Raw genomic sequence first — 72,089 nt, 5'->3', positions numbered from 1 at the left:
GTCACAATCCACGTTCTCTAACACAACTATGTTTATTTACTCTAATTACTAACTAAGATTGGTCAATCCTAGCTCTAATAATTTAATGTTCACTAAATCATTAGGCAAACAAGTTCATGCAGTTAATGGTCACTAAGCTACACAGAACATGGAATCAATCAACTAGAGAAACAAACACAAGCATGCTAGGTAACTATAAATCCGACACTAGCAATTCACCAACTAAAGAAATCCATAAAAGTAAGCTATTCATAAGTTGGAAGCTTCATTTAGCTAAACAAGAGTAGCTAGATTCAGCTGCTCATAATAGCAACTAACACACTAACACAAATCAATGTATATTGAAACATGTTCCTAAGTAACAAATAAGTAACCTAAATTATAGACCTTCACGCTTTTGGTGTTGAAAGCTTTTCTCCAGGACTTTTCTTCTGTTCAAAATTGCCTTCTGGAATCCCTTTCTCTGGCCACCAAAAGTCTCTATTCTTCATAACCAAGATTGCTTAAATATCCTCAAAAATATCGCGCCACGTCGTGGCTATCTCGGCCACATCGTGATCCCCAAGCAATCCGTATCCGGCAAGGACTCTTTCTTTATGCGATCTTTATCTTCTAGAATACTCATGCCACATCGTGGGCATCCATGCCGCATCGTGGGTTTAATAATTTTCGTGGATTTATTCATCTCTTGTGTTCCAAGTCTCCCATGTTATATAAATTGTCGCTTTTGGTCCCTCTCTTCGAAAATACTTCTAATTGACTGAAAATAATAATTTAAAGTCATAAGTATCATTATTCTAAACATATTATCAACTTATTAATAAAAATGTACTTAGATATTGCCTAAAAATAGTTATAAATATGGCAATATCACTAGCATATTATGAAGCACCTATACTACAAAGTTCTAGTTAGATGACATACCTTTTGATGTAGCCTGATGTCTTCAAGCTTTAAGAGCTTAGCCCCAATAGTGTGGAAGCCTCAACTGGAATCACAAATCACCAAAACACCTTGGAAGAACTTGAGAGAATATGCATGCACACTAAAATCTGTCCACTCTTATGACCTTACACACTAGTGCCATTTTAGGTGTCAAGTACTCCTTTATATAGTGTGGTGGATTAGGGTTACATCCATGTTAACCCCAATACCCATGTATTTTCAATTCCATGAGATCCATGGGTTAATCTCCATGGTCTTACCATGCAAGCCTAGCCCATTCCAAATAAACATTAGCTCACACTATATAAATACTTGAGCCCATATATAATTAGTCATACTTATGATCACTAAATTAATTCCAAATTAATTTAAGATCAATACTAACTAAATAATATGATTTCATATAATATATTAGAACTTATAATATATTAATAAATCATAACTTATACTATTCTCACAAGATTATCCATATAAATTCGGGTGAAGTGCAACCCAAATGGACCATGTCGGGTCGGGTCAAGTACATACCAATTACAGTTATGGACTTAGACATTAATTCAATAGTCTCCTACTTGGATAAGTCTAAAACTATTATTGAGTATGACTTCAAAACCTAACTGGCAATCATAGCTCTTAAATCTGTTGTCAAACTTTGACCTTTGTCAATGATTTGTCCATTAGATAAGGGATCATATATTCTTCCATTCTAGATATCATATGGACTGAGACATGGATTACAATCATTCTCTCAGTCCATTTGTTGTTTCCCGATTTCCAATTTATGATGATTGATTGATTGAACAAATCAAATCAGTCCTACCTTGGCCAAGCACTCACATGTGTCATCGCTAAACCATCGAGGGGCCTATAGATATCGCTTTTATCCCGAAGGTAAAAGGAATGGATAAACTTCGACTCATGTGGCTTGTTCTACTACTTGTTGGATCATACACAAAGGCACGTTTTATAACATCGAGTTACCGAATGCGTTTTCGTGCAATCAATGTACAACCAACTTATAGTAACAAGTCATATCTCTAGGTTTGAAGAATATAAGATATTATCATCTCATGATCACTCGTGATAAAATCCATGAAGTGATTCAAATGAGCACAGGTTGAATCCAATACTCATAACTTATGAGCACTCATTAGTGTTGTAGCATAACTTTCTCCACCAACTTGGACCTCTACAAGCCAACCTATGACAGTCTTGATTCATATCTACTTCCAACGTACATATGACCGACTGTGGATGATTTGAATAACTTAGTCATTCCGGAAGAATAACCTAGTTATTATGGAAGTCAAAACATGCAAAGTGAAACACAAGAATAAATGAATCTAATATGGTATCAAAACCTATTAATATAAATAGAACACTTTCTATTTATCATCATACTTATTACTTATTATTCATTGTGTCGGTGTTATCAACCTTATACTTGAATTAAAACACTAGGTGTCCCATGCTCCAAGCATGTACATTATGTTTTCTAAACAATAGCCTTTCCATACACCAAGTATGAACTCTATGTTTATCTATGATCCGTTTCTTTATGAACTTAGATCACTTGAACATAATTTCAATGATTCTATTTTCACACTCCCAAATCCTAGTCTTAAATGTAAGAATTCCAAATTCCTATCATTTATCGAAATCTGTTTAGATTTTAAACTTATATGCATTGTTCCTCTTGTAATGATTATGTACAAAGCCACAAAGACTTGGCAACAATCATTACAGAGTATCCCAATGGAAAGCAATTCCACGGAAAAGATATCTCAAATTAAAAGCGCATTGCTTTGAACATGCTTCTTGCATTAAGTTTCTTTAACCTTACACAAACTGTTTCCACATATGAAGACAACTCTATATTCCCATTTTGACTATCACTTCTGAACAAGAGTTGCCTCTTTTCAGACTATGTCAATATGATCCTTCCAATATTACAAATATACTTCCAACTATCCTTAAGCAACCAATCTTTGGTAAACCTTAGATTGTCCTTGACAATTGCTTAATCACTTTAGTCATGTCCAATTCCAGACATTTTTCCCCTTAATGCCCCAAGGCATTTCAAAAATTCATAAAGGATAAATAATTATAGCACATGTAAGCGATCTTGTACCCAAAGTAAATGGGACACGATTCATGATGTTTCACATAAAGACATGGTTCTAGACCAATATTTTGCCATAATAATTTTTGTTTGCCATATTCTAAAAAATTTGACTATGAAAAGGGATGCCATAATCATCTTTGACTATGAAAAGGGATGCCATAATCATCTTTGTATGAAAAGGGATGCAATATATAGAATTTTGTTAGGGTGCAAAGTCATGCTTGGAAGTAGTGTTTAGGCTTTCCTCTTTGTATGTGTAAATGGGTTGAGTCTTTCCTATAAATAGGAAGTGAGTGACTCCCATTATGGAAGAGAATCCTTTTTGGAGTGTTATACTAGAGAGAGAAATTGTATACAAACCCATTTGTATAATCTTTCTAGATCTAATAAGAGCTTACAAAGATTTATTTACTCCTTGTGTTCTTGAATTTTTATGATGATTCACTAGATCTTTTCTAATTCCGCACATGTCATCATAATCAACACCACTACAATTAGTATCAGAGCGGGTGTTCTTGATTTCATCAAGAATTGATCCTTGATGGCTATCTTGATTTGGTGATTCATTTTTTGATCATGGATCTTCATGTTTAGAGAGTGTTTTGTGCTCTAGAAGTCAAAATTTTCCTTGATTTGATCCATAATTCGACTTTCTCTCTCTAGAATACTTGTTTGTGTTACTTTCTCTCTCTAGAAAACCCATTCATAATCACTTTCTCTCTCTAGAAATTTTCAAGTTCTTGTAATCATGGTGGAAATGGTGTACTTGGATTATGATTCTTGGATTGTGATCATTAAAGATGTCAAATACAAGGTCAACTTACAACAATTCATTGGATTAATATAGAAAGGTGGGATGATTTCATGGGATACTTTGATTTCTTATGTAGGTTTGAAGAATGATCATGGTGGATTGATTTTTCGACCACTTTCAAAGATTGAATGCTTGACTAAAGCTTACAATAACTTGATGATTGAGAGAGATATGAAGACAGTAAAGGAAAAAGATTTATTTGACAAGTATTTCATTTCTCTTATTGAAAATCCGATTGATCTTCTTGCTCTTAAGTTTGTTGAAGTTCTTGACAATGGAGTTCAATGTGATGTTCTTGATGTTCAAGAAAAAGGAGTTCAATTTGATTTTCAAGATGAAAAAGTTTTTTGCTCAATTGGAGTTCAAACCGATGATATTTTGTGTTCTTGTGAGTTGTTTCAAGGAATGATTCCTTATCGGAAGCCGGTGATCCAAGAAAATCACATGTATCAAACTCCAAAAGATTTGATTCAAATTCACAAAGTTGATGTTGTGAAAAGTGGGTTTGTTTATGAAGTAAAGTCTTCAAGAAGCAAAAAGATGAGAAAGAAAAAGAAAAAGAAGATGAATCGGAAGAACAAGCGGGTTTACTCACAAAAATCATCAAATGTTGTGAAGCCGAAATCCGAGAAACAAATTTGGGTTTCAAAGCAACAATCTCCAAAGGTTGCATTGAATTTGAAGTCAAAACCCAAATGTGTTGGTGGTTCTTTTGAAGATGTTCTTGGTTTGATGAAGAACACGAAGAACACGAAGAACGAGTTGTACATCTCGCATGGTGGGTGGTACAATATTCGATTTGGAGATTTTCTCATTCCGACAAAAGAACCAAGATCTTCCAAATTTGATTCGTTCGTTGAAAATGGATCTCGATTTGTCAAAAAGGTATCTCAAATTCTCAAATGGATTCCAAAACATCCATGATTTCGATTCGTGTTTTGCGTTTTTTTTTTTTTTTCATTTTTGATCGATTTGCCTCATTGGATCTAATCTGTTTCAACCTCATTGTTGATCCAATTATTCTTGTTAAGATCAAATTCAAACCAAAAACAAAATAAAATTTAGTGTTCATCTTCCGTGATCCAAAGTCTCAATATTACTGTTCATGATTTGTTGAAGCCCAATCAATGATCGATATATGATTCATAACTTTGAGCCCAAAAAATCTCGATCGATTACTATTCATCAATGTCCAGTCCATTCTTTTGATCATTCACTGTTCTTTAATCGATTTATTAGCCCAAAATTAAATCTATATTACATACAACTTCGTTTCGTTCTTCCAAAAAAACTTTTTCATTTTGATCATCGATGATGCCGAGGTATTCAAATCAATGAAGCATCAATAATCTCAAAGTCGTATGCATTTTTTATTCAACTTAAAATCGATTTCGATTAGAGGTCAATGATGATTTTCAAATGTCAAAATTCCATGGGCTAATCGATTATCAATCTGATGTTCGATTTCAATTTTCTTGAGTCAAATTGCATCTCGATGTGCTTTAAAATCTATTTCGATTTCATCTGTTTTCGATGTTCATTATTGTTGTTGAAATCTTGGAAGAGTCAAAGCTAAAAGTCAAAATCGATTTCTTGATGAATCTGGAATTGATTTTGCTTTTGATGTTGTTGTTTTGAGTCGTTTGAGAAATTGAACAGCAAAGCAATATTAGAGTTGAGACTATGAGTAGTTAATTGAGATGGAAAGTTTGGTTGATTGAGGATCTGTAATGGAAGTTAAAAACAATGTTTGGTGAACTGAAAAATAAAACCGTGACTCACGAACTCAGTGATGTTCGAATCGATATATTGGTTTAATCAATTTTAGATTCGAAAGGCTGATATGGATTTTGGTTGATAATTTTGGAACGAGACTTGAAAGAAGGATCACATAGAGAAAAGTCGATGTATTTGATTTTGATGTGCAAATGCTTAGAAATATTTGGGATTTGATGTTAAGATTCGCATATTTAGAGTGGGGTTTGAATGTTCGACTAAACTAAATTTGTGTGATGAACTGAGAACAAATGATCGATGTGATGTCAACATGTGAAATCAAGAAAAATGAAATTGTTTAAATTCCAAAGACATGAATTGGGTTTCAGTTGAGTTCGCAAAATAAAATGATTGTGTTGATGATACAAGCATGAGTTCGCATCTATGGATTGATTCTGTTGTTCACTTGGATTTCGCATTTGGTGAGACAAGTGTGTGGTTGATGATTTTTTGGTTCGCATATAAAATCAATTGAATTCGCATATGGGTGAATCAACATCAACTTCGCATCTGGGTCTCAAGAATAATGTTTGCATTAGATGACAAAATGAAAATGTGAATGGTTGAAGAAGATCATTGTGTAGTGTTCGCATATTTTGTTATACTGGGTGAAAGATGCGAAAGGTGTGCGAATGAAAATGCGAAGTAATTGACTGTATAAGTGAATTGGGGAAGAAGAAAGTAAATAGTTTCGCATTTGACCCCTGAACTTTTCACGAAATGATAGTTTATACCCAACTTCACAAATGGGAAATAAAAACTGAGAAATTGCAGAATTTTCAGTTATGGTCCCTGCAGTTTGTGCGAATTTATGCTTTATGCCCGGTTTCGCAAATGGGTTAGAGTTTCGCATATTTGACTGTTTTTGGCGCAACGGGTCCCTGCAAGTTTCAGAAAATGACAATTTCTACCCGGATTTTGTAAAATCTTGCAACTTTCACCCAAAAAGTCAAAAATTTTCATAAATTGGAAAAAAATTTTGTGGCTTTTTCGTGAATGTTTTTCCATGCAAGATTTTTGGTGATTCATTTTTGGTACACATTAAGGGGGAGTATTGTATTGTCTATTCCTCGGGCTCTTCTCATCCTTAGTGGGTTTTATAATCATTTTTTTATTATAAAAAGTGGGAGAATGATGGGTACTCGAAGCTTCTCGGGTTTGTCGAATATTCATTTGCGGATTTGAAGACCGGTGTTACGTCAAGGGGGAGTTTGGTCTTGACCGCGCTAGCTCATTGGAGATTAAAGTCAGACATCCAATCCTACCTTTGAGGGGGAGAATGTTAGGGAGCAAAGTCATGCTTGGATGTAATGTTTAGGCGTTCCTCTTTGTATATGTAAATGGGTTGAGTCTTTCCTATAAATAGGAAGTGAGTGACTCCCATTATGGAAGAGAATCCTTTTTGGAGTGTTAGACTAGAGAGAGAAATTGTATACAAACCGATCATAATCAACACCACTACAAATTTTCTTAAGTTGAACCAATCCAACATGAAATTCATATATATATATATATATATATATATATATTCTTGACTAAAGGTGATTAAAATCTCAATATAAGCTCTTTAAAATGATTATAAACTCAATCTAAGCTTTTTAGAATTGAAATGATGTATAATTTCCTCTCCCTTATTTATAGCAAAACAACTTTTTCAACCCCTGCAACCTCAGAATTGAAACTTTTTGTCTTTCATAATTAACATTGCTAACTTGCAATACTTATCATAATTATCATGCTCCCACTAACATGATGATTATTAGCATAACACTTGTGCTCTCACTAGCTTTGACATGTATCCAAAAAACAATTGGACATCTAGAAGTTAATACTTTATTGACATTCTTACCAAAGTTTAGATTTCTAATACTAGATTGCTTTGATAACACTTTATCAAAATCATACACCTTATCTTAGATAGCTCATGGGTGTGTATAAACAATTTCAGAACTATGAAAAGGGATGCCATAATCATAGTCTTAATTGTTTAGACTTTTTGCCATTTCTCATAAGTCAATGTTAGTGTGCCGGTTAACCACGCATGCTCCACTAACGACTTTGAGAACTGCAAATATCACAATTGATATCTACTTAAAATCTACTTAGTGAAATAATTTCCTCATCATCATTTTCATGAATCGAAGAGAAACCTTATGACACTTAGATTTTATGGTGTATGTGTTCTTATCCACATGAATTTGTCAAAACCATAATCACAATACTAGGTTAGTGACAAATCCTAACTCATATGGATTGAACTTGTGCAATCTTAACCTCTTGCCACCTGGCAGCTCAAGGGTCTGCCATTGCTTCCAAGTAGTTATGCAAACAATTGAGAACATGTAGAACTCAAATTTATAGCCAACTTAACTGGAATGGGCACAGAAATGTCAACACAATAGGTTATAAACCTCTAGTTGTGTGCTAGTGATGAAATACATGTTTTTATTCTTGATTAGTTCTTGAAACTATATCAGGATCTTTTAGACTCCCAATATCTTCTTAACCTATTAGATTTTCTTGCCAAATATTCAAAAAGTAGTGTGGATTCTTAATCAAGACAAACACTTCACACAATTGGCCCTAGTTGGTCTTTGTTTTATCCAAAACATCACAACTTACCAATTTCAAATGTACAAGAGTAGAAAACTTTTACTCTTACATTTGAGAAGTGTTTTTAAACCTTCTTTAAAATATATCACTTAAGTTACAATCTTGGAGTATGACTCTAAGAATTTTTTGGAACGAACTCACCTTGTTAATTTAACCACTTAGACAATTCATAACTCCTATTCTTAGCTATCAGAATGCACTTAGAGGATGAATTGTGATAAGGTCTCTTAATCGTTAAGTTGATCGTATATACATGATAGCAAAGTACTCTCCCATCTTTTCAGATTTGAGAAACTTTTATCCTTCTGCCTAATTGAATTCTTCTTATTCGCTCTAACATACATTTGGAACTTTTCCAATGTCTCAGAGTTAAACTTAAGCTTGTACGTATAATCATATTTAATAAACCTTAGTAAATCATGACGAATACACTTATCCATCTTTTATGGTGGACATTTACAAGTGCACAAGAAAGTGTATTTGATACCTTATTCCTTCACTTGAGTCACATATACATGTGAACAAAGAACTAGTCTTAATTCTTCCAAAGTTTAAAATTCTCATACATCACACTAAACACCTTGTATGATTCCAAGTTTCGGTCCAATTGAAACTTGGGTGATGAGAAACTTTCCTTATTTGGTAAAATTTAGACACGACCACAAATGAAAGAATCAAATTCATATTTCTAATATTGCTATAAACATACAAACATCAAGTTTTCATGAATGCCATTGTAAGGAGATAAAAAAAAGTAAAACAAACTTTTATTTATTTTAAAATGCAGATAAAACGTTTCCTTACAATGCAACTTGAAATGAAAACTATGATATTACATGTTTCCTATAAATCTATCATAACTCCTAAGAAGTAGTTCAAGAATTCAATCTTCAACCAAGCGAAAGAAATCCATCTTCGTGATCAAATTAAGCATACTCTTTCGTTAAGTTTCCTTCCCTTTGCTAGATCCTTCTAAATATCAAAATGAAACCGAGTCACATTTTGTATTATGTATCACCAACTGGGAACATAATAGAGTTAGATAGTGGACTTACCTGAAGCAGTGTCAAACTTTTGATTCTTCTTTCTTTTAGGTAGCTTGGGAAGCTTCGCTTGTAATGCCCCATTTCTTTACACTGAGAAAATATAGACTCTTTAGGAATGGTACACAGACTATTCCAGACTTAGACTTTTTCTTTACCTTCCGGTCAACTGGGTTGACCAAGGCTGATCCCTTTCCATTAGGAAGAGAAAGTTTTTTTGAACTTCCAATGTTAACATTGTCCATGTCCATGGAAGTTTGAGAAATAGACCTTCCATCCATATTTGCTTGACTATTGCACCAAATCATTTCTGATTTAGCATCAGTAAGAAAATAAGAAAGATGCATTAAGGTCATGTCATGATCTGTCACATGGTAGTCTTTCTATATGGCTCAGGAAGTAACTGAAAGACCCAGTCAATAGCTAACTTCCTTGGGACAACGACACCTGAAATTCTCAACCTATCACTGTGTGACTTCAGTCCTAAGACATGAGTGCCCACAGGACTTCCAATTTTATGTTTTATTGTGAGTAGGGATTGTGTGAACTTTTCAACTACTTAAACTTGTGGGTTAGGGAGAATAATTGCAGGATGAGGAAGAAGAGAAGTATAACTTCCATGAGCCAAACTCTGGAAGTCATGTTCATTAGGAAGGCTTTATTTGGGAAGATCATTGTTGTCTAAACCAGACATCAACAATGGGAGAAAATTAGAAATTCAAGTACAGTTGAATTAAGTCCTCAATATAACACCCAATATGAAATATTAAGGCTAGGATCCAACAAACTATTTTATAACTTGGAAGAGGGATTCTGTAATCCAAGCTATAAAATATTTGAAGGTAGGTGAATGATGATTCACCAATTTCCACCAAGATAAAGAAGTGTATTATTAGGTTTTAATTGGTTTTAAACCTCCTAGATTCTTTTGAGATTCATTTAACTTTTCAATGACATGTTTCAATCTCGAGTGTACCCTTCAGGTTTTATGACTGGGATGTCGAGGATCACAAAACAAGGTGTAAAGAAACCATGCAAATATACTTGGTACCCTTAATATTTACCCCTCAATCGATGTGCTCGTTAACCACACATACTCCACCGATACTATGATAGACATTAAGTTACCCTTTGCCTACCTTGTTAAGTCCAGGTTAGTGTTCCTGCTAACCACACATGCTCCATTAATGGCTTAAACAAAGTGTAGAGTGTAATTTCATGTATTAGCACCTTATTCACATTTTTCCTAAATAACTAAGATTGAGAATTTATAAGGTTTAGTTACTTAGTATTTATCATTAATAATTTTAATAAAGGGAGAATTATAGTCCTTGTCCTACCCTTTTGGCTAACGACCCTCCACTGGTTAAGGAAGCGGTGGGTGAGAGTGAACACCCATTAAACTGCCATTTTATAGGCAGTAACCTTATACCCCCCCCCCCCTTATAGACCGGCTTCGTGAATGAGGCCTACTAATGATAAGACAACTTTTTTTGTTCTTATACACATATAAATATTATTAAACTTAAAATATTATAAAGTATAAACGTTAAATTTTAACCTTTTAAAATTCTAGGGATTGGAACTAAAGTTTTAATTATGGCTTTACATGTTCCAAAACTTGAGGGAAAGTTTTGTAAACTTTGAAAACTTTTCATTTCTCATAACTTATGCGTTAATGGCTTATTAAAATGAGTGACTTTTCATCTTATGTAACCATTGTGTTCTTTTAATGGAATTAATCACATGTGACTTTTGGTTATACATAACTTGAGGACAAGTTATGGACGCCATTAAAATACATAATGATCAAGAATTAAACTACCAAGAAGTTTACAAATATTTCCTATGATCATCTAAGCTCATAAGTTCAAGAACATGCATATCAACAATTTCAAGAATCATAAAATTAACCATACAAAACATGAAATTTTGATAACAACTCTGAAATTGGTTTACCATAATCATTACCACATCAAAAAATAGTTTTTATAGGTCCAAAACAGTTTAAGATAATGATTCTAGACCAATTCCAGCACCAATACTCGAAGATATGTTGTCAGGGGGTCCAACTCGCCGAGTGCATGAACCAACTCGACGAGTTGGTTTCATTTTGCCATGGACTTGTCGAATCCATGAGTGAACTCGGCGAGTCCACGCTCCAAACAGCAAGATAACTTCGATTTTTCAACAATTGCATCAAGTATAAAAGAAAACAAGCCTAGGCTCTGATACCACTGTTGGGCTTTGAGCATTCTAAGACTGCTATGGTGTACATGCAACCTATAAACCTTGGATCTATGTTTTCTCTATTATACATGCAAATATTAAATCTTATAGTGTAACACTGTAATTTTTCAAACAATTTTTCACATTTTTTAAAACATACTTTCATTCATAAATATTATAAAAATTTCATGGTATCACATATCAATCCATAGAAACACAACCTAAGATCATAATAATAATTAAACTCCTCATGTGTGTACGGATCATGTCGGTGCCTTCCCGCAATTCTCACTGGTACCTAAAACACATAACACAACACTGTAACCATAAATGCTTAGTGGGTTCCCTAAAATACCACATATAACACACAATAGCCACTCAAGGCTACAACTATGTGGGCCCTCTATCCCTAACTCTGTGGATGTGACATCCCCATTTTCTCGACCAGAAAAGACCGATTTTGTTTATGCTTTGTAAAAATCAGAGTACTTTTTTTTTCATAAAAATGTTGCGGAATTTGTTCCCAGAAAAACACGATAAATACGTTATTAAAACATCTTCGAAGAAACGTATTTTTATTCATCTTAAAACGTTTGGGATGTCATCGTTAATACAGAAACATAAGCATAAACAGAACTTACAATTATTTACACTAGTGATCTACATCTCTTTAAATCTCTCAGTGTAATGCACTTCATATCGTCACCTGTGATGTAAATAACCTGAGTGGGTCAGGTTGGGAAACCTGGTGAGTACATAGGGTTTTCAACCCACAATAATATAGTTATTATGTTTAAACAATCAAACAATCAACCCAATTACCCATCCCCATTATCTTCTTTTAGTCTTTCCTAAAGATATTATCTCAAGGGTCATCTCGTATATCATATTTACTTCTCATCTCCTTACATCGTATTTCCTTATATGATTGTTCCTACGAACTTTACCTAAGGATCATCGCCTACATTGCATAGACAATACTATTCCGGGGATTACTCCCTCAATATGTGTCTAGCAAGAGTTAGGGTATCATCGCATGATTACACAGCCAAAACATCCCCTGGACTTGTAAATCATGATAAGGGTTAGTCTATCATCGCATGAATACAAAGCCACAACATCGCCTAGACTCGTACTTCATCATAAGGGTTAGACTATCATCGCATGAATACGTAGTTACAACATCGCCTGAACTCGTAATTCATCACCTACAGGTTACTAGCCTGCTGGTGTTTCCACAGGGTTGTCTATAATAGTCAGTGATCGCCATCTATACTCTGGTAGATGACTACATCTCCAAATTGTCGGACAAGGTTGTAGTATCCTACATCACCGATTCATAATCACCTATCTATCCTCACCTAATTATCATCAAATTCCTATCATCTCCTATCTCTCATTATTTTATTTCATCACTCACCAACTATTTCATCTACTCATGTTCTATCCCAACATATTTGTAGATATAAAATAAATATACACTTTAAATCATTTAAAACATGTATAAATCATTCATCCAGCATAGACAACAAGTATTCAAACAATATGCACACATAGCACGTAATTTATATTAAAATACTTCATATCTATGTGTAAGATGAAAGGGACTATGCACTCACCTGAAAGGTGGTGACTCAACACTCGGATAGCGCTTCGATACTTTCAAAACAACTTTCCTTCGATAAAACCTAGTATCAACACCACTAGGGTTTAGTCTACCGATATCCGCGACAAATTAATAGTCTGACTATTATTATTATTATATAAGCATTAAATAACACTTAATATAACACATAATAATAGCCCAAATAATTATTTTCAGGTCCTAATAATGTCACTATAATTAATTAGAAGCTATATTAAAACTAGCGTAGGCGTAGCTCACTTACAGCAGGTTTTTCGCAAAACCGGGCTTCGCTGGAGCAGCGTTTCCCGAGCCAAAAGGCTCTTTTCTCGGAGCCGTCGGGCACTCAGGGGCTTCCGCCTCGTGCTAGGGAGTTACCCTAGGCTTTAGGGGGTTAGGGAGGCTTAGAGAGAGAGTTTAGAGAGAGAAAGAAGGGTTTGAAGGTGTGAGAATGAATGGAACCCGACACCTTTATTTATAGGGGTGCTGACTGGCCTACTCGCCGAGTAGGGGGAACCTACTCGCCGAGTTGGTCCATGTGGTGGCCTTCTGGTGGTGCCACGTGTCCGATTCTGGTGGTGCCACGTCACCCCCTATCGCGTATCAGCCTTAAAACTTAGAAAAATCATAACTTTCGCATACGAGCTCCGTTTTCGACGTTCTTTATATCCACGCATAGGTAAAATCAAGATCTACAACTTTCATTTAGAATCCGTTGGCTAATTCTTGACCGATCTCAAATTTAACAGTAGGAGGCGTTTAGACTGTTAAATGACCGCGAAGAATTCATAATTCCTTCATACGGACTCCGTTTTCGTCTGTCTTTTTATCAGTGAGTTCCTATTAATGAGACCTTCAACTCTTATTTAGGTCGCGTAAGCCAAAAACCGCTCGAACTAAAATTCGAGTTTCGGGTCGTGCATTGCTAAGCCGAATCTTAGAAAAATCATAACTTCCTCATACGAAGTCAGATTTGGGCGTTCTTTTTATCGACGCTCTTAGTTTAACATATTCTACAAATTTCATTTAGATTGCTAAGGATAAATCTCACTCTATCGTAAATTCACTATTTACGCTTCCTGGTGCCGCGCCGGTTTTGCCGTAAAACTTCGACGGGCCATAACTTCTTCGTTATAACTCGAATTTCGGCGTTCTTTATATGTACGGAATCCTCGTGAAATATTCTACAACTTTGTTAAGATTATTTATTCTAAATAATCTTTTGTCTAAAAGTCATTTTCGACCCCTATTGTCTCTAAATTGACTATCCCGGACCTGCGGACGTTACAGTGGACACTCTGGTCCTAACTCTGTGGACCTTCCGGTCCTAACTCTGTAAACTCTGATATATACACAACATAATTCACATAGAAATAATGCGGTGCAACACAACACATAAATAGCATACAAGATACTATATTACATAACTATAATTACCACTCAAGGTAAAGTATAGTGAGAAGACTCGCCTTAGGAAATCTCGAAGAATCTCGAACTCGGAAATACTGAACTAGTCTCCGCCTAATCACATTAATAATTACTATAATCAATATGACTTTCAAAGGCTAGACTAATTCCCCTCTAAGTTCTCTAAGAAGGGTAAAACACCATTCTACCCCTATGATTTCTCAAGAGTCCAAGCATTGACTAATCCCTAAAAGAGGTAGTCATAGTTAATTTCAACTATGTTGAGAGGACCCGAAGAGGCTGTGATACCAATTTCCAGGATTGCTTTCGTTTCAATCGAAGGAGCAGTGTTGCGGACGTAATAGTCATCGAATTTGAAATCAAACCTTTCAACTGTTAGTCGAGTGCGTCTGATAAGAACTCTATATGCCACCTTGTTTGTTGAGTACTTAAGAAATAGGCCTTCATCTGACTTTGGTGCAAATTTGATAAGGTTATCCTTGTTGTTAATCACAAAACATATACACCCAAATTTGTGAAAGAATCGGACATTCGATTTTTGATTGTTGAGGCCCTCATAAGGTGTTTTGTTGAGACACTTGCAAATAATGCTACGGTTTTGGACAAAGCATGTCGTTGCCACTGCTTCGGCCCATAAGTATAAAGGAAGTTTTGTAATGTTTAACATAGATCTGGCTACTTCTACCAGAGTACGATTCCTTTTCTCTACTACTCCATTTTTTTGCGGTGTGTAGGGATTAAAAAATTTGTGACTAATACCTTTGGAAACCAAGAAACTATCCAAGAGATTATTAGTGAATTCAGTTTCGTTGTCACTTTAGATTCTGCGAACTGATAGCTTGATTTGGAGTTTAATTTCTTTGATGAAGTTTATTAGAACTTGCAGTGTTTCAGACTTGAGTCTCAAGAAAAAGACCCATGTGAAACGAGTGAAGTCATCAACTATAACCAATATGTACGTCTTGTGATAGAGACTGGATACGGTAGAAGGACCGTAGAGATCAATATGCAGCAACTCTAGAGGTTCAGAAATTAATGAATCAATAACCAGTGGGTGACTTCCCTTGGATTGTTTTCCACACTCACAAGCAGGGAAGAGTATTTCATTGCTATACTTCATAATTATGAGGCCTCGGATGAGTTCTTCAGTGACAAGGTTATTGGTGTACCGAAAGTTCAGATGAGCTAGCTTGCGATGCTAGAACCAGCTAACTTCAGATACAGCTTTGGACAGAAAACATAGTTGTTGTTTCCCAATGATCAATAGGATATCCAAAGGATACATGGTCTTTTCGGATTTGGATTTGATCAATCACGTGCTTCTATCACATGTCATGATGTAGCAAAATTCATTATCAAACTCAACCCAATGACCTACTTTGCATAGTTGTCCTATACTTATGAGATTATGTTTAAGGCCTTCTACTTAAGCAACCATCTGTATTGAGAAGTTCCCTCGTTGTGAGTACACCATAACCTCGGGTGATACCATTGGAGTTGTTAACAAATGTTACATGTCCTCCATTGCTAATAGGCCCAAAATCTCGAAGATATTCTAACCTTCCTGTCATGTGCAAGGAGCAGGCATTATCGATCAACCACTCCTCTTCTTGTTCCTACTTACACAAAGCCTAAAAATTACATGGTTAGTTTGGACACCCAAACAACTTTGGAGCCCGGGGTTACAAATGAATTTTACTTAGATACACGAAATTACATTGTGGGACAGGTTTCATATCAACTTTCAGACCTAGACGTAGATGTTTTGAGGTCTTTTGAGGATTACGAGGTTTTTGGAAGTTACGAGGTTTCAGATGATTACGAGGTTTTGAATGATTACGAGGTTTAGGAGGATTACGAGGTTCTAGAGAATTACCAGGTTGGACTTGATTTGGTCTTTTATGATGATAAAATCCAAAGGTAAGATTTTTCTCATTTAGCCAGACACAACACCTGGTCAGCGGTGTGGTTTGAGGCTTGTGACCAGTTCGATAATGGGATTTGATAGAGTTGCCCTTGGGTTTTGAAAAAGTTTGGGCAGTAAACTTCCTCCTAGGTCTAGATCTTTTGTCTGCATTTGATTTCCTGGTAGGTTTTGTTTGTTTTTCCAATTGACGTGACTTTAGAAGTCTAGGAGTTGACAAAATTCCTTTCCATTTTGGGTCATCTGAAGAATAGTTTTGAAAGCGATATCTATGAAAAGATTTGACACGCTTTTGGGAGTTGTCAGGAGATTTTGAAAAATCTTTAGGAACTGTACATTTCTTTTTGTCTGTTTTCTCGATTGGAGTGTTTTTTGAAATCTGATCATGATTTTCAGGACCCTTTTTTTAGAGATTTTGGTTTTGTTTTTTGAAAAACTGTATTGCATTTTCCTACGTGCATTGAGTTCCTCTTTGAAAGCTTGTTTTGCATATGTTTTTGGGGAACTGCAGTCATTGAGGTTTAGTTGTGGTTTCCTTGAAATTTTTGACTCTTTTTGAAAATGAGGACTTGAGTCATTTGAGATGGAAGAAACAAGACTTTATGAAGATTGACCATATTCAAAATTATCTATGGGCAATTCATGAAGAATTGGTTGAATGGTCATTGTACTTTTAACTTCGATCTGTGGTAGAGAAGATTGAGCTACTGCAAATTAAGTAAGAGATGGTTCTTTGGTGGGACATTTTATGGATGGTAACTTTGGGTCGAGACTGCAGTTAGAAGAACTACGATCGCAGGACAAGGTTGGACAATGTTCAAGAGATTCGGGTCCTTCCATAAGGATGTCCTCATCGACAACTGATGAGGCCTGAGAGTTGGGATAAATAGTGCCAATGATTGGAATTTAATCACATAAATGATCTGAGGTTTTAGGAAGAATTTCCTCAATGACACAATTATTACTTAAATTGTGAAATCTACTGAAGTGGGCTCTAATGTCTTAAGGAAAGGTCTTATCAGTCACTAGGAAGTGAAACCCTCGGTCAGGAGGGACATAGAGACGATCTTTGTTAAACCAGGATGATGAGTCCATTTTGGTGGAGTACCCATTGGACCAACCCCAATTGTATGTATTGTCAACAGTTCCATTATTTACAAGATTCTCAATGGCATCGCTTTCATTAACAAATGTTCAATTAACAAGTTCAAACGTACAATTTATTTTTATGCTAAATCCCTCTGATCTAATGCTATTCCAAACTGGGTTTCACATAAAAAATTTTGCATCCTTCTCTAATCCTAAGTCTCTTTCTAGCATGGCCACTTTGAGTCTTTTGTCTTTTAGACGTCCTCTTACATGGAAGATTTCCTGGGATGCTATATCCTTCTTATCTAGGGCCTTGTTGTAGTCTGAAAGGACGGCAACACATGTTTCATTAAGGTTGTCATGGAATGGTTGAAAATCATGCATGCTATAATTGAGAGTTTGAATCATAAGCTTTACATGTTCCTCTATGCTCAAAGTTCTGTCCTTTTCCATATAGAAGTAGTTGTTTTCGAGCTTGTTCGATCCATCTTCTTTCGTAGTGGCCAGCATGAAAATCTTACCCTTTCCCTTGATGTTGAAATCTTCATCCTCATCACCCAAAGAACACACTTGATGATCTCTTTTCACCTGGGCCACATATGCCCTTCCCTTTTCTTTTTCATCTATTTCTTGTGCCATTCGGAGATAAAAGGATTTGTCCTTCAAAACATTTTATTTACAGTCCTTAGCAAAATGATACTTTTTGTTGCACTTATGACAAATGACAACATCTTCTTTAACTTCGGTTTGAGGCACCGGAGTCAGTTGGTTTAGCAGGTTGCGGTATCCGCTTGGCTTGATGAGATTTTATAGGTTACGGAGATCGATGAGGGTGTTTTGGGTATCGAGGGTGATTGTTTTGAGGGTTGAAGTTTCGATTAAAGGGAGGCTTAGTGAACTCTTGATTCTTGCGAAAGGAGGTTGGATGTAATCGATTGAACTGCTGACTGACAAAAGCAATAGCATTCGGGAATTCCTCTTCATCATCACACTCTGTGTCAGCTTCATAGGAATGCGGCGGGTTTTCATAGGAGAAAGAGTAGGCTTGAGGAGTTATGTTTTGCGGAGTGTGGGCCATGAGAGCAAGTGACCCTCCGAAGTCAGCATAGTCTTTGAGCACAATTGATTCTTACGCTTTGAGATCTTCGTATAGTTTGAAAAGAGAGAGTGAGTGAATCTTCCTGTCACCTTGGACTATCATTTTTGCTATAGTCCGGTGTTTCCCTAAACCATTGAGAAATTGGAGATTGGTTTCATTGTTGCTGCGAATAGTGCCAACATTTGACAACCTAGTAACAATGAGGATGAATCTTTTGAAAGAGTCCTCAAGGCTTTCACTCGCATGTGCTTTAAAATTATTGAATTCGTTGAGTGTTGTAGTGAGCTTCTTATCTTATGCCTGATTAAAACCTTTATACAGGTTCTTTAGAACATCTCAGATATCTTTTGCAGATTTGCAATTGATGATAATGTCGAAGTTTTCAGGAGCAACTCCGCAGGATATTTCATAAAAGGCAATTGCATCATTTTCCATTTTATCGAGATCATCCTTCGTGGGACGATTTAAGGCAACTTGACCTCTTTCAAGTCTGGCTTGGGCACCGTCGTCTTGAACTGGAGTGAGAATCAGGACATGAGGTCCTTCTTCTACAGATCTCTACAGATCTCGTCCAAGTCTTCATAGATATCTCTCAATTCTTTGGGACCAGTGGTGATACTCATTTGCCACCAATATTGGAGCTCTATTCGAACATCCAACATTGTTGTAAACATCAAGTGATAATGCTTGTGCCATATTTCCTTGTTTTGAAAAAGATATTTTTTTTAAAAAAAAAAGAAGAAGAAGTGAGCTTCAGTGGTATAGAAGGCCTTTTAAAATCAGAGTTCTTGCTCAATGTACGGTGGATGCGGAAGAGAAGATATCTAGAAATTTATCATGTATCAAAAATATAACCATGAAAGACATATGATGAGAGTTCTTGAAAGATAAGAAACAAAAGAGAGATAAAAATCAAGAACATGACAAGAACATGGGAGAGAAGATTCTCCCTTGGTGCGGAGAGATCCCACAAATTCTCTCTTTAGGATTACATTTTAGAAAAGATGCATACATGAAAAATGACCACCTCTTTCTTTATATATGAGGGAGAGAAAATATGCCAACAATACAAAATAAAGGGAGAATTACAATCTAACTATCACTCATTATTTGTAGAGCATTTCCATGCTCCAACATAAAGAGTTAGCAATTGTGATATTTGCATTCTCAAATTCGATTATGATTATGGCATGCCTCTTCATAGTTCAAATTGTAAGAAATGGCAAATAGTTTGAACATTCAGAACCTATTTTTGTAAGTGTTGAATAGTTTAGACACCCATATGAGCTTAGATAAAGGTTTATCGAGGCATCTCGTATCAGAAATCTAAACTTTGGTAAGAAAGTCAATAATGTATTGACTTCCAGAAATCTAACTGATTTTGGATACATGTCAAAGCTAGTGGGAGCATCAATGTTATGCTAGTAACAAAATAATTGTTATGCTAGTGGGAGCATAATTATTATGGTAAATGTTGCGAGTTAGAAATGTTAATTATAGAAAACAAAAGTTTCAATTCGCAAAGTTGCAGTGTTTGAAAAAAAAAATTTGCAATAATTAAGGGAGAGAAACTTAGACTTCGTTTTAATTCTAAAAGTTTAGATTGATATTTTAATAATATTTAGTCAAGTACATATATGAATGTTATGTTGAAAATATTTGACATAAGGGAAGTCTACATATGGAAATGTTATAGCAAGAGATTGGTAAAGTATCAGGTCTTTATGTAAGACATTATAAATCGTGTCCCATATGCTTCAGATATAGGATTGATTGCATGTGCTATAATATTCTCCTGTTCTAATTTTCCAAATGCCTGGGGCATTAAGAGGGAAAAGGACTAGAACCGGATATGACTAAAGTTATTAAACAACTGTCAAGGACGATCCAAGGTTCGGTAAGGATTGGTCACTTGTGGCCAGTTGGAAGTATAGTAATGAAAGGAACATATTGACATTATTATGAATAGATATGATTCTATTAAGAATGGATACTCATATGGCAATTATGGAAAAGTTTCCATAATGGGAGTTGAATATCAAGAATCTATGGGTAAGTTGAAAACTTTTATACAAAAAGGATGTTCAAAGGAATGTGCTTTGAATATGAGACTTCGTATATATGGAATTGTCTTGTAACAATCTCCAGTGGAAAATTTTGTAATTGACAAAGTCTTTGTGACTTGTATACATAGTCATTACAAATGGACCACTGCATAAAATCTTAGAATCTAACAATTTATAGTAAGTAGTAAGGACTTGGTATTCTTACACTTACGATAAGGATTTGGAATTGTGAAATGAGTGTCATTGGAAATATTTACAATTGATCTATTTCACAATGTAACGACCATATGTAAACGTAGTGTGCATGGTTGGAGCATGGGATAACTATTATTTTGATTCAAGTGTAAAGTTGATAAATCGATACATTATACAATTAATAATGTGCAAACAATACGGTGATTAAATAAAATGTGTTTTATTTTTATTCAAAAGTTTTGAGACCATATTGGATTTGATTATTCTTGTGTTTCAATTTCCATGTTTTGACTTCCCGAATAATAATATTATTCAAACCATCCACAGTCGACCATAATTTGGAAGTAGTTATTGAGGCAAGACTGTCATGAATCAGTATGTAGATTGTCTAAGTGTTTTAGACATAGCACAAGTTTGCTGCAGTATTCACGAGTACTCATGCAATAAGATTTGAGTAGTGGATTAAACCCACACACATATGAATCACTTCATGGATTTTATCACGAGTGATTGTGAGACGATAATATCTTATATTCTTGAAATCAAGACATGTGAGTTGTAGTTTACAAATCGGTTGCACACCGACATATGTAAAAGCACCAATAACTTGGTGTTATAAAACATATTGGTGTGTGTGATTTGATGAGTGAGTACAAGCAGGAATTTAAGTCGAAGTTTATCCATTCCTTTTATCCAATGTGAGATAAAAGTGATATATGTGGCCCTCGATGATTTAGTGATGACAACCCTAAGCACTTGGCCAAGCCTGGACTGATTTGATTTGTTCAATTACTCGGTTGTCATAAATCAGAAATCGAGAAACAACACATGAACAGAGACAATGATTATAATCCATGTCTCAGTTTATACGATATCTAGAATAGAGGAATATATGATCCCTTATCTAATGGACACATCATTGACTAGGTCAGAGTTCGACAATGGTGTTTGAGAGCTACGATTGCTAGTCGGGATTTTGGAGTCGTACTTGTAATAATAGTTATTAGACTTATCCAAGTGGAAGACTGTTGGATTAGTTGTCTAATCCCATAAGTATAATTGGTATGTACTTGACCTGAGAGTAACATGGTCCATTCGGGTTGCCTTCACCAAAACAATCTGATAGGATGGTTATATGAGAAAGAGGTTATTTATGCTTTATTAATATATTATAAGTATAATATATTAATTATGAAATCATATTATTTAATTAGTATTGTTCAAGAATTAATTTAGTGATAAAAAATACTAATTAAATTAACGGGGACCGATTATGTAAATCAGTGATATATATATATATATATATATATATATATATATATATATATATATGTTGTTTGGGCTAATGATCCATGTTGGGCAATGTTTAAGTAAGTTTATGTAAGAATTAGCCAACATGATACATGTATCATAACCTAAGTGTCTGGATTAGGGTTACCCATGACTCTTGGAATTCTACTATATATATATATATATATATATATATATATATATATATATATATATATATATATATGTGTGTGTGTGTGTGTGTGTGTGTTATCACTTAGCTAAAATCGATGCCCTAATGATGGGTTTTGGTCATAAGACATACTACGTGCTCATACAAACCCTAATGCTTGGATCTAAGTTTCTCTATTGTACATGCTTTGAATCCAAGACTATAAACTCTAATTCTAGTATACAAGTAATCATATTAACATAAGAATGAGTTTATAATGTTACCTTGATTGTTATGTAGCAATAACAATCCCAAATCTCCTTGTATTGACTTTGGAATGCTTTGAGTCACAAGTGTCACTCCTCTAATGGTTCACAAACACCATAAGCAAGAGGATGAAGAGGAGAGAGGTTGGAAGCTGTCAAAAACGTGTAGAAACCCTAACAAGAGGCTTAGCTACGTTTTTGAGCCTTAAGGGGTCTTTATATAGTTGGGCTATTAGGGTTATCTAACAAGGAAACCCTAATTTGGATGCTTAAACCCTAAGCAACCCATACTCTCCTTTTAATCAAGCCCTTGGAAGATTTCCTTATGAGCTTCCCCATAGAATTCGTCCATCCCTTAATACAAGGCAATCCATGGCCCAAATTGCAATTATCTTATAATTACAATTCCAGTCCCTTAAGTTTAATTAATCACTTTTAGTCACAAAACTAATTACCAATTAATTATTGACTAATATTAATTAAACAATATGATTTCTCCTTTAATATATTATTCTCATAATACATTAATAAATCATATTTAATCCTTACTCTCCATAATTCATCCTATCAAGTTGCTTTGGTGAAGGCAACCCAAAAGGACCATGCACCATCGGGTCAAGTACACGCCAAAATAGTTATGGACTTAGACACTAATCCAACAGTCTCTCACTTGGATAAGTCTAACAACTATTCTACGTATGACTTCAGATCCTGATCTGCAATCGTAGCTTTCCAAAGCCGCTGTTAACTCTGATCACATCAGATACGCGTGTCCTTAGATAAGGGATCATATATTCCTCCATTCTTGATATCGTCTGAGATATGATTTTTAATCATTCTCTTTGTACTACTTCTCGATTTCTGATTTATGACGACAAACTAATTAAACAAATCAAATTAGCCCTAGCCCGGCCGAGCATTTACGTATGTCATCACTAAACCATCGGGGGGCCCAAAGATATCGCTTTTATTCTTTGAATAAAAGGAACGGATAAACTTTGATACAATGCTTGCTTGCACTCACTAACCAAATCACACACAACAATATGTTTTATAACACCAAGTTACTAGTGTGTTTACATATTATCAATGTGCAACCGATTAGCAAGATAGAACTCACACATCTCGGTTTCAAGAATATAAGATGTTATCGTCTCACTAATCACTCGAGATAGTGATCCAAGTGAGCGTGGGTTTAATCCAATGCTCAAATCATATTCATAAGCACTCATGAACGTTGCAGCAAACATTTGCTTATGTTTAATACTCTTTTAGACAATCCACACACCAATTCACGACAATCTTCATTCATATCTACTTCCAAAATATGAACGACTGTGGCCCGTTCGAATAATTCAATTATTCTTAATAAACTCAATTATTCTGGAAGTTAAAACATGCAAGGTGAAACACAAGAATAATACTAATCCCATATGGCCTCAAACCTTTGAGTATAAACAAAACACATTTTATTTATCACCATATCGATTACTCATTATTTGTCGTTTCGGTTAATCAACTTTATACTTGAATTATTACACTTGTCCCATGCTCCTAGCATGCACACAATGTTTACCTATGGTTTTTACTTTGTGAAATAGACAAATTGAACACATTTCCAATCATTCTCATTTTACAACTCCAAATCCATTTTCTTAAGTGTAAGAATATCAAATTCTTGTTACTTATAGAATATACTAGATTCTAACACTTTATGCAACGATCCTTTTGGAATGCCACTGCACCAAAGTCTCAAAGACTATTGCCAATGATATTACAAAGTCCTCTAACATAGATTGTTACAAGACAATTCCTTAGATATGATGTCTCTCACTCAAAGTACATTCCTTTGAACATCCTTTTGCATAAAAGTTTCTAATCTAGTCATAGATTTTCAATATTTACTTCCCAATATAGATACATTTCCATACTTTCCATATGACAACTCATTTCTTAATAGAATCTTTTCTATTCATCATAATGTCAATATGGTCCATTAATACCATGCTTCCAACTACTCACAAGCAACCAATCCTCGTTGAACTTTGGATGGTTCTTTGATAGTTGTTTAATTATTTTAGTCAAAACCGATTCTAGTCCCTTTTCCCTCTAAATGCGCTAGACATTTGGAAAATTTTAGAATGGTCAAACATTAAAGCATTTGCAATCGATCCTATACCCGAAGCGTATGGGACACGACGCACAATGTTTTATTTTCTATGTTCTCAAAATTTGAATTGTGAAGAGGAATGTCGTAATCATAATCGAAATTTTAAGAACACACTATGTACCTTTGACTAAGTTTATTAACATTTCTCAACCTAATCCTTTAGATTTGAAATGAAGCATAATATTCTCTCCCTTAATTATAGTAAAACAACCTTTCAACTCTTACAACTTTGCAAAGTATGACTCTTGTTTTCTATAATTAATATTGCCAACTATGCAATACGTGCCTTAATAATCATACAGTCATAACATTTATGCTCCCACTATCATGATGATTATTATAAAACTTAACACTTATGCTCCCACTAGCTTCGACATGTATTCATAAACATCTTAACTTTCAGAAAAACAATACTTATTGAATTTCTTAAGTTCATGTTTCTAATACTTAGTGCTTTGACAATCATTTATCAAGGCTTCTTGAACTTATACACCTTTGCCTTCGATAGTTCATATGTGTGTCTAAACAGTTAAGACTAATTGCCAAACCTCAAATTATGGAAAGTGATGTCGTAACCATGATCGAATTCGAGAATGCAATTTTACAATCACTATCTTTTAAAATCTTTCTTAGTGAAAGCATTTTCTCACAATCATTTTCATGAAGGAGGAAATCTTATGACACTTAGATTTAAACGGTGTATGTGTTCCTATCCATGTGAATTTGTTAAAACCAAAGTTTACGACAAATTCAAACTCATATGGATCGAACTTTCTTAATCTTGATTTCTTGCCTTATGGTAGCACAGCTGCCCACCACATCTTCCAAGTAGTTAAGCAGCTCACCTTTTCCTATCAATGTACTTTCCATTGATCAAGGTCCTTGCCTTTTATGCATTCAAATGAGAACTCATAGGACTCACATGCATAATTAACTCGATTGGATTGGCACAGAAACAAAATAATGTCTTCACGATAGGTTGTAAACCTCAACTCGTGTGCTAGTGATAATCGATAAGGTTTATTTGATTTGTTCTTGAAACCTTTCAGACCAATAAGACTCCCACTGACTCCTTAACATATAAGATTCTTTTGTCAATAAACATTTCTTGACAAACAAATATTCAAGAGTTAGTGTAGTTTTTATCAAAACACTTCATAATTTTGGTCTTAGTTAGTCTTTGTCTTATCCAAGACATCACAACTTTCCACAATTTGATGAATGTTATAAACCTTCTTAATCCTATTCACTCAATGTCAAATCTTGACTTTAAGACTTGTTTTGGAACGAAGTATGATTGACTTCTTGATTTGACCATTTCTTCAATCTTTGATTCCTCTTCTTGGACATACAATTGTACCAAGACTCACTTAAAGGATCAATTGGGATATGGTTCTTAATCATTAAGACCTATCATAAAGCATAAAAGCTACTCTCCCTTCTTCTTATAATGGAGCAACTCTTATCTTTCTGCCTACTTGATTCTTCTTATTCGTTTTGCTATTGATCTAAACCCTTTAATCAATTCAAAATTACACTTAATCTTGTAAGTGTAATCATATTTACTAAGCCATTAGTAAATCATGACGAATATCTTTGTTACTCTTATGGTGAACTTGATCAACACACAACTTTGTGTACTCGATCTCCTAGTCCTTCACTTGACACTTTGTCAATGAATTAGTCTAATTTCCAAAATATGAAATTTCTCATTCATCATGCAACCAAGTTGCATGATTCCAAGCTTCTGTCCGATTGAAACTTTGGGCGATGAGAAACTCTCCCTATTTGGTAAATTCTTGACTTTCCATAACACAATAAGAAACAAATCCATTATTGCTAATAATTTTAACATCAATTTTTCATACACGCCATTGTAAGGATAAATAAATAAAATTTAAAATCAAAAATTTATTTTATTGCGGAAAAATTTGTCCTTACAATGCAACTCATTGAAAAACTTATGCTAATACATCTTTCTTAGCAATCTAATTCTAACTCTAAGTAGTAGCTCAAGAATCTAATCTTCGAGAAACGCGATCGAAATCCATTCCTTCACGGTTAAATTCTGCTCACTTCTTCCCTTAAGCTTCTTTTCTTTTCTTCGATCCTTTTAAACATCAATTGTAATCTTATCACATTATGTATTCAGAATCTAGAATGAAGCTTAAAATATTTAGTCAATGGATTTTACCTAAATTAGAGCCATACGTTTCGACTCTCCCATCTCTTAGATCTCTTAGGTAAATAGGGCAGCTTCGTCTCCAATGCCCCTTCTCTTGGCAATAAAAGCAAATTGACTCTTTTTGGAATAGGACATGGAACTACTTCAGACATCGCCTTTCTCTTATGATAAATCTTTTCAATCATAGCATGTCTTTCATTGCCATTGTCTATATCCATAGAGGTCTCGAAGGCATATTCACCAATCAACTTTGCTTTTCTATTGCGCCAAACCATTGTTGATTCAGCAACAATAAGCATATAAGTGAGATCTATAAGGGTCACGTTGCGGTTCATCATATAGTACTCTCTTACGAACTCACTATATGAGTTAGGAAGTGACTGAAGAACCCAATCAATAGCCATTTCCTCACAGACAACGGATCCCAACAGTGTGACTTCATCCCTAAGACGTGTGCACACACCGACTTTCCTTCTTTATGTTTACTTGCCAAAAGGGCTTGAGTGATATTGAACCTTTCAATTTTACAATCTTGTGGGTTAGGGAGAATAATTGGAGGAGGAGGAGGAAGTGAAGCATGATTTCTTGTTCCTCGATCGAATCGTGGAATATCATCTTCATGTGGAATGCTTGTTCCACGGGATTTGAGAAGACCATAGTTATCGAACTTTGACATCGGGAGAAAAACGAATTCAAGTTAGTTGATTGATTGAGTCCTTGGTAAATCACCCAAATGAAATTCCAAGGCTAGGACCCAACACAATATTCTACAACTCGGGAGAGGGATGCCGTAACCCAAATTGAAGAACATTTAAAGGTAAGTAAATGACGATTCACTAATTTCCACTATGAAAAACGAAAAATAATCTTAAGTTTTAAATCTATGAAAACTCCTAGATCCTTTGAGATTCATTGAGTATTTCAATGGCATGTTTAAATCTCGATATGCCCCTCTTGTTTGTGACTGGGATGCCAAGGATCACAAAGCGGGTGTGAATAACCATGCAAACTACATGGTGCCCTCACATGTTACAATCACCTATTCGATGTACCGGTAAACCACACACGCTCCACCGAACTATGACAAACATTGAGTCACCCTTTGCTACCTTTGCTTAGAACCATTTAGTGTGCCGGTAAACTACACACGCTCCACTAACGTCTTCGCAAAGGCACAAAGTGTAATTTCATGGAATTGCATCAATTCACTTTTGCCTAAGTAACTAAGATTGGGAATTTGAAAAACATTTAGTTACTTTGTATTTCATTATACTTATAATGGAAGGTTTCGTCCTATCCTACCCGTTCGGCTAACGACCCTCCACTAGTCAAGAGTGCGGTGGGTAAGAGTGGATACCCATTCAATCACCATTTTATAGGCAATTTCCTTAAACACCCCTTATAGACCAGCTTCGTGAATGAGGCCTACTAACGATAAGACTGACTTTTACTCATACATATATATAATGTTATACTTTTAATGTTATATATAGTATAGGGTGTATTTTATACTTTTAAAATACTATATGGTTAACTTTAACAATTACACTTTTAATTCAATTAAATGGTTAACCTAAACTTTTATGGATTTATTAAACCTCTTTTAATTATACTCCTTAATTAATTAATAAAACCATAAGGGTGTGATTTGAACTTTTCAAAACATTACTAGGGTTTTAGAATTTAACATTCCTAATTAAACTTTTAATCAACTTTTAAATTCCAAAACTTGAGGGAAAATTTTGAAACATTTCAAAACATTAGGGTTAGAATTTAAATATACATCAAAATTAAACTTTTTAATCAAAATTTAAATTCCAAAACTTGATGGCAAGTTTTGAAACATTTCAAAACATTAGGGGTTTAACTATTTAAATTTCAAAACTTCAAAACTTTTGGGTTCAAATTTAAACTATAAAACCTAAAGGGGAAAGTATGAAACTTTTCAGAACAACAAGGATCAAATAACAAATAATCTAAATTAAAATTTAATCACATAATTATCTATATTTGATTTATTTAATGATTTCTTGCAAAACAATTTATCAATTTAATCAAAATAATCAATCAATTATCATATAAGGAAACAAATATTTTATTAATTGATAATTATCTTTAATTAGATCAAGGATATAATCATATATATCATAAAATCGGATTTATATTGATCTAACATGATAAGGTAACTATCCTAATGCAAAAACAGCAAGAAATCCCTAGATAAGCATTATCTGACGAGTTGACTCGTCGAGTCAGGCTTGGACTCGTCGAGTCTGCATGGACTCGGTGAGTTCAGCCATGGACTCGGCGAGTCCAGCCTCCAGAATCCAAAAAATCGAATTTTTCCAGTTATACAATGCATCAATACAATTAAAACCAAGCTAGGCTCTGATACCACTGATGGGTTTTGGTCATAAGACATCCTATGTGGTCATACAAACCCTAATGCTTGGATCTAGGTTTCTCTATTGTACATGCTTTGAATCCAAGACTATAAACTCTAATTCTAGTATACAAGTAATCATATTAACATAAGAATGAGTTTATAATGTTACCTTGATTGTTATGTAGCAATAACAATCCCAAATCTCCTTGTATTGACTTTGGAATGCTTAGAGTCACAAGTGTCACTCCTCTAATGGTTCACAAACACCATAAGCAAGAGGATGAAGAGGAGAGAGGTTGGAAGCTGCCAAAAACGTGTAGAAACCCTAACAAGAGGCTTTGCTACGTTTTTTAGCCTTAAGGGGTTTTATATAGTTGGGCTATTAGGGTTATCTAACAAGGAAACCCTAATTTGGATGCTTAAGCCCTAAGCAACCCATAGACTCCTTTTAATCAAGCCCTTGGACGATTTCCTTATGGGCTTCCCCATAGAATTCGTCCAACCCTTAATACAAGGCAATCCATGGCCCAAATTGCAATTATCTTATAATTACAATTCCAGTCCCTTAAGTTTAATTAATCTCTTTTAGTCACAAAACTAATTACCAATTAATTATTGACTAATATTAATTAAACAATATGATTTCTCCTTTAACATATTATTCTCATAATACATTAATAAATCATATTTAATCCTTACTCTCCAGAATTCATCCTATCAAGTTGCTTTGGTGAAGGCAACCCAAAAGGACCATGCACCATCGGGTCAAGTACACACCAAAATAGTTATGGACTTACACACTAATCCAACACCTAATTGTTCTAGGAAGAGAGAAAACCTATTTTAGAATTTCTAACCTCTCTCTCGAAGTCCTCCTTTGTTCATGGTGTTTGCGAACCATTTGAGGAATCACACATGGGGTGCTAAGCTTTTGAAAGGCCAAAACTGCAAGCTACAATAAAGAGGTATTCATCTAATTTGATTTTATGATGAATGTACCAAAATTGTATGCTAGTTGTAGGCTTCAAGCTTTGGAAATTTTATTGGATGTATAACTAGAGAAAACATAGATCCAAAGCTATTAGGGTTGCATGTGCACCATAGAAGTGTTTTAGTTCTTAAAACCCAACAATTATGTGTGTTATTTGTTATGTATCAGTGTTTTGAGGGAAACTCATTAAACTTTGGGCTTACAATTTTGGATTTTGTTTCAGGTACTTCGGATGATTGCAGGAAGAAAAAATTTTGATCGTCCATCTCCTCACATTTTATGATTTTGATTTCTAAGATGCTCTGATATGAAACTATTTAGAAAAAATTTTCTATTAAGTAATGGTTTTTGTATGTTTCAAAAAGTTTTAAATATTTATGAATTTTATGGATGTTACAATCGGCGACGTTGGTGCCGAACTGTCGATGGTTGGTGTGTCGATTTAGGGAAAACTATGAGGATAGATTTGTTGATGTGAGGCGGGATGCGTTTTCACTGAGTTTGAACATTACAATGAAAAAATAAACTCTAACTTTTTCCTCAATATAACAATAGAAGGGTATTTTATAGTAAATATATTTGATAAAAGTGTTTTGGTTAGTCGACTGTTTGGTTCTCGTTGAAAGTCAAATGGATTCCAGCACCATGCATTGTGTACAAGCACTCAATGCATGTGTCCTTTAAACCAATCATGTGCACCAAACGTGCATATCCCATTAAGTTTAGACATGAAAATTCCATATTCATGAGCTTTCAAGGATATTTCCTTTAGAGATATACAGTTGCTAAATCCTACCCAAGTTATTTCTTGTTATGCAACAAGTACAATTTGGTAATGCACATTTATTTGAAACTGCATAAGATGTTTTGTTGCCTGATGCCTATTGCCATTTACCAGACCCATTGTATTTTTGTGTATGCATAATATACAACACCCAAAACATATATTGTTTAATTCTTGTTTGAAAATTTTATATATATATATATATATATACCATCTTATAAAGCATACATAATCAATATCTTAATTACAATTTTTAAAGCCTAAGGTACAAATATTTTTGCATGTTATCTTAAAAATCAAGGGGATAAGATCTTGACCCTCCATTATCAATCCAATGGTCTAAGTTACATCCCCACACTCACACGGATCGACCTCACATCTCTAACTAGGTGGGAAATTCAATTTTTTTTTAAATCTGAATGAACCCAAAAGGCGTCTCTCTGTCTTTCTTCATTGTTCTCAAGAAACTCATCTCGATGTTAGCCAAAAGCATCCCACTGTAACATCGCACATCACTCACCACCTGATACCTCCAACTCCATCGTCATCTTCCTCTATTTCCCCCAAGAAAAACCCTCAACGCCACCGTCATCTTCACCTTTAATCATCATGAAAACCTTTAGGGTTTGGAAGAAGACGTTGAAACTCTAGATGGAAGAACGCAAAGACACTTTAAATCATAAAACCTAGCTTCTCCATCACTGAACCATCTTCTCTATCTGATTTTATTTTGTGATTTTTAATGGTATGCTATGTTTCTTCCATAAATTCCAGAGGTTCTATGGCTTTTGATTGTTCATAGCTTTTGTGATTTCTAAGTATTTTAAGAAATTCCAACGTACGTTGTTTCTTCCTGGCACAATTTTTGCGATTTTGAGGTGCTGAGGAAATGCCTTCTTAGCTTCTGAAACCTATTCGATTTTGTTGTAGGCTGTCTGAATAGCCTTTTTCTGATTGTTCTTACACTCACATTTGATTTGAAGCTTAGTTTTAACCATTATTTTGGATTTGGTTCTTAGTAAATTAATTAGGTCATGAACTTGAAAGTTGTTATATGTTGATAGAGAGAATTAGTAAATCGTCAAATCAAAGGTATTATTTAAAAATTCATAATTTTTTTTTTATCTATTTTACCATTTCTAAATTATTTCCAGTCTTAGATTTGACCACTAAAAGTTGTGTTGATATTAATTAGGTGCAGGTATGGAAGCCTTTAACGAGGTATGAAACATCATTATTACTAATTTTTATATTGAAGTGTATACATGGAACCTCTTATTTTCTATCATAAATATGATCCCCGAGTTTTGTCTATGAAATTAATGGTATGGAATACTGAATATTGCTAAATGTGGTATGGAAGCATGATTCCTTAATGGTGTTTGGTCGAAAACATTGCTGGTTTGGTTGAATCATTATTCAATATATCTCATTTTCATATGAAAAAAATCATAAAAAAAAAATCTTGCCATTCAGCATCTAGAGTTTGCACATCTGCCATATACCAAACATCAAATTGCTTATCTACACTCATCAAGAAAAAAACCACAAAAGTGAAACAACATCAAATTGCACATCTTCCACATACCATATATATTTTTCTTCATGATTGACTTCAAAGTTTATGTTTATTTTTTTAGATCTGATGAAGGGGTGTGATTAAATGCTATAGAAATACTTATTGAAGGTAGTGGCCCTTTTTCTTAACTCTTCACATATTGGCAAAGTTCTTTTTTACATGATATCATTATAAAATTCAAACTTAAAAGTAAATCATGTGTTTATGGAACTTTTTACCCATAGAAATGGCATTGTACCTTCAAGCATGCTTGAGGACCTCCATCATGTTGGATATTAACATGCTTGAGGACCTCCATCATGTTGGATATCTAGCACATAATGCGTACATTATTGAGGTACTTTGATTTACTTTTTATTACATCCTATGTTGAATATGGGAGACAGAGCAACTTTAATTTACTTTTTATTGATAAACAAAAAATAAAAGAAAACAAAATTGTTTTTATTAATTCTTCCGCATGTTCTTTTATTTCTTTATATGTATGGTGTTATTTTGGGAGAAAGGATACTTCTTGGAGTGTGTTTTTTTCCTCTATGTGCAAGATCTACTAAGTCAACTGTAACAGCGTAAAATTTAAAACAATTTTTCATTTAATTTTTAATAAAACATTGCATTATTTAATTTTCTAAAAGTCAAATATCCAATGTTTCCACAAAATATATAACATAATCCATAACCCAAGATCTCAAAAACATGACATCTGCAAGTGTGTAGTGATCAAACTGGCGCCTTCCCGCGATCCTCGCTAGTACCTGAAACACATAACACATAACACTGTAAGCATGAATGCTTAGTGAGTTCCCCAAAATACCACATACTGCACATACGCCTTTCCAGGCCATAGGATCTTCTGATCCAAGTGACTTAGGGGATTTCCATCCTAGACTTTGTTGACCTTCCGGTCTATATCATCTTGACCTTCCGGTCCACATCATACTCATATAACATATCACATATAACTTACATCATACACATAAGACCTTTCGATCACACATAACTACCCCATCGTGTAAGGCATAGTGAGAAGACTCACCTCGCTGATGTCGGATAATCACTCGTGCCCAATCTCCCGACCTATCGTCCTCCTATATCATAAGTACAACTCTCATTAATACTTTCCTGACTTTGTGTGATTACTAGTATCAAGTCAACACTAGTCAACCCTAGTCAGCATTGGTCAACGGTCAACCTTTGACCCGACTCGTCGAGTGCCTTCGGGAAACTTGGTGAGTTCCATCGCGTTCTCACATCCTCTAGATCCCTTCTGACTGATCGAGTCATTCCCGAACCCGGCGAGTCACCAACTGTGTGATTTACATGGAAACCCTAACCCTACTCATCGAGTTTGTTCTTTGACTTGGTGAGTCTATCCCATGCACAAACCAAACTAACCTCCTGAGGTCAGATCCGTTCCGTTAATCCATAGATCCGACCTTCCCAAGCATGATAATCACGTAAAGTCCATATCTTGATACACAAACAACATCTATTTGATCCTATATGATGTTTTAGCCCCATTTATCATAACCCATGGTCAAAACCCCCATTGATCTTCATAAAACTTGATGAGTAAGGCTCTCTGGACCTCTATAGATCCAGATCTAAAGCCTCATCACAAATAGGGGCTAATTGGACATCAAATCTACCCAATAAAGGGTCCAAGAAACCCTAAATCCATATGATCATCATAACAACAGAAGGGGAGCCAAAATATTACCTCAAATGTGATGTTCTGAGCTCCAAATCCACAGAATGTCCACCTCCTTTACTTCCTCTTGGCTAGAACCTCCTTTTCCTTGCTAAACAATACTTTAAAGGTCAACAATGGCTTCCTCTCTCTCCCAAAAAGCTCAAGTGATCTAGGGTTTCTCTCAAGGGACATATAGATGCAAATGACGGCCCTAAGGGCCTTTAAATAGGTCTTAAACCTGAGAGATTAGGGTTTCATTAAACAGCGCGGACTTGCCGAGTCTGGTCATCAATCCAGATGAGAATTCACGACCCTACCCGGCGAGTCTAAGCACCAACTCGCCGAGTCCCTCCACAAACTCCAAAAATAAATAAATAAAATAATATAACTGGGAATCCAGATGTTACAATTCTCCCCCACTAGAATCAGACTTCGTCCTCGAAGTCTTACTCTGCAAACAACTTTGGATGCTGCTCACGTGTCTCACGCTCCGGCTCCCAAGTTAACTCTGACCCCTTCTGATGCTGCCACTGGACCTGCACCAGAGACACTTCCTTGTTCCTCAGAACTTTGATCTTCCGATCCCTAATAGCCACCGGTCTCTCAACATCGTTCAGGCTCGCATCCACCTGAATATCCTCTAATGGTACCACTTCCGACTCGTTGGCTATACACTTTCTCAGTTGAGATGTGTGAAAGGTGCCATGAATCTGACCCAACTCTGCAGGTAGTTCCAACCGATAGGCTACCCTGCCTACCCTCGCGATCACCCTGAAAGCACCAATATATTGAGGTCCCAGCTTGCCTCTCTTCCTGAATTGAATCACTCCTTTCCAAGGAGAGACCTTCAGGAGTACAAAGCTGCCGACCTGAAATTCGAGCTCGGACTGGCACCTATCCGCATAACTCTTCTGGCGACTCTGAGCGGTCAGTAACCCCTGCCTCACCTACTGTATATGCTCTTTCGTTTGAAGCACAATTTCTGTACTACCCATCACACGTTGCCGTACCTCTCCCCAGCAGATAGGAGTCTAACACCTCCTCCCATACAACAACTCAAAGGGTGGCATACCAATGCTCAAATGATGGTTCCTGTTGTAGGAAAACTCTACCAAGGGAAAATACGTGTCCCAAATCCCGCCAAAATCCAACACACATGCTCGGAGCATGTCCTCGAGTGTCTGAATCGTCCGTTCACTCTGCCCTTCAGTCTGTGGGTGGTATGCGGTACTAAAATGTAGCCTCGTACCCAATTGCTCATGAAATTTCTTCCAGAATCTGGAAGTAAAACGCACATCTCGATCTGAGACAATCTAGATCGGTACTCCATGCCACAATACCACTTCCCTCACGTACACCTCTGCCAACCTCTCAGCGGAAGAGCTCTCACTGATAACAAGGAAGTGAGCGCTCTTCGTCGACCTGTCTACAATCACCCAAATTGCATCGACGCCCCTTGCAGTCCTCGGCAATTTGGTGACAAAATCCATAGTAATTTGTTCTCACTTCCACTCGGGAACCTCTAATGGCTGCAACTTACCATGCGGTCTCTGGTGCTCGGCCATAACCCTACAATAGGTTAGGCACCTCTCAACGAACCACGTGACGTCCCTCTTCATACAGGGCCGCCAATACTCCCTCTTCAGGTCCAAATACATTTTAGTGGCCCCGGGATGGATCGAGAACCTCGATCTATGCGCCTCCTCCATCAAAATGGTATGCATCCCGCCCACAAACGGTACCGAAATCCAAACCTGAAAAGTCATAAGCCCTCGGCTATCGGTAACAAACTCCGACACCTGCCCGATAACCCTCTCTCTCTTACGATTCTCCGGTCTCACTGCCTCAGCCTGGGCCCCTCGAATGGTGTCCAACACCGAAGTCATCACTGTCAATCTCATACAAATATCTCGTACTGGGTCATTTTCTGCTCTATGACTCAGGGCGTCGTCTACCACATTAGCTTTAACCGGGCGGTATAGGATCTCACAATCATAACCCTTTACCACATCCAACCAACTCCTCCGCCGCATGTTCAAGTTGGGATGATCCATCAAGTACTTCAAACTCTTGTGGTCCGTGTATATGGTACACCGAACCCCATACAAATAGTGACGCCAAATCTTGAGGGCGAACACTACTCCAGATCGTGAGTGGGACACCTCACCTCATGAGGCTTTAGCTTCCTCGATGCATACGCTATCACATGCCCCCTCTGCATGAGCACTGCACCTAGCCCGGATATAGATGCGTCGCAATAAACCACGAAATCATCAACTCCCTCTCGGAGGGATAGCACCGGGGCTTCACACAACTTCTGGCAAAGAGTCTCAAACGAGGTCTGCTGCTCTGGACCCCATGAGAAAGCAATACCCTTCCGGGTCAAACTAGTGAGTGACACTGCAATCTTGGAGAAATTCTGAATGAATCTCTGATAATAACCGGCCAACCCCAGAAAACTCCTAATATCGGAGGCAGACTTCGGTACCTCCCAGCTCATCACTGCCTCAATCGTGGCCGGATCGACCAATATCCCTTTCTGGTTAACGAGAAATCACACTTGGAGAATTTGGCGTAAAGCCTCTCCGATCTCAAAACTCCGAGGATCTCTCTCAAATGTTCCTCATGCTGTTCTCTGGATCTCGAATACACCCATATGTCGTCAATGAACACGATCACCGGGTGATCCAATACACACTTTGTTCATGAGATGCATGAACACCGCCGGTGCATTGGTGAGCCCGAAAGGCATCACCATGAACTCGTAATGCCCGTAACGAGTCTTGAACGTTGTCTTCTGGATGTCCTCATCTCGCACCCTCACCTGATGATATCCCGACCTCAAATCGATCTTGGAGAACCAAGATGCTCCCTGCAACTGATCGAACAAATCGTCGATCCTCGGCAAATGGTAACGGTTCTTGACCGCCAGCTTGTTCAATTCCCTGTAATCAATGCACATCCGGTGTAAGCCATCCTTTTTCTTAACAAAAAGGACAGGCGCTTCCCATGGTGAACTGCTCGACCTAATAAATCCCTTCCATAGCAACTCCTGAAGCTGCGAGGATAACTCATGCATCTCTAGAGGCGCAAGGCGATAAGGAGCCTTCGCGATAGGCGTAGCCCCCGGAACCAAATCGATGTTGAACTCAACCTGCCTCTCAGGAGGCACACCTGGTAACTCTTCCAGAAATACATCCGGGAACTCACGCACTATCGGAACCTCATCTACTGACCTCAGTCTCTCTTAATCAACTCTCGCATCCATCATATATGCTACAAATCCCTTACAGCCCTACTGTAGACTCTGCCTCGCTCTAGCGGCTGAACAAAATGTCGACCCAGAATGCGTACCCTCGCCGTACACTGTAAGAACTCCCTTACTAGGGTCTCGTATGGTAACCAGCTATCTCTCTCAGTCGATAACCGCTCCAAACTTGCTCAACCAGTCCATGCCCACGATGACACAGACATCTCCCATCGCAATAGGAACCAGATCAAGTGGAAACCCAACGCCGAAAATCTCGAGTACACACCCTCGGATCACCTCGGTGGCATACACCGCTCTCTCATCAGCTATAGAAACTCTCAGAGGTCGACTCAACGCCTTTCGACTAATACTGATGTGCTGACTAAAAGCCAAAGATACAAAAGATCGACTCGCACCTGAGTCAAATAACACCAAGGCAGGTACAAAATTCACAAGAAAAGTACCTACGCATATCCTAATATAAGCACAATATCTCAACATAAAAGTAAATATATAATAGAATACAAACTAGCCACGACGTCAGGTGCTGCACGAACCTCCTCCCCTGTCAGCCGGAACGCCCTCCCTTGTGCCTTTGGCGCCTCGGCCTTCACCAGCCGACCCTTACTAGCTCTCGCAGTAGCAGGGGAAGATCCCTGAGATGCTCCCTGTGTCATACCTCGCAACTGTGGACATTCCGCCTTCTGGTTCCGGGTCTGGTTGCAATGAAAGCAGACCACGAATCCCTTGGGGCAATCCCTGGCGATATGCCCCTCCTTGCCACACTTGTAGCAAGCACCAGCCCTACAAACTCCATCATGACCCTTGCCGCACTTTCCGGAAGTGTAGCCCTTCTGACCCCCAGACCTCGAATCGGCAGGCTTGGCCCGCTTGGCTGCCGGTTGAGACTGTGTCGGCTGCCGATCCATCCTCTGAGACTCGGCCTCCTCCCTGGCTTGCGTCTCTAACTCAATCTCCCTCTTCCAGGCATTTTCCTGAAGCTCGGCAAATGTCCGGTATGATGAGTTTGCCACAAACTCACGAATGTCACTCCTCAGAATGCTCAGATATTGGCTCATATGTGCCTGCTCGGTCGACACGTCCTCAGGACAGAACATCACCCTCTCGTGAAACATCCGGGTAATCACAATAAATGACTCAGTACCCTGCTTGAGGGTCAAGAACTCTTGAGCTGAACGCTCCCTTTCCACCGGGGGGAACGTACTCGTCACGAAACATAGTGGTGAACCTCTCCCAGGTCACCGCAACAAGCTCTGCTGAAGAATAGCGCATTGTCACGAACTTCCACCAGTCCTTCGCCCCCAAGCAAAGCTGGTTCAGTGCAAACCGAACTCTCAGATGCTCCAGACATGAACATGTGTAGAAGCACCCCTCTATGTCAGAAATCAATCGCATCGCGGCTATCGGATCCTGAGTCCCGTCAAATTCTGGTGGCTTCGTGTTGCTGAACTCCCGGTACAACAACGAGTCACCCCCATGCGGCCTGGCAGCAGCAACGGCCGCAGTGGCTGCTGCAACAGCAGCATCAGAAAGAGCAGCATACCGTTCATCAAAAGTCTCAATCAAGGTGGTCTTAATAGACCCGAACATCTCTGGAATCTCAGCCTTAATGGTCGCAACCACCTCCTCCTGGATGATCCTACAGATCTCCTCATCACTCGTCCAGCTGATCTCTGGTGTGTGGCGTGTCGCAACCATGATCTACCTCTGAAATACAACATAAAGAAATATCAGGGACTCGCTCGAGTATACACTCGATAACCCCACCCTACTTGTTCCTTGGTACCCTAAGGATTCTTACTCGGACTTTGCGCTGACCCGGTGTCTTCAGTAGTACGGGCCCAATACTACTGTCCACACCGCATCAGCATCCACCCCAAGTCCTCCTCCAAGGATCCCAAATCACAAGTACTCTATCTCTTCTCACATATAAACTACCCTTCGGTAGACTCTCATAGCACCTCACTGATACCTACTTACTCTAAAGCATCTTATGGCAGCAGAAATCTTCCTAGACTAAGGCATCACAAATCAGGCCACTCTAGTCCTAATATGAATACCTAGCCTACTCTAGCATGCATAGCACATTTCAATATATCTCATAACATAAAATGTAAGGGTATTTTGGGAAATCACCGTTCGGGCGCTGGCTGATTGTACACACTGCTCACTTGCGTATCCTTTCAATTCTTTTATTTTTCAGAAAAATTGTTTATCTTATGAAAAATCTCTCAAATCCTCAGTTTGAGTTCAAATACACCCGAAGGTGAATCCGAATCCCTCAAACCAAGGCTCTGATACCAATTTGTAACACTGTAAAATTTAAAACAAATTTTCATTTAATTTTTAATAAAACATTTCATTATTTAATCTTCCAAAAGTCAAATATCCAATGTTTCCACAAAATACATAACATAATCCATAACCCAAGATCTCAAAAACATGACATCTGCAAGTGTGTACTAATCAAGTTGGCGCCTTCCCGCGATCCTCGCTAGTACCTGAAACACATAACGCATGTAAGCACCAATGCTAAGTGAGTTCCCCAAAATACCACACACTGCACATACGCCTTTCCAGGCCATAGGATCTTCCGATCAAAGTGTCTCAGGGGATTTCCATCCCAGACTCTGTTGACCTTCCGGTCCATATCATCTTGACCTTCTGGTTCACATCATACTCATATAACATATCACATATAACTTACATCACATATACATCATACATATAAGACCTTTCGGTCACACATAATTACCGCATCGGGTAAGTCAGTGAGAAGACTCACCTCGCTGATGTCGGATAATCACTCGTGCCCAATCTCCCAACGTATCGTCCTCCTATATCATAAGTACAACTCTCATTAATACTTTCCTGACTTTGTGTCATTACTAGTATCAAGTTAACACTAGTCAACCCTGGTCAACGATCAACCTTTAACCCGACTCGTCGAGTGCCTTCGGGCAACTCAGCGAGTTCCATCGCGTACTCACTTCCTTTAGATCCCTTCTGGCTCACCGAGTCATTCCCTAACCAGACGAGTCACCAACTGTGTGATTTACGGGGAAACCCTAACCCTACTCGCCGAGTCTGTTCTTTGACTCGGCGAGTCCATCCCATGCGCAAACCAAACTGACCTCCTGAGGTCAGATCCATTCCATTAATCCATAGATCCGACCTTCCCAAGCATGATAATCACGTAAAGTCCATATGTTGATGCACAAACAACATCTATTTGATCCTATATGATGTTTTAGCCCCATTTATCATAACCCATGGTCAAAATCCCCATTTATCTTCATAAAGCTTGATGAGTAATGCTCTCTGGACCTCTATGGATCAAGATCTAAAGCCTCATCACAAATAGGGACTAATTGGACATCAAATCTAGACAATAAAGGGTCCAACAAACCCTAAATTCGTATGATCATCATAACAACAGAAGGAGAGCCAAAATATTACCTCAAATGTGATGCTTTGAGCTCCAAATCCACAGAATGTCCACCTCCTTTGCTTCCTCTAGGCTAGAACCTCCTTTTCCTTGCTAAACAATACTTCAAAGGTCAACAATGGCCTCCTCTCTCTCCCAAAACGCTCAAGTGCTCTAGGGTTTCTCTCAAGGGACTGATAGATGCAAATGACGACCCTAAGGGCCTTTAAATAGGTCTCAAACCCGAGAGATTAGGGTTTCATTAAACAACGCGGACTCACCGAGTCCACCCATGAACTCGCCGAGTCCGATCATAAATCCGGATGAGAATTCGTGACCCTACTCGGCAAGTCTAAGCACCAACTCGCCAAGTCCCTCCACAAACTCCAAAAATAAATGAATAAAATAATATACCTGGGAATCCGGATGTTACATCAACAAAGAATCTGTTGTGAATCTATTTTGTAATAATCTGCTCATAGTGAAATTACATGACATGATGTTGCTGACGTGTAAAAGTTCATGGTTTAAAAGCTCTGGTGTTGTCAACTCTTGACAATTTTGCCCTTGGAGTCCATAACCTGGGCTTGAACTCATCATGGGATAGTTGCTCGGAACCAAATTAGTCATGTGGTATACAAACAAAATAAATTCAAATTATAGGAATACTTAAGAAAATATGCCAAGGGTATTTTGGTCTAAATCGTGTAACCCTTGGTTGTTGTCTAAAAGTACATGTTGCTGCTGCTGAGTTTGGTGAGGTATCTGGAAAAATCAACATTTTTTTTGTAATTTTATTAGTATTCTCCTACCTGGAATCTGGAAATGTTTCAGGCTAAATATGATTATATTTGAAAGTACATTACTATTTCATGCCACCCATTTATTGCAATGTACATTGAAAGTACTATGGTTTAATACAAAAAAAAAGATATATTTTATTTATGGTTGAAATGAGAGTAATAAAAGGAAAGTCTATATTTGTTAAAAGAATAAGGTATATTTCTATTTTCTGTAGTTTTTAGTAAGTCCTTTTCTCTTTTCATGCATTCTTTGTCATGATTATATGATATTTTAGTCGAGGATGGTTGATGGGTGGAAGTCTTGATGTCCTTATTTTGTTAAATGTTGGACACTTGATGTGTGTTGTTTTCTGTACAGATAATCAAAAGACCCGTCTGGAAGAGTAATGGATCTCCCCTGTTGAAAAGCTTGGGACGCCCACAGTGGAAACTTTAAGTAAATATATTTCCAGGAAGCTTAAACAATAGGGTGTAAGAAAGTCATTGAGACTCTGAACATGGGAATTCATGATTTTGCTTGCATTAATATCATTATATTTATTCTTTCAGAACTTTCATATTTTTATTCTTATATTTTTAAGTTTGTTATAATTTTACATTTATTTGAGAAGACAAGATACAAGTTATAAGGCATTAAGTACAACTGTGAAATTTACAGACTTTTTAAATCCAAAAGGGTAGTAAATTGAAACCCAAATTCCCCTGGCAAATTTGATAAGCTAACATGAATTAAGGAAACATACATATATTAAAACTATAGTATAATATGAAATATGGAAACGTGGAAAACCAAATAAAAAAGATGTGATCACATTATTTTTTTTATGTATTATGTATTTGACAACCGAAAATAAACAAAATCTATTAAAATTTTAAAGTTGTACAAAAGTTTGAGATGTAGTATTGTAAACCAAAGAAAAGCTTCAATAAAAGAAAAATGAAAGATGGCATGTAGCTTTGTTTTTGCTATCGAGAAAAAATGGTGAATTTGGATCATTTAATTGTTAGAAAAACATCAAAAACCATTATGTTGTCAAATGTTGAAATAAATTAATCTAAATTATTAGAATTTCCAAACTGAATGATAATGACAGTCGTAGATATTTTGATAGATATAAAAAATACCATTATACATATTTTATAACTAACTATAAAAACATAAACGACACAAAGACTATTCAAATTTGTTTTATGTTTGGCTCAATTTTGTTTTCTCCTAAAATCCTATAGTCTAAACTAGAATTTCAATTTTCTAAATGTAATTTCATGGTCTTTCCAATAAAAAAATTTATAAAATTTGATTTATTTCATATTTCAAAATCGTCAAACCTAAAGTTCAAAAAAACTTAAAATCAGATATTTACCAAATTATTTAAACTATGGATGTATCATTCTTTTATAATTCAGTTTCTAAAATGCGTAAATACAAGGATTACGTTAATAAAAGTTTTACTCGTAAAACAAAAAATAAAATACATAAAAGGATTTTTATATTTCAAGAATATATAAGATTATTAAATAAAATAACAATCACTAACCTATGTTGCCGATTTAGCGAGTCATGTAACTTTTTTGTTATTCTTGCATGTTGATAAAATTCTAATGATAAAATTCTAATCATGTTTAAAAAAAACATTTGAAAGAAAACTATTTAAAACACTAAATATATTTGAAACATGTCAAAATGAATCTAATTGTACAGTCAGTGATTGAAAGAAAACTATTTGAAACAGGTCGAAAAGAATCTAATTGTTGTCACGAAACTATTCATGTAAACGAAAATAAACGTCAACTAAATACTTTCCTTTTAACCTAAACAAGAAACAAACTTATACCTTCAAGCAAAAACAACAATGGCTAGAGAAACGAAACGTTTTGAAGCATGCCAAAAGAAAAGCAATTGCCGCCTACAAACTACTTTTAAAAATGAAACAGATTGCCGCCGCTGCATTGCGCGGGTCCACTACTAGTGTGTGTGTATATTTATATATATATATATATATATATATATATATATATATATATATATATATATATATATAGCGATGATTATTTTGTGGTCGGTACCTGCTTTTTTATTTTGTAATTTAATGACCATTATTTTTAGTCACCAATAGTTGTTATGATATGAAAGAAATATGTTCTAATTTTATTCTCCGTTTAGTTACCGATTTAGTGGGTACCACATAAAATTGGTCATTAAATTTATAGGATTACCAAAATTAATTGACGACTTAATGTGTGGTGACTAAATTATCTTGTTAGAGACCAAATTTTAGTAGTCACTAACAAAATTGGTCACTAATAATGATTTTTCTTGTAGTGTTTGTTGGTGCCGTGATATGACCTTTTAGTGTGGTTTAGGTAACCACATCATTAAATGATGGTATTTAATGGTGCTTAGTTTGTTGTTGCGGTTGAATCTGGTACTAATTAGTTATTATAAGGGAAAATGATTTAGGACGTTAACTACATTTTATTCGTGTTCACATATTGGCAACTTTTTTTTTGTACATAATAAAGCAACTAACTTATTTTAACTGTTTAAATTACACCAATATTACCGGCTAATATATGTTTTAACCGGTAACTCAAAGGGAAAATGACTTAGGAGGGTAACTACCTCTTATGCGTGTTCACACTTGGCACCTAGAATTTGATGTGTGATGCCGACCCTCACGACCTTCTACCACCCCAACACCATTTGGCACAATGTTGAGGGTGCATGAAGGGATGACCACACCCATATAAAAGGGTTCACGGGGCACCATGACATCTCAACATCAAGGGGGGGGGATGTGTCACGTCCTAAAACCCGACCATTTCAGCATCGTGGTTGATGGGTGATCAGGTGTGCTTTAATGAAAGCAAGGCGCGCAAGTCTATTTCTTCAGATTTATAACAAAGCCCTCTAATATTTGAATGTATATGACTGAATGTGAACACTAATATGAAGTCCAACACTCAGGACTCGTACCATGTACTACGTCAATTATGGATATGGGGCCAAAATTTAATATTCAAGCTACCTTCAAGGTACATCTTCCGCTCAAAATTTTGCTAGCTAATTAAATATTTACCATGATAAGTTGATTATTCCTTCTTTCAAGCTTGTAATCTGTAACCTTGTTTATTGTGATCAATTCGTGTAGCTATATCCTACAAGTCTGCAGTCATCAGCATGGGAGCAGAAGCTGGCGATTATGGAAGAAATAGCGTTCACGAGTCTATCAGATTACTGATAGAAGGTGAATCAATAAGACGGGGTCAATTCGAACAAACTAATGTCACAATTTGCATGGTACCTGATACGCTCAGAAATCTCAACCCAACCGCGTATACACCTCTAATAGTCTCAATTGGTCCTCTTCACAAAGAGAACCAACATCTAAGAGCTATTGAGGTGCAAAAAGTGACTTACATGTATAGACTATTTCTTCGAACTAAGGAAACCACGGGGAAGGCTATAGAGCAAATAAGTTATGATTGCGCACAAGAATTGCTTGGGCTTCTAACACGTGCAAGAGCATGCTATGCACCAAGTCTTACAAACTATGAAGATTTCAAGCTGGCTGAAATGATGGTTATTGATGGTTGTTTTATACTTGAACTTCTCTACACGTTCAAGTATGGAATTGGAGAGGGTGATCCAATTTTCGACAATATTCTGGTGATGCGCGACATTCAACACGACCTGCTGCTTCTAGAAAATCAAATGCCTTTCTTTATCCTTGAAAAACTGTTTACGATCAATATTTTTGATTGCACTTCGTTAACTGACCTTGTCTTTTATTTCTTCAAGGACATGAATATCATAAATAATAGCCAACTTACCACAATTGATGGAACAGACACAGTAGAGCCTTGTCATATCCTTGGCCTTCTTCAACGCTGCTACAGGCCTGGAGCTACTATGCGTGGCCGATTTCCAAATATCTCTTACTCTGCAACTGAAATAGTTCGTGCGGGAGTCAAATTCAAGGCACAAACCGAAGAATATTCTCCGCTAGCAGTGAAATTTATACAACCCTCTGTTGTTCCGGGGTTGGGTGCTCTATTTGTTAGAGAAACCTGTTTCAAAATTCCAGTCTTATGCATCAAAGACACCACCGCGTCGTTCTTGAGGAATCTCATTGCCTATGAACAGTGCTACCCATTCAGTCGTCATTATGTTACCTCTTTCGCCTTCCTCATGGACAGGCTTATTGACACTAAAGATGATGTTTCGTTGCTTGTGAGAGCAAAAGTCCTTCAACATAAACTGGGAGCCATCGAAGATGTTACGAATCTCTTCAACAATATTTGCAAAGGTGTTGTCCTTCGGGAATTTTATTACACTGAGGAATGGAGACAATTGGATAGATATTGCAAGCGTTTCCGGCCTAGCATATTAATTTTATTGAATCGCCTCTATAGAAGTACTACGTGGAAAACGTTGTCAGTCATTGCTGCTATCATCGTTTTCACCCTAACGTTACTTCAGACTATCTATACTGTTAGAAATGTTTGAGATGTTAGAGACCAATTTGAAGATTGACTAAAGTAAGTTCTCTCAACTTGTTGGGTTTTGAAATTTTCTTTTGAGCTTACATATTCCGTTTTTTGTTGTTGCTTCTAGGGATACTTTTGGTCATTTTAATCTGGTTGCTGTTGAAGTTTAGCTGATAGTTGGTTCTCTTGGCGTTGCCTCCGATTGGTTGCATTACTGTTACCTTTGTAGAATGTGGGTGGGTTTCGAAGGTGTTAATTATGTACTGGAGTGCTATTGGTGTTTGATTTTTCTTGTTAATTCCCTGTGTTGAAGGAGATTAGTTGTCTAATTGTATTATTTCTAGCATGGTCGTCTGTTTGGCTGGTTAGCATTTCCTCTACTAGTTTCTGTCAGGTGTTGTTTTTCTTCTACTAGCTATAAGATTGTGTGGTGGTTGTTCTGTTTCATATTCGTTGCATCATTTCCGACATCCAGCTGCTTTTCTTGTCTTAATATATTTGTTTCCAAGCGATTCATTTTTTTTTTTTTAAATATTATCGGAAAGTTTACTATTAACGCCTTTATTAACATTTAAAGGGTAATCGAGTATAAAACCCTTATTAACCATCTTTTTGACATAAATGACCATACATTTTTTTGGTAAAGTAAATTTATTCTCCGGAACACATTGTTGCGGAGAGATCTCCGGAATTCCGTGGTATGATTCCGCACCACGGTTCCGGAATAGATTACACTTTTTTTTCATGTGTTTTGCTTTCATTAAATGTAAAAGTTTTGCTTTTATAAAATGTATAACTTTTGGTTTTATAAAATATAAAATGCAATTAAAATGAACAAACTAATAAATACATAAACTAACACAAAAACACCTCATAATCTCCTTTGTTGTCAATCTGTTTTCGTATAATCTCCTCTGTTGTCAATCTGTTTTCGTATGTCTGAGGACTTTTCGAGGGTGACCTTGAAGCTCACAATTGGGATTGAATCAATTGGTTCGGTAACCCATTAGTTGACTCCTACTAGCACTTTGTAGATGTAAGCTTTCAGACCTATAAACAAATTTGCATTTTCCGAAAAGTGGTCGTCTTTCCAACTACTATCGTATATAGTTATTTTGAATGTTTTCAAATCCAAATAACCTAAAAACCAATGAGTTTGCGGTATGTTGATTGGGATGTAAAGCTACAAAAAAAAGGTTAGAAACAATTAATTAGTTATAAATGCTATAGTAATGTAATCTAAAAAAATTATACTGTATCACACTCTACCTAAGTTGGGTAAACGGACCCGTCAGTCATGTCATTCTAATCATATGTATCATTGTTGAAAGCTAACGGTACAATCGTCCACCGACTACCATCCGTTCTACACTCTATCAACAATGAGATCCACATCATGATGTGCTGCAAATTAATTTTTTTTGCAGTAAATTAAGTATTATTATTAGAAATGTAGTATGTAATAAACAATTAATTATATTACTTATATCTCATGACAACCATCCTATATCACTATCCGCATATAACAGCGTTCAAAACTCAAGCATCGCAAAATCGGTCAAATAATTGTAAGCAAACAACAACAAACCATCTTGTTCTTTATATATAATGTGTACAGTACGATCTACAAGATTGTCCAGCGGTGCAGGTTGTTGCAGTGCAACACCTTTCCTCTTCATTTGTATCCATGGCGACTAATATCATATGGACATAACTTTTTGGCATTTAGAATGCATAAGAGGTGCTTGTGCTAGTGTTTTGTATTCATCCAACAGAATCTCTAATACATCCGATGAGCGAATAACCGGAGACGGTTGCTCAAGGTTAACATTCAGCGCTTGTTTAGGGCCGTCATTCAGCGGCTGTTCAGGGCTAACATTCAACGGCTTTTCGGGTGTACTTATGACATAATGACCATAAACGATGAAATAATTAAAAATGTATCATCATCCCCTTCGAGGTACCAACATTATCTTTAAGAGTCTTATTGATAAGTTTTAGAACCATGACCAAAGTAACCTCAAGCTCTGGTAAACGCTTCTTCTAAGTCCGCAACTACTTGTGACATTCACGAACCTCATTATTTAATCAACCGAACCATTCTGCAAGTCACTAATAATTTGGTCATTGTCAATTGATGGGTCAGCAGCCAGTGGTGGTGGTGGTGGTGGCGAGTGAAATCTCTTCAACAATATTTGCAATGGTGTTGTACTTCGAGATTTTTATTACTCTCAGGAATGGACAAAAGTAGATGACTATTGCAATCGTTTCTGGCCTAACATATTAATTTCACTGAGAAGACTTTTTAGAAGTACTACATGGAAAACCTTAAAAGTCATTGCTGATATGATCCTATTCGTTCTAACATTACTCCAAACCAACTATACTGTTAAGTGATTTAGCTGAATTTGTTGAATTTTGAAATTTTTTATTGATGTTAATTGTTATAGATTCCTTGTTTTAGTAGTTTTTATCACCGTTGTAAAAATCTCGATTAGGTTCCGATTAATCCCTAGGCGCTACTTGACCGATTAGAGGGCGTCTAGCGGTTAATCCGTGAATACATAGTGAGTGAAACATTATAAAACAATAAAATTTTAACATTTTGAAGAAGTTTTATCTCAATGGAAACTATTTGAGGCATGATTAGTGTTGTATTAATCATATTAACCTATTTTGTTATCATATTAATGGTATCTACGAACTTTGATATGATATTAGTCATATTTATTTTTTTAAAATTCAACAAATCAGCAATTAATGGTACCCGATTAATCTCCGCCTTACCGATTAATCCCTTGACCTCAATCCACCGACTAGCTAACGTTGAACTTGTTTTGCAACCTTGGTTTTTATACATAATGTAGCAAGTTACTACCAAGTTTTTCTCCCTCAATTAAATTTTGTTACTCAAAAAGGCATGCCATGTACCTGAATATGTGTGTGAATAGAGATTTCGTTGCCGAAGTTCTTTACTTTCCAGACTACAATCCACTTAGTTTGTTCTATCTCAAAACTAGCACCGTCCCATTGCTGTATAAATGCCGAATACATTTGTTAAGTGTTAAGACCAGGGATGAGCGTGGGACAGAATCGGTACCGACCAGTACTATTTCTGATTTTCCAAAAACCGAATTTTATCAAAAGTTAATTCTGAAAACCGAACTGAATTAACATCACCGGTACCGGTTTTTGGTACTGGCACTACTACAAAAAACGCAACTCGGTATATAAGACTCGGTTATTGAAAAAACCAGGTTATATTACTCCAAAACCGGGTTTAATGAAGAGAAAGATCATATGACCCTCTTTCTAGCAATGAACCGGGTCTTATTTTATATGTAAATAGCTCAGTTTCTTCTTTAATAACCGAGTCCTTTTACATACATTAATATAACCCATTTGTAGAACGAAACCGTGTTTTATGAAAGGCTTGACACCGTCACATATATATTGCATATCCTTGTAACTTAAATTAGATGCGCTATCATTAAAACCAAAACTAGTAAAAAAAATTATTAATTTTAGAACATAACAAGTACCATCAAAAAGCAAATAAGATTCGAACCTTACTCTAGAAAAACAAATTAGATTATCACCAAAACAAAACACCAATTTCAAAGTTGAGCATATCGTGAAACAAAAATTAAAATTTTAAACTTATTAGATAACGATAAAATTATTTTTTGGAGCATAATTGCCATTACTTCGTGGGATTATTTAGTTTATTGCATCCACCATTAACGGATACATAATATCAGAGGGAAGAAAAAAGCATTTACTTATTACTATATTAGCATAGGAAAAGAAACCAAAACGAACTTGATGTGTATCTGTTATTCAGTTAAGTGTTTACTTTTAATAGCTTTACACTTCCTTTGAAATTCCACACAACTTATGATAACATATGTCAACACAAGTTTATTGTTGATTTATCATGTACAAAATCGAGATGCTCAATAGAAACAAGAAGATTGTTAGCTACAAGACAAGTATTGGTATTCTCTTGGATAACTTCTCTCTTGACTACTTTGAGACACATTTAGAGGAACACAATGACAGGAGATCAGGGGAAATCGAAAATGGTGGAGATTTTCGGAGGTATCGATGGGGAATTGGAGCAGCTCACCCATTAACGATAATGAATGGTGGATCAAGCAGATCCATCACATTCTGGATAGGAAATGTGAGTGGTTGGACTAGCGATTGGAAAAAGAGAATTAAGTTATAGGTTTAGATGATGATGTTTTGGCGGGAAATAGTGAAAGTATTCCCGCCTTCGTGTCAAAACTATATGGCACAACATATTTTAATGGAGTAAAAGTTTTGTCTCTTCTTGTAAAATTTATAGTCATTATCATTTTTATTGTGAGGGTATTTTTTGTTAGTATCTCGAGATTTCATTCCATTCATACTTGTTTTTCAAATTACCAAACAAAATGAATGAATAAGTCATTTTATTGTATAAACCAAATCAAAATAATAAAAAATCGGTACATTGCCTAATTGGTTTAATCGGTTGATTCGTTGTATTCACTTCGATAATAATAATAATGACTCATTATGTTACTTGATTTATTTTATTTGTTGCTCGTTTGAATATTACACATATGTTACGTGAACTTATTGAATCATAACAAATGCATTCTAATCTTGTCTAGCAAATGGAAATAATGTATTTTTTATCGCTTTCAAGCACTCAATCATATTTTTGTAAGATTATCTTAGTATTAGGTATACAATGTACTTAAGTTTTTGTTTTCCTACATGCATGTTATTGATATATGGTTGATGTGATTATAAATGGGGCATATTTATTGGATTCATATAATTAAACGTAAGTGATGAATATTTGGCATGCTTGAGTGGTTTCCTTAGAGTTACAGAACAAGATTTGGTGAATAATGCAAAAAACTACATACGGTGTCCTAGTATATATTGTCAAGATTGTGGTATGTAGATTTATTCCGCAAAAAACATAACATTTAATAATTTGTGGGTTAAAAGGGTATGTAAGGAATTGATTTCGACCATAAGATAGTATTGTTAAAAAATATGTTGTAGGGGATGTAACAAAATATTGTATGAACTAGGGATGAGCATGGTCTTTAACTCATCCATTAGTTGTTTTTTGGAGACCAATCATGCAACGACCGTCACTTGAGGTATTAATGATTAAATATTTATTATATTATTATTGGGCTAAATATGGATAAAAAGGACTATGGGTGTGGACTTAAGCAAGTGGGCCAAGGATTTGGGCCGCCCATAAGACGTACGCTAGGCGTAGCCTTGGTGTACGTGGGGCGTAGAGGCGCATTGGATGCGGGGGACACATGCACGTATGCGCAACGTACATTAGCATATTCCAAAACCCTAATTTTAAGGGTTTAAGATATATAAATACCCCCATTATAGCTCAAACCTAGCCTCCTTACTAGCCCCTCACCCTCAAAAACCCTAAATACCCTCTCTTATTCCATTCTTGTGTGTGTTTGGCATTTTGAATCTTAGTTTAGTGAAGAATAGCTTGGAAGAAGATAAGAGAAAAAAGGAGAAGAAGAACTTGAGTATCTTGAGCTCAAGGATCTAGGATTATCTCATATGTTGGCACTCAAAGGAGGTATAAAGTTGCCAACCTTCTCCATGTATGCTTAGATTTAAAGTAGAGATGTTTTGGATCTTTCTAGTCCCAAAAATGGAACTTTATTACTCAAACTCGTTTCTAGGTCAAGGGTTGCCACCCTTAGTAACATATGAGTTCCCTAAGCAGTAAAGATTCAATCTTTAAGGTCCATTTGTGACCATGCATGAGACCTAGCCATTTCCATGGAAGTTTATTACTATTTTCCAAGTTAGGTTCATTTGGTGGGTTGCAAACCACCAAGTAACCAACTTCATGGATTGAGACGTTGAAGAGGACTTGGATTTATGATTGTAGCCTCTAGAGTAGAGTATTAAGTGCTTAATGGGAAAACTGGCTTAGCAGGGTAGTACGATTGGCGTATCAGCCAGTACATGCAGCGTACAAGCCACATAGTAGGTACGCACTGCATACAAAGGAGTATTCCATGTGTACTCATCAGAGTTGGGTTTTCATCTTTTGGGCCTTGATGTGGGCCAACTATTGGACTTGTCAGCTATTGGGCCTTAGTGAGCCATCAAAAGTTAGATTTTAAACTAAGGACATGGTTGGGCTTATGCAAGGCCTATTTGAGAAGTTGGGCCCAATTTAGAAAATATGGCCATTAGTGGGCCTTTAATAGGCCATAAGTGGACTTAGAAAGATTAGATGGAATTGGGCCTTGATTATGGTCAAAATCAGAGTAGGGGCAAAATGGTTATTTTACCCTTAGAAGGATTATGAGTCTGTCTGACTAAGTATTTTGTATAGAGTTAACTGGGGAGTCGTGGGAGCAGCCAGTAGAGATTCCTCACGCACGAGTTCAACATCCAGTTTGAGTGGTGAGTCATCTTCCAGTAGGAACGGGTCTAAGGCCACAATGTCGTGGCATTTAGTTGTTAATAGCTCCGGACTACGGTCCGATGCGTAGGCGGTCCCAGAAAAGTATATGTATGTTTGATGTCTTTGGGATTCATGCATGTTATGTGTTATGTGTTTCGGGGCAAGCCCGATGTCGGGGCATGCCCGCTGTATGTTTGTAACTCCGGTAGATCCGGGCTAGTCAATTTAGAGAGGATAGGGGTTGAAAAAAAGTTTTCGACAAAAGATTATTTAAAATAAATAATCTTAACCAAGTTGCATAATATTCTCAAGGGTTCCGTACATGTAAAGAACGCCGAAATCTGAGTTATAACGAATAAGTTATGGCCCGTCGGAGTTTTACGGCAAAATGGGCACGGCACCAGGAGACGTAAATAGTTAAGTTTTTTGATAAATGACTTTTTAGCTTTAGTAATCTAAACAAAAGTTTTAGTATACGTTAAACCGAGAACATACAAAAAAAAAAAAAAAAAAAAAAAAAAAAAAAAAAAAACCGCCCAAATCTGACTTTGTATGAGGAAGTTATTAATTTTCTAAGATTTGGCATAGCATTGCACGCCCCGAAACTCAAATTTTAGTTTGAGCGATTTTTTGCTTACACAAACTAAATGAGATTTGAAGATCTCATTAATAGGAACTCAACGATAAAAAGACACACGAAAACGGAGTCCGTATGTAGGAGTTAAGAATTTTACGCGGGCATTTAACAGTATAATCTCCTCCTACTGTTAAATTTATGATTGGTCGAGAAATAGCCGACAGAGTCTAAATGAAAGTTGTAGATCTTGATTTTACCTACGTGTAGATATGAAGAACATCAAAAACGGAGCTCGTATGCGAAAGTTATGAATTTTTGAAAATCGGCTGATTTCCACCCTGTGTGCGATGCCACGTATCCGCACCAGACTGTGCCTGGGTGTCTCCAGCTGGCTCACAACGTGAGCATCATAAAACTCACGACATAAGTGACCCTCCATCCCCCTATAAATAAGAGGTGAATACCTCTTCATTCCTCACACCTCCCATAACTTCCCCTCTCTCTAGAACTTCTCTTTAGCCCTGAAACCCCCCGAAAAGCCTAGGGAACCTCCCTAGCACGAGGCGGAAGCCTCGGAGCGCCCGATGGCTACAAGAAGAAGAGCCTTTTGGCTCGGGAACGCTGCTCCAGTGAAGCCCGGTTTTGAGAAAAACCCGCTGTAAGTGAGTTATGCCTAACCTATCTTTAGTATAGCTTATGTGTTAATATAGTAATGTTATTAGGACCTTATAATAAGTACTTGGGATATTATTATGGGTTATATAAGTATCGTTTAACGCTTATAATAGTAATAATAGCTAGACTATTAATTAGTCTCGGTAAATATTAGACTAAACTCTAGTGGTAATTATACTAGGTTTTGTCCGAGGAAAATTGTGTTAAGAGTAACAAAGTGCTGTCTGAGTGTCGAGTCACCACCTTTTCAAGTGAGTGCATAGTTATTTTCATATTACACATAAATATGAAGTATTTTATATAAATTACGTGCTATGCATGCATACTATCTGAATACTTGTTGTCTGTGCTAGATGAATGATTTTATACATGTTTTAAAATAATTTAAACTGTATATGTATTTTATATCTACAAGTATGTTGGGTATGACATGGGTAAATGAATAATGAGAGATAAAAGATGACGTGGGTAAACACTGACAGCTATAGACTTAGTGCCTAATAAATAACATCGACAATTATGGACTTAGTGCCTATTGGACAAACTCTGGTAGCTATGGACTTAGTACATATTAGTTAAACACGGGTGGCTATAGACTTAGTACCTGTTAGGTGTTGGTAGCTATGGACTTAGTACATGGTAGCTATGGACTTAGTGTTTGTTAGATAAACGTTGGTAGCTATGGACTTAGTATCTACACTAGTAGCTATGGATTTAGTACCTGATGAATGAACTTTATTAGCTATGGATTTAGTACATTGACAGCTATGGAATTAGTGTCTATCTTATAAACCCTGGAAGCAAGGGACTTTGAAATGAACGAATGCAAGATAGATGACTCTTAGGGTAGACCCTTAAGAGTAAGGAAGATAATGGGGATGGATAATTGGGTTGACTGTTTGATGTTTAAACATAATAATTATATTATTGTGGGTTGAAAACCCTATGTACTCACCAGGTTTCCCAACCTGACCCACTCAGTTTATTTATATCATAAGTGTTTATATGAAGTCACATTACACTGAGAGATTAAGGAGATATAAATCACTAGTGATAATGAATGTAAGTTCTGTTTATGCTTATGTTTTTGTATTGACGATGACATCCCAAATATTTTAAAATGAATAAAAATACTTTTCTTCGAAAACGCCTTGATAACGTATTTATCATGATTTACTAGGAACAAATTCTGCAACAATTTTATTAAAAGAGGTACTCTGATTTTTATAAAGCATAAACAAAATCGGTCTTTTATGGTCGTGAAAATGGGGATGTCACAATATTATTATGTATGTTATGTGTTATGTGTTCCGGGGTAAGCCCGATGTCGGGGCAAGCTCGATGCATGTTAGTTATATGATATCTGTTATGCGTTCCGGGTTTTAGTTCGATGTCGGGGTAAGCCCAATATATATTATATGCTTATGTTATGTGTTTATGATATATGATATGTTGTGTATGTGTCGAGGTAAACTCGATGCCGAGGCAAGCCCGATGTTGGGGTAAGCTCAATGCCAGATGTGGTCTGATGCTGGGTGAGCCCGAAGCCGGGCAGGAGTCAAATGTCGGGTTTCTCCCGATGCAGCTGGGTGGTGTCCCATAGTTATGTTATCTGTTCTATGATATATGTGTATGGTATGTGGTAGTTTGGGGAGACTCACTAAACTTCGTGCTTACAGTATTCAGTTTTGGTTTCAAGTACTTCCACTACCATAGTTTTAGCCTGAGATTGTTTTAGACTCTGATATTTTCTCATATGATTTTGATACAGTATTTGACATGATGTTTTGAGATACATGGTTCTTGATTTTTGTTATGATGATTGATGATTTATGGTTTTACTATAAGTTTTTAAATGAAATTTTTGGGTTGTATTTTTGGGAGGTTTCAAATCATAAAACATCACGCATCGAAGCATGCAAACTCACATCTTGATTTTTAAGATTGGGTGAAACTGTATTTTTCTTCCATGTGACGGCTAGATTTTTAAAGGCGAATAAGGTTTCTTGCATCAAAGGGGGATGGTGAAAATAAGGAGTGGAAGCAAAGGAGTATGATGGTAGCAATGGATATGGTGTGGTTGTAGATCTAGTGCAACCAAATCCTTTATAAAATTATACAAAACTCTCATAACCACATCATATCTTAATTGATCTAGTATGAAAGAAAGTAGTGGTTGTCCTCTAGATGTCGAGATTGTGATGATAGGACTATTCGGGTTACGAGGGTTCATCGAGGATGCACTTTATAGTTATTTCGCGAGCAGTATCTAATTGATTTGGTTCCCATTCCTCTGTGTGGGAACAAGGTTATCGTGAGCGTGGATTGGTTGAGCCCTAACGAGGCAGTGATTAACTGTGAGCAACAGTTAGTTGGGATTTGGAACCCAAGTGGAGGAGAGTTGGTGATTCAGGGTGAGAGACCGCAACGTGGGCCGATTATGTGTTCAGCAACAAGGGCTAAACGTTATCTTCATCAGGTTTGTTCAGGTTTTGTCACCTATGTCATGGATAATCGGATAGGGGTAAGGCGACCGTGGATGACGTGCCGATTGTTCGGGAGTATCCGGATATGTTCCCGGAGGATTTGCCTGGGGTAGCTCCGGAGAGACAGGTGAAGTTCAGGATTGATTTGGTTCAGGGTGCGGTTCCGATAGACAAAGCACCGTATCGGTTGGATCCTCACGAGATGCAAGAGTTGTCTTACACAGCTGCAGGAGCTGTTAGACAAGGGATTTATTAGACTGAGCAGTTTTCCTTGGGGGGGGGGGTTGTTTGTATAGGGATATTCGTCATGATTTTTGGTGGTCTTGCATGAAGTGGGATGTAGCATGGTACATGGAGCAATGTTTAACTTGCAAGAAAGTTAAGGTTGAACATTAGTGACCTCACGACAAGATGCAACCGTTGGAGATTCCTGTATGAAAATGGGAAGACATAACTATGGATTTTATCACGAAGCTTCCTAGGAGTATGCGTGGAGTGGAATCTATCTGGGTCATCATGGATCGATTGACCAAGAGCGCATATTTGATTACGATCCAAGAGAGCATTTATGCAGAGAAGTTGGCTGAGATTTATGTCCAGGAGGTGATGGCATGTCATGGGATGTCGGTATCAGTAGTTTTAGATCGGGATGTGCGCTTTACTTCTAGATTTTGGAAGCGATTTCATGACAAGACACACACTCGTCTCCATTTTAGTACAACATTTCATCCGCTGCAGACCATTCAAACTCTTGAGGATATGTTGTGTGCGCGTGTATTAGATTTTGGTGGGAGTTGATATGTATCTTCCGTTAGTGGAATTTTTGTATAAAAATAGTTATCATGTTAGCATTGATTGACCTCCTTTTGAGATGCTCTACGGGAGGAAATGCAGGACCCCAATTTGTTGGGGCAAGGTCGGTTAACGAGTTATGGAGAGTACCGAGATGGTACTCATGAGGTATTGGAGTTCTTTAAAACTCCAAGGCACAAGCTCATAAGGATCAAAAGGGACATATAATCAAACTACAAAATCTAGAAAAGCAAAGGTCAAGATGTAGGCTTTTTTACTTACAATGGTCAAAAAATGAAGTTCATTTGGTAGGTCTACACTTGAGCTCTTCACCAAAATACTTTGCAAGAAACTTGATCTTCAAGTTCTACACAAAAATGTGGGAAATTAGCCTTCTAATGGCCAAGAACACTCAAAGGGCTAGGGGTTTTGAAATAGAGAGGTTGGAGGTTGAAAATGATGCCTTAAATTGAGGTAATGGTGCTTAAATATGGAGAAAACTCGAAAAAGATCATGGTTGTGGGCCGCAACAATCACCACGTTGTGACACCCTTCATGTCACGTCGTGGTGCCGATTTAAAACAAACGATCTTCATTTGGCATGCCACGTTGTGACACTCCATGTGTCACGTCTTGACATTTGATTTTCTTTAAAAACCATGCATTTGACTCCATTATATCATCAACTGATCAATTGTGGGACCATGGTGTTACAACTCACATGGAGTCTGTCACTGTTCTCGGCGTGGAACTATTCCAAGTTACTACTTCTCCAATAATCAAAAATACCAACCTTGACTGTGAATAAGATTCGTCCATGTTAGCTTGGAAACTCACATCAGTGTAACCTTCAATTTTTTGATCTTGTTCAACACTAACCTCGTCAATGATAAGAAATTCGGGTCTTATCATGATTTTATCCCAACTGAAGATGTATTTTTCACCTTCGATTTTTTGATGTCATGGTTCATTTGATAACTCATATTGTAAAAGAAATAAAATATTGTGGTTCAGTTTTTCTACGATTCATATATCCACTTGAGAAAATATGGATGCCTTAGCAAGATATGTAAGGAATTGATATATACTAGAGGGCAATATTGTCGAAGTAATTGAATATTGTATGGACTACCTACAATGTGTCACTAATATTGACATTCTGAGATCTTGAAAAAAGGTATACTTATAAGGATTGAGATAACTAGAGTGAAAAAGGTCATTCTAGATGGAGAAGAATTCCAACTTCCACTTTGTGTGTTATAATTTTTTTTATGTAATATTGTGCTTTATCATAATTAACTTGTAATATATAATGTACGTTTTTGTTAATTTAGGATATTTTTGTATATTATCATATAAAATAATAAAGAATTTAAGATATTGTAATGTATTTCCATTTATATGTTTTTATTTATGGACTAACATCAAAACAAAATCCCTTTAAATTTTATGGATTTATACATGATTTTCTTTCCAATAGAAAAGTGGACCACTTTTAGTATTGGATTTTGTTTGAATTTATTTTGTTTTTATCAGTTAATAAGTAATATCACCAAATAAAGGAATTTAACTCTTTGGAGCTTACACTTAAAAAAATAATTGAATATGTAATCGAATTATTTATCGTAATAACATAAATATAATAAAAAAATGAATTTATTAGTGTTTAGGAGACATGAGTAAAAGTGAATTTATTAGTGTTTAGGAGACATGAGTGTAACGATGTAATTTTTCAAACCAAAATTTTCATTTTTAAAAGACATAACTCATATATTATATTTCATAAAGCCACAATTGTCTCAAGTGTCAACATAAATCCACAATAAAAATCAAATCCCAGAATCCTTAGAATGGTCTCGAAGAGGTGTGTACGATCATACCGGTACCTTCCCACGATCCTCGGAAGTACCTGGAACACATAACACAATAACACGGTAAGCACGAAGCTTAGTAAGTTCCCCAAAATACCATGCACAAATAATTAGCTACTCGATGCAATAACTCTGTAAGACCCTCCGATCCATGTGTCTCATTGGGACACTCCTGTGTCATAGCTCGTTAAACCCTCCGGTCCGGTCTAAGTAAGGACCCTCCGGTCTCATAGTTCGTTGGACCCTTCAGTCCGGTCTAAATATCACATAATATAGCATATAACACATATTACACAGAAGATGCATAACTCAAGTAAGCACATACGACCCTCTGATCACACATAATTACCACTCTATGTAAAGTATAGTGAGAAGACTCACCTCGTAGCTAGCAAGTAATAGACACGTACTCGGGAGTCTCGAACTAGCCTCCATCTAATACATTAGATAACCATTTCTAATCAATACCCCACTCTTACTTAATTACACGACAAGTTCTTTTACTCTCTTTCTAACCCTTGGGATGGGTAAAGATTATTTTACCCCTTTATGGTCTTAAATGCTCATAATTGACCCATCCTCAAAGTCAACAGAAATCGTCACAAGTCAACAGACAAAGTTGACCTTACTCGCCAAGTGCACTCATGTGACTCGCCGAGTCCCTTTGTATCCTCAAAGGTCTTGCTAAGGTTTCACTCAGCTCGTCGAGTTGACCCCCAACTCGAAGAGTTATCACTGGGTAAAGAATGCTGGGACAAACCCGACCCGACTCGTTGAGTCATCTCATTTGGACACCTAAGGGCAGATCTGTAACTCCAACCTCTAGATCTAGCCTCCAAATGTCCAAAAGTTACATAAAGGTTTAATCTTGATGACCATGCATGGCATATATTGCTCTATATGTCATCACCACTCCATTAATGCTTCAAAACACCAAACTCCTTGGTTGATCAACTATGGCTCTGAACTTTTGGACTCTCTGGACCTTACAAGGTCCAGATCTGAAGTCTTGACTCAAATAGGGTCTTGGTGCATCCATAACCCCATCAAGAAGGTGTTACAAGCCCTAAATCTCTAGAACATGAGATCTAATCATCCTACAAGAAAGGTAAAACCTCTTTACCTTTATCTGAAGTTTGAGATGAAGAAGAAAAAGATCTACTAGCCCTCCCTTCTTGATCTTTGATGAACCTTCCTTCTTCTTCTAGGAAATGAGCCAAAATGAACACAAGATTAGCTATCCTCACCACTCTAGCTCACTAAGGATGTTAGGGTTTCTCTAAATGGTGCAAGGGTACTTGTGAGACAAAATGGAGGCTATAAGTGCCCTTAAATAGGCCACAGGTCCTAGAATTTAGGGTTTCCTTCAGCAGCGCTGACTCGGCGAGTCGGCTCACAGACTCGTCGAGTCAGCTCATTAATCCATGTCACCAATCGTGACTCTACTCGACGAGTTGAGGCACCAACTCGTCGAGTCACTCAACAATCCTCAAAAATAAATAAATTAATTAATATACTTGGGAATCTGGCTGTTATATGAGTATGTCAACGTCGATGCAATTAAAAAAACATCGCCTTTTTTTGATATCCCGCCACCAATTTTCGTTATCCCACTACTAATTTTTATTATCCTGCCATTTGACCAGGTATATGATTTCAATTTGAAGCTACTATGTGCATTCGAGCACTCTATAGAGTTAAAACCATTGATCGAAAAACCTAATACCCTAAAACGAAGAAAATTCGAAGCTTTATCGCCGCCATTTTCACTAGAGCCACAACAATCAAATATCCTAATACCAAGAAACAACATTAACTTGAATCTTTATCGCAGCTCTCTTAAGGTACCATTTCTACTGATACTTTTTTTTAAATTATTTAAGTATATTAATTTCTGGAATCCAGATAGATGAATTGAGTAATCCGGATAGATGCATGTTCTATTTTGGATAGTTGGATTGATGGTTGTTGGTATTTTTCTATCCCGTCATCAATAAACGAGTTTAAAATATATAATGTTTGGTTCAAAACCCTAAATCACATTAGAGTTGGAAAATATAACATGATTATAATTGCTTAAAATGTGTCTAAAGATCCAACATGCAACAATAAGTGGCTGGTTTCTTAACATTTTTATGTGATTTCTGATTTCTGATTTATTTTCTAAATTAATTGGATTACCAAGTTGATAGAAATAATATTGTGAGAAACATTATCTATGTTCCTGGAGGACAAGAGTATCAATATTGAAAGGTGATTGATTACCCCTTTTGTTTTTACTCATGATTAAATATTTTTTTTATGATTGCATACTTTTATTTGACATGTTAACAAGCTCATGAAAGTATTTTTTTGCAACATATGAGCATTGTAGCATCTAGCTTCCAATTTATGTTGTGTGTTTTCTATAATGCTCTACATTTATTAGTGGATATTTTGGACAACGCTCTTAATAAACAAGTTTTGTTTGTTGTTTCTTACCAACATATTTTGTATGTTTTTATCAGGCTTCCATTTTCAGTCGTGGACAATGCACTAAATTTATTAGTGGATATTTTGGACAACGCTCTTATGGATTTAGTTTTTCTATATAACATCCTAGTTATATTCTCTGCCAAATATTGGTTTAGCTTTTTTTTTCCTTTGATTTATCTGTTCATTTAGTTGTTTAATATATCATCGTTTTCACATTTTCTATGTAATAGAAAGTATTGTCCAGTGTTTCTTTAGTTTTTCGGTTTTGTCTCCATACTTTTTCATTTATTTTGATATAAAATAACACCCTACTTATAGTTTATGCCCCACAAGTGTTTGGTCACATGGAGTCTTATACACTTCATGGTGACTGTTTTTGTTCCAGGAACTAAGGAAAGGTCGCACAAAAAGTTAGTAGATGAATTTTGAAAAGGAACCAGAAAGACATGATAAGATTGAATCTACTGGCATTAATTATGAGTGTGGAAAAATTGTAAGAATCTGATTGGTCTTTTTTTCTTTTTGTGATTACTGATATTATGTTGAATATGTGTACCTGCACCCAAGATGACCAGGTTTAAAGACTAGGGTACTACTGTTGTAGTGTATGTATTTTTGATAATTTGTTTATGTGTAAAATCCCATTTGCATTTAGATTTTGCTTAAATGTGTTCTATTTTTTTCCATAGGCGTTGATAGGCATGATGGGAATTTATCAACAAGCGTACGAGTCTTCAGTTGCATATCTAGTTTGATTGGCTTGTATACATTGAGGTGTTTCAAGTGAGAAACATGAACAAAGTGATGCTTTTAGGACGTGGGCTTTGGCTATGAGATTGGTGTCAAAATCTTTAAACTAGGTTACATATGTGAACATTTCGTTAAGGTTGGATATATCGTTAGTGGTGATGTAAATATGCAGAAATTGATTGGAATTTAATAAAAGGATTTCTTTATTTTGTATATTAAGTGCAAAAATAGAAATATAACAATTGTCATTGCACGCTAATTGTTGTTGGAATATATATATATATATATATATATATATATATATATATATATATATATATTCCTAGAAGATCTTCTGGGAAAATGTCTGGGAAGTTGCAGACTTCCGGAATGTCTTTAATGTTCTATGGTTCGTGTTTCTGGTCTACTACGTGGGCTAGAAAGGCATGGTATTCCTTGCGAAGATATTTTCGTGCTTTAACACATGAGATGATTTGCAAATTTGAACTAGGTTTGTCTCCATATATGATAAGAGTTTCACCGTTGGGCAGATTGAGACGAACGACTTTTTCATGGCAAAGAATGTCGGCGTGGTGAAGACTCAACCAGTCTATACCGATGATTACATCAAAACTTCTTATCGAAATGGGCATAAGGTCGATTTGAAATAAGTGTTCGTTTAAATTTAATGTGCACCCTATGTACATATTGATGGGCTTTGGTCATAAGACATCCTATGTGCTCATACAAACCCTAATGCTTGGATCTAGGTTTCTCTATTGTACATGCTTTGAATCCAAGACTATAAACCCTAATCCTAGCATGCAAGTAATCATATTAACATAAGAATGAGTTTATAATGTTACCTTGATTGTTATGTAGCAATAACAATCACAATCCCACCTTGAATTGACTTTGGAATGCGTAGAGTCACAAGTGTCACTCCTCTAATGGCTTACAAACACCAAGAGCAAATGGAGAAGGTATAAAGAGAGAGGATAGGTATAAGAATTCGTCTCTAGAACCTCTTGAGAAGGCTTACACGAAATCCTGTGCCAAGGGGGGTTTATATAGGTGTACAGATAGGGTTTCAGTCATTATCCTTATCTAGTTATTTATCCACAAAGCAACCCATAAGATAATCCTTGAATCCTTATCATAGTCGAATTCTAAGGCCTTATCACCCCAAATTCGTTCACCCTATATTTAAGATAATCCTTACCTTATTTTGTAACTATCACATAATTACAAATCAGCCCCTCTAGTTTAATTAATTACATTTGATCACAAAATTAATTCTTAATTAATTATTGACCAATATTAATTAAAAAAATATGATTTCTCCTTTAATATATTATTCTTATAACATATTAATAAATCATATTATCCTCTCTCTCTCTATATATATTTCTCCAATCAAGTTGCTTTGGTGAAGGCAACCCAAAAGGACCATGCACCATCGGGTCAAGTACATACCAAAATAGTTATGGACTTAGACACTAATCCAATAGTCTCACACTTGGATAAGTCTAATAACTATTATGCGTATGACTTCAAATCCTGATCCGCAATCATAGCTTTCCAAAGCTGCTGTCAACTCTGATCATATCAGATACGCGTGTCCTTAGATAAGGGATCATATATTCCTCCATTCTAGATATCGTATGAGATATGATTTTTAATCATTCTCTTTGTACTACTTCTCGATTTCTGATTTACGACGACAGACTAATTGAACAAATCAAATTAGCCCTAGCCCGACCGAGCATTTACGTTTGTCATCATTAAACCATCGAGGGGCCCAAAGATATCGCTTTTATTCTTTGAATAAAAGGAACGAATAAACTTTGATATAATGCTTGCTTGCACTCACTCACCGAATCACACACAACAATATGTTTTATAACACCAAGTTACTAGTGCGTTTACATATTATCAATGTGCAACTGATTAGCAAGATACAACTCACACATCTCGGTTTCAAGAATATAAGATGTTATCGTCTCACCAATCACTCGTAATACAATTCATGGAGTGATCCAAGTGAGCGTGGGTTTAATCCAATGCTCAAATTCATATTCATAAGCACTCATGAACGTTGCAACAAACATTTGCTTATTTCTAATACTCTTCTAGACAATCCACACACCAATTCACGACAGTCTTCATTCATACCTACTTCCAACATATGAACGATTGTGGCCCGTTCGAATAATTTGACTGTTCTTAACCAATTAAATTATTCAGGAAGTCAAAACATGCAAATGAGAAACACAAGAATAATACTAATCCCATATGGCCTCAAACCTTTGAGTATAAATAAAACTCCTTTTATTTATCACCATATCTTTTACTCATTATTTGTCGTTTCGGGTAATCAACTTCTTACTTGAATTATTACACTTGTCCCATGCTCCTAGCATGCACACAATGTTTACCTATGGTTCTTACTTTGTGAAATAGACCAAATTGAGCACATTTCCAATCATCCTCATTTCACAACTCCTAATCCCTTTTCATAAGTGTAAGAATATCGAATTCTTGCTACTTATAGAATATGCTAGATTCTAACATTCTAGGCAATGATTCTTTTGTAATGTCACTGCACCAAAGTCACAAAGACTTATTGCCAATGATATTACAAAATCTTCTATCGGATATTGTTACAATACAATTCCTTAGATATGATGTCTCTCACTCAAGGTACATTCCTTTGAACATCCTTTGCATAAAAGTTTCTAATCTAGACATAGATTTTCAATATTTACTTCCCAATATGGACACGTTTTACCTTTTCAATAATTCGAATTGTGAAAAGGAATGCCGTAATCATAATCGAAATTTTAAGAACACACTATTTACCTTTGACTAAATTTATTAACATTTCTCAACCTAAGCCTTTAGATTTGAAATGAAGCATAATATTCTCTCCCTTAATTATAGCAAAACAACTTTACAACCCTTACGACTTTGCAAGGTATAACTCTTGTTTTTCTATAATTAATATTGCCAACTTGCAATACTTTCCATAATAATCATACAATCATAACTTTTATGCTCCCACTATCATGATGATTATTATAAAACATAACACTTATGCTCCCACTAGCTTCGACATGTATTCATAAACATCTTAACTTTCAGAAAACAATACCTATTGAATTTCTTAAGTCCATGTTTCTAATACTTAATGCTTTGATAATCTTTTATCAAGGCTTCTCGAACTTATACACCTTAGCCTTAGATAGTTCATATGTGTGTCTAAACACTTAAGACTAATTGCCAAACCTCCCAATTCAAATTATGAAAAGGGATACCGTAACCATAATCGAATTCGAGAATGCAATTTTACAATCACTATCTTTTTAAAATCTTTCTTAGTGAAAGCATTTCCTCACAATCATTTTCATGAAAGAGGAAATCTTATGACACTTAGATTTAAATGGTGTATTTATTCCTATCCATGTGAATTTGTTAAAACCAAAGTTTACGACAAATTCAAACTCATATGGACTAAACTTTCTTAATCTTGATTTCTTGCCTTATGATAGCACAACTGCCCACCACGTCTTCCAAGTAGTTAAGCATCTCACCATTTTCCTATCAACGGACCTTTCATTGATTAAGGTGCCTTGCCTTTTATGCGTTCAAAATGAGAACTCATAGAACTCTCATGCATAATTAACTCGATTGGATTGGCACAGAATCAAAATAATGTCATCACGATAGGTTTTAAACCTTAACTCGTGTGCTAGTGATGATCGATAAGGTTTATTTGATTTTTTCTTGAAACCTTTCAAGACCATTAAGACTCCCACTGACTCCTTGACATATAATATTCTCTTGTCATTAACCATTTCTTGACAAACAAATATTCAAGAGTTAGTGTGGCTTTTATCAAAACACTTCATAAATTGGTCCTAGTTGGTCTTTGTCTTATCCAAGACATCACAACTCTCCACATTTGATGAATGTTATAAACCTTTAATACCTTTTACTCATTGTCACAATCTTAACTTTAAGACTTGTTATTGGAATGAAGTATGATAGACTTCTTGATTTAACCATTTCTTCAATCCTTGATTCCTCTTCTTAAACGTACAATTGTACTAAGACTTACTTAGAGGATCAATTGAGATATGGTTCTTAATCATTAAGACCCATTATAAAGCATAAAAGCTACTCTCCCTTCTTCTTAGAATGGAGAAACTTGTATCTTTCTACCTACTTGATTCTTCTTATTCGTTCTACTATTGATATAAACCCTTTAATCAATTCAGAATTACACTTAATCTTGTAAGTGTAATCATATTTACTAAGCCTTTAGTAAATCATGACGAATATCTTTGGTACTCTTATGGTGAACTTGATCAAAACACAACTTTGTGTACTCAATCTCCTAGTCCTTCACTTGACACTTTGTCAATAAATTAGTCTAATTTTCCAAATACGAAATTTCTCATTCATCGTGCATCCACATTGCATGATTCCAAGTTTCTGTCCAATTAAAACTTGGGCGATGAGAAACTCTCCCTATTTGGTAAATTCTCGACTTTCCATAACACAATAAGAACCAAATCCATTATTGCTAATAATAGAAACATTTTAACATCAATTTATCATACACGCCATTGTAAGGATAAATAAATAAAATTTAAAATCAAAATTTATTTTATTGCGGAAAAATTTGTCCTTACAATGCAACTCATTGAAAAACTTATGCTAATACATCTTTCTTAGCAATCTAATTCTAACTCTAAGTAGTAGCTCAAGAATCTAATCTTCGAGAAACACGATCGAAATCCATTCCTTCACGGTTAGATTCAGATCACTTCTTCCCTTAAGCTTCTTTTCTTTTCTTTGATCCTTCAAAACATCAATTGTAATCTTATCACATTATGTATTCAGAATCTAGAATGAAGCTTAAAAGAGTTAGTCAATGGATTTTACCTAAATTAGAGCCATACGTTTCGACTCTCCCATCTCTTAGATCTCTTAGGTAAATAGGGCAGCTTCGTCTCCAATGCCCCTTCTCTTGGCAATAAAAGCAAATTGACTCTTTTTGGAACAGGACATGGAACTACTTTAGACATCGCCTTTCTCTTATGATCAATCTTTTCAATCATAGCATGTCTTTCGTTGCCATTGTCTATATCCATACAGGTCTCGAAGGCAGATTCACCAATCAACTTTGCTTTTCTATTGTGCCAAACCATTGCTGATTCAGTAGCAATAAGCATATAAGTGAGATCTATAAGGGTCACGTCGCGGTTCATCATATAGTACTCTCTTACGAACTCACTATATGAGTTAGGAAGTGACTGAAGAACCCAATCAACAGCCATTTCCTCACAGACAACGGATCCCAACAGTGCGACTTCATCCCTAGGATGTGTGCACACACCGAATTTCCTTCTTTATGTTCACTTGCCAAAAGGGCTTGAGTGATCTTGAACTTTTCAAGCCTTTGAACTTGTGGGTTAGGGAGAATAATTAGAGGAGGAGTAGGAAGTGAAGCATGATCTCTTGTTCCTCGATCGAATCGTGGAATATCAACTTCATGTGGAATGCTTGTTCCACGGGATTTGGGAAGACCATAGTTGTCGAACATTGACATCTACAAAACGAGAGAAAAAACGAAATCAAGTTAGTTGATAGATTGAGTCCTTAGTAAATCACCCAAATGAGATACTAAGGCTAGGACCCAACACAATACGCTACAACCTAGAAAAGGGATGCCGTAATCTAGTTGTCGAATATTTAAAGGTAAGTGAATGACGATTCACTAATTTCCATCGAAAAAGAAATTTAAGTTTTAAATCTATGAAAACTCCTAGAACCTTTAAGATTCATTGAACATTTCAATGGCATGTTTAAATCTCGATATGCCCCTCTTGTTTGTGACTGGGATGCCGAGGATCACAAAGCGGGTGTGAATAACCATGCAAAGTTACATGGTGCCCTCACATGTTACAGTCACCTATTCGATGTGCCGGTAAACCACACACGCTCCACCGAACTATGACAAACATTGAGTCACCATTTGCTACCTTTGCTTAGAACCATTTAGTGTGCCGGTAAACCACACACGCTCCACTAACGTCTTCGCAAGGGCACAAAGTGTAATTTCATGGAATTGCATTAATTCACTTTGCCTAAGTAACTAAGATTGGGAATTTGTAAAAACATTTAGTTACTTTTGTATTTCATTATACTTATAATGGAAGGTTTCATCCTATCCTACCCATTCGGCTAACGACCCTCCACTAGTCAAAAGTGCGGTGGGTAAGAGTGGATACCCATTCAATCGCCATTTTATAGGCAATTTCCTTAAACACCCCTTATAGACCAGCTTCGTGAATGAGGCCTTCTAACGGTAAGACTGACTTTTACTCATACATATATATAATGTTAGACTTTTAATGTTATATATAGTATAGGGTGCATTTTACACTTTTAAAATATTAGGTGGTTAACTTTAACAATTACACTTTTAATTCAATTAAATGGTTAACCTAGACTTTTATGGATTTATTAAGTCTCTTTTAATTATACTCCTTAATTAATTAATAAAACCATAAGGGTGTATTTGAACTTTTCAAAGCATTACTAGGGTTTTAGAATTTAACATTCCTAATTAACTTTTAATCAACTTTTAAATTCCAAAACTTGAAGGCAAGTTTTGAAACATTTCAAAAATATTAGGGTTTCAACTATTTAAATTTCAAAACAACAAAACTATTGGGTTCAAATTTAAACTATAAAACCTAAAGGGCAAAATATGAAACTTTTCATAACAACAAGGATCAAATAACAAATAATTCAAATTAACATTTAATCACATAATTATCCATATTTGATTTATTTAATGATTTCTTGCAAAACAATTTATCAATTTACTCAAAATAATTAATCAATTATCTTATAAGGAAACAATTATCTTATTAATTGATAAATATCTTCAATTAGATCAAAAATATAGTCAAATATATCATATAATCGGATTAATATTGATCTAACATGATAAGGTAACTATCCATATTCAAAAACAGCAAGGAATCCCGAGATAAGCACTATCTGACGAGTTGACTCGTCGAGTCAAGCCTAGACTCGTCGAGTCACCCTGGACTCGGCGAGTTCAGCTATGGACTCGGCGAGTCCAGCCTCTAGAACACCAAAAATCGAATTTTTCAGATATACAATGCATCAATACAATTGAAACCATCCTAGGCTCTGATACTACTGATGGGTTTTGGTCATAAGACATCCTATGTGCTCATACAAACCCTAATGCTTGGATCTAGGTTTCTCTATTGTACATGCTTTGAATCCAAGACTATAAACCCTAATCCTAGCATGCAAGTAATCATATTAACATAAGAATGAGTTAATAATGTTACCTTGATTGTTATGTAGCAATAACAATCCCAATCCCACCTTGAATTGACTTTGGAATGCTTAGAGTCACAAGTGTCACTCCTCTAATGGCTTACAAACACCAAGAGCAAATGGAGAAGGTATAAAGAGAGAGGAGAGGTATAAGAATTCATCTCTAGGACCTCTTGAGAAGGCTTACACGAAATCATGTGCCAAGGGGGGTTTATATAGGTGTACAGATAGGGTTTCAGTCATTATCCTTATCTAGTTACTTATCCACAAAGCAACCCATAAGATAATCCTTGAATCCTTATCATAGTCGAGTTCTAAGGCCTTATCACCCCAAATTCGTTCACCCTATATTTAAGATAATCCTTACCTTATTTTGTAACTATCACATAATTACAAATCAGGCCCTCTAGTTTAATTAATTACATTTGATCACAAAATTAATTCTTAATTAATTATTGACCAATATTAATTAAACAAATATGATTTCTCCTTTAATATATTATTCTTATAACATATTAATAAATCATATTATCCTCTCTCTGTATATATTTCTCCAATCAAGTTGCTTTGGTGAAGGCAACCCAAAAGGACCATGCACCATTAGGTCAAGTACATACCAAAATAGTTATGGACTTAGACACTAATCCAACACATATCACTTGTGCTTTCTGTTTTTCCATTAGCCATTTCTACAGTGAATATTTTATTGAGTGGTTGGGGTCTTTGGTTAAGTAGGAGTTTGAATTTATGACTCACAAAACTTCTCTCCGCACCGCAGTCAAAGAGTATGCATGCATAAATGTTGTCGAGGAGAAACGTACCTGTAACCACTGTTGGATTAGTTATTGCTTCATTTTGACCTATCGCCAGCACTCTCCTAATACCGCCAACATTCCTTGTCTTGGGGAAGTCCTGATAGCTTCATTTTATTTACTTCTTTTTATAGTTTATTTTAGTACATTTCATTCGCATTTTAGTTAACTTTCATGCATATTTTTCCCTTTTGTTATTTTTATGACCATTTCGGGGTACTTTCTAGTTTCTTGAGCATTATTGCAGATTTTCTTGGAAACTAGCAGGGCGGCACTCTTGGGAGGCGATTGGGCTTGAAGGGAATTGGAGATTTCATGCTTGATGGCTATGAAGGTGATTCATGGGGTGGACTTGTCAATTGCTTGAAGGCTTGGAAGAATTGAGCTTTAAATTTGAAAGATGCGGGAGAATTCTTGAGTATGCAAGATCAATATTTGGGAGTTTGCGGAAGTTTTAAGTGATGTGGAAAGACAAATTGGGCTCAAATTGAAGAAATATTGAAGAAAAATGGGCTAGAAGCTGATTGGACTCGAACTGGGCCAATGGATTAGCTGTGGGGGCCCAAGACTTGAAGAAGCCCAAAATTCCCGTCAGTACCCGCGGCCCGCGTAAGATTCCCCGCGGCCCGCGTGGATTCCTGACAAGGGCAATTTCGGGATTTTGCTTAGAGCTCTATATTGGGAAGGTTGGTGTGCTTCTTTAGGATAATCTTGGAGGTCCGATTTTGAGCTTTTCTCTCGGGAGTTTGGAGCACTTTTGGAGGCCAAGAACACTTGAAGAACATCTTCTTTTCACCTCTTGAATCTTGTCAAATGTTTGGTACAATCTTATCTAACTTTGTTCATTTGAGTTTAGCCATGCTTGGCTAAACAAATCTTGGTTGACTTTTTGTTGAATCCTTTGAACTTTTGTTGGATGTTGAAGATTCTATGAACTTGTTCTTGAATCTTTATGGAAATGTTTTGTGTTTCATCATATTATCACTACTAGTATGTTTTTATTCATGAGTTTAAATATGTTTATGGTGATTAGTTGGCTAATTTCTTGATTAAGTAAATGATCCTCAAATTAGCAAGCAACAAGTGATTTTTGTGTTGTTTTTGCTTCAGACAATCATAAAAACATTTCCTCCAACATGGTGGTGAAAGCAATTGACTCCTCTTGGATTTGGTGATTTTTTGGTTCTTAATGCTAGTTGACTTTCACTAATTACATGCTATTTGGAATTAGTGACTTTGACTAAGGAAATTGTTATGAGCTTCTCTAGCCATTTCAACAATTAAGAAAAGTCTAGGTAATCTCAAGCTCCTTGGATTACTATAACCAAATTAAGGATTTAAATCAAAGTATTGCACTATT

The 72,089-nt window shown here is 36.2% G+C and overlaps 1 protein-coding gene and 1 long non-coding RNA gene across 4 annotated transcripts; both read left to right on the top strand.

Annotated features, from left to right (window-relative positions):
• The first annotated feature begins 31,590 nt into the window (after positions 1 to 31,590).
• Positions 31,591 to 42,525, top strand: LOC145010754 (uncharacterized). 2 transcript variants are annotated; one of them, XR_013663895.1, is made up of 4 exons: positions 31,591 to 32,414; positions 32,834 to 32,880; positions 32,997 to 33,109; positions 42,325 to 42,525. It is a non-coding gene; the product is annotated as an uncharacterized LOC145010754 (long non-coding RNA). The 2 variants fall into 2 exon arrangements; XR_013663896.1 differs by lacking the exon at positions 32,997 to 33,109.
• Positions 42,526 to 44,870: 2,345 nt separating this feature from the next.
• On the top strand, positions 44,871 to 46,904 carry LOC145010753 (UPF0481 protein At3g47200-like). 2 transcript variants are annotated; one of them, XM_078969282.1, is made up of 3 exons: positions 44,871 to 45,002; positions 45,119 to 46,508; positions 46,585 to 46,904. In XM_078969282.1, the coding sequence occupies exon 2, from the start codon at positions 45,148 to 45,150 to the stop codon at positions 46,474 to 46,476; it is 1,329 nt and encodes a 442-aa protein (XP_078825408.1). In that variant the 5' UTR covers positions 44,871 to 45,002; positions 45,119 to 45,147; the 3' UTR covers positions 46,477 to 46,508; positions 46,585 to 46,904. The 2 variants fall into 2 exon arrangements, with proteins under 2 accessions (XP_078825408.1, XP_078825407.1); XM_078969281.1 differs by lacking the exon at positions 44,871 to 45,002 and having other exon boundaries at positions 45,040 to 46,508.
• The last annotated feature ends 25,185 nt before the right edge of the window (positions 46,905 to 72,089 follow it).

The sequence above is a fragment of the Lactuca saligna genome, chromosome 8, assembly GCF_052625555.1.
Source record: "Lactuca saligna cultivar CGN05327 chromosome 8, ASM5262555v1, whole genome shotgun sequence".
In the NCBI taxonomy this organism is placed as follows: Eukaryota; Viridiplantae; Streptophyta; class Magnoliopsida; order Asterales; family Asteraceae; genus Lactuca; species Lactuca saligna.
The sequence above is the reverse complement of the archived record's forward strand: the minus strand, read 5'-3'. Positions and strand labels throughout refer to the sequence as shown.

Coding starts and splice junctions, on each gene's coding strand:
- LOC145010753 (XM_078969282.1), top strand. CDS start 45,148: ATGGGAGCAGAAGCTGGCGATTATGGAAGAAATAGCGTTCACGAGTCT.